A 65874-nucleotide genomic window follows, 5' to 3' on the forward strand; every position below is an offset into this window, starting at 1 on the left:
CCATCAGTCTTTCTAGCAACGAGGCAGCTAAGCTTTCAGTTGACTGTAGTCCATGTAGTAACAGACTCAGCATCACCTCAGCTTCCTCTATCATTTCCTGACCGTCCCCAATGGACCGCCATGAGTCTGGCAGGAATGTTCAAAGCTATGTATACACTCAGTAAAAGCTATGTGTGCTGTCTGTTTCTGGTCATTGCTACCTGCAGTGTGTTTACATGCACTTAGGTATCTAGATTATTATTGGTTTTTTTTGGCACTGATGTGTTTTCCTAGCCCTTACCATTGATGCAATGCAGTTTTAATCTCTTATAAACTCAGAAATCATAAAAATGGATATTCTGAAAACAAAAACTATGATGAATCAAATTAGATATAGACATTGTGAAAACAATTCAAAGTCTTATTCGACAAACTATATGAATTTGCAAAGTCACACATTGAAGCTCCTGATTAGTACAACTTCAGGATCTGTTGTTCAGAAGTTGATTTAGCTGCTTGACCTGTTGCATTAACGTTAATAAGAAATGTCTTGTGTTCAATTACGTTCTGTCAGCACTGTTAGTTCCAGGATATTCAAGATTCCAATGTTTTAGCTTCTCCTCTCAAACTAAACCCAGACAACAAACCGTAACATCATTATAGTGAACAAGTGATTGAACCCAGCTTCTAAATGAGCCACTGCTCTACTCTTTTTACATATAAGCTAAAGATCCATTCTAAGGATCCATGTGCAGTTGGTTATTAACGAATTGTGACCAAGATAATACACTACCTTGTAAAGTAGCAATACCATGAAACATTGTGCTCAAGTCAAAAACAGATAGTGCTAATTATTTTTTTTTCTTTTGCCTGTATTGACAGGACATGTCAGGGTAAACAGGAAAGGCGGTGAGAGAGAGGGGATGACATGCACCAAAGGGCCACAGGTTGAACTTGGCCACTGCAGCAAGGACTCAGCCACATGGGGCATCAGCTCTACCAGGTGAGCTACCAGGGCGCCCTGATAATTTTAAGGAGTGTAGAATAAACCACATTGGGTGTTTATTTTAAACTCAGACTTTCCTGTTTGCATTTTATCTTCCCACTGTAACAGTAGTGACATGGTACAAGAGGATTAAGAGAAACCTGATTAACACAGATAGAGTTTTGGTGGAGTAAACAGATTTCTTGGCCATACACTTAACAGGGTTTCCAAAAGGGTTTTTACAGTGTCCTTGACAAAGACACAGCATGGGGAAAATATTGCTGTGACGGCAGTGCAGAGGGATCAAAGGAAAGACCATTACTCATAGCTGTATGCTGAATAATTACAAAACTAAAACTGCAACCGAAATAAATAAGTCTAAATCAAACTTGTCATCATTATCTAATAAGCTAAAGTCCTTAAAATATTGGCTTTGTTTTAAAAGTATTGAGGAGGAATCTGATATCTGATCACTGACGGCATGTAAATGTGGGCTTAAAGGTAACAAAGTTATTGCATGTAAACTCCTCCTTTGTGTGTGTGTGTGTGTGTGTGTGTGTGTGTGTGTGTGTGTGTGTATCATGTAATCATAGTGCTGGTCAGCTTGAATGTAAAATGGGTAATAACTGAGCTCAACATTTTAAACCATTAAAAATTATCCTTGAACAAGGGGAGAGGGAGAAGTCTTTTTACAAAAAGGATGATTTCAGGAGTTTTGCAACAAGGAGAAAATGGGTTGTCTGTATAAAGGTGTATGACTACCTACCTGCCTATTACTCAGGAGGATGTCGGTATGAATATGCTTGTATGAAACAGGAGCTTGGGCTGAGTCTATACTCATGATTCGTTAACTTCACAGGTGCTCTCGGGGAATCCTGAGGCCACGCTCCCCCTGCCACCGCCCTGGGCAATTATGCTCTTTTGAAATGCAAATGGTCGCCATGTACATGTGTTAGTGTATGTGTGCGTGTGTGCATGTGTCGCTTTGCGGGCGGGTGGGTATACATGCAGGTTTGCGTGTGTCTCCACGCACGTCTCTGGGCGTGCGCGCGTGTCCCCGTAACTTATCTTAAAAGCACCTAAATCCACTGGCACCCCAGTGCAGCAGCAGTCAAATACAATAACATCTGAAAGCCCTGCTACCTTGTGCTCACTCGGTCCATAGAAGGGACCCTCCAAAACGCAGAGCCGACAAAGAACATACCTTCAATTAGCCAAACGATTAACATTTTAGAGGAAGTCTGTGTTTGGGTCCCTTGGGCTCCCCACACTCCCCACCAGTCTCCTTTTCATATTCAAATCCACGACATAAAAGTTAGCCATATCTAATCCTGAAAATGGGTCTTTTACTATTTTGTAAGGAGATAATGCCTGAAGTTTTTGCAGGCGGTATAATTGCCAGGTTATGGAAGAAGGTGTACCATTATGTTTAACAATCATCATGGGCCATAGGTGCTCCTATGAGTCAGAACAGACAAAGCTCTTAGAAGCAGCAAAAGCCGCATGATATTGTCTTTTCTAATTTAGTAGGCGATTAGTCAATCATACTAACCTACATTAATTTAAAGAAGCGCCTCTCTGGGGGTAGCCTCAACGCTTGAGTGCATTTGTGTTCATTATCATGTTGTGCTGTGCTTTGGTCTTCTCCATAAGAGACGCCACTATTGATTTGTTTCATTTTTCTGTCTGGCTGCTGTCACTTAACCATGGCATCTTGGCGCTGGGTAGGCAGGGGTTGCCCATCTGGCCGCCTCCATAACAGAGTGTGACAGGGTACAAAATGGTATTGTGTGGTAGCTGTAAACTTTGTGTGAACTTACACCACACACCCCTCTGCTGATAGGACAAGATGAAATTCTTCTCAGACACTTAACCCGGGGTCAGGTGAAGTGAATTCCTCCCAAATATGCCACTCACAGGATGCACAGAGGTGTCTGTGTAACCTTTTTTTGTGAATTTAGAATCAGCTTTTTCAGACTAAAAATTCATGGCAGTGTGCTGTCAATTCTTATTAATGCTAGACCTCACATTCAGTAAACTCAAATTCCAACTGCATTTGCATTCATCCTCTTGAAACTGTCTTAAATAACCTGGGACTAGTAAAGGGATTAAAGGTAAATCATCATTTATTAATATTTTTCATTGTACAATATGAAATACAAAAAGGAGATTAACTCAAAAAACAACTAATTCACACTGGTGAATTGAGACATTGAGTCAGTTGAAGGAAACACCCTCTGAAATGCTGAAATTATGTATTGATTTTCCTCCTGTCTTTCGCCCCGATGCCTCTGGGTAATTGCCTCTTTGCTGCTGCTACTACTGCTGAACTGAACCATCGGGGTGTCTCCGTGTCTCTGGCCTGTTATGTAGACTCTTACATCAGGAAGACAACATCACTGACTTCTGTTGCATCACGCGCCTCCGCCATCATTAGCTGGGACACTGCAGGGCCGTATCATACATTAATAAATCGTTACAGGTTTTATTGACCTAATTTTGTTAATATGTAAATGCATCAGTAAGGGACAGATTAAAGAGACACATTCACAGATAAATATTGTTCTGTAAATTGTTCATTAAAAGACAGAATTCTGCTGGGAGTTAATTTGGCCTCCTGAAATTGGGACATCCACTCGAACTGTATATAGGTCTGTGTCTGACAGTTCTGCTGCCTGCAAGGTCAGATACCCAATGAGAAAACAACAGCAGTGTGGACATTTCAATCCACTAGTCCACTAGTAAAAATTCACTGGGAGACCACCATGCTCCCAAACAGAGACATGATGTGGAAGTATCTTCATGCTCTGTCTTCTCATTTGCATTGCAGCGATACCAACGAGCTGTGCTACAAAATAATCGAAACTCGGGATCCACTTACCACACATTTAGCAAGCTCAGTGGTGAATGAAGTCCTTGAATCCTTAATATAAAAGTAAAACTGCCAATACCACACACATATAATTAAAAGTAATGTATTTAAATTCCAAATTCCTACTAAAAGTAAACGTATTATCAGCTAAATGCAAAAGTTAAAGTTGTAAAAACTGTTCTAAACTGAATCATATATTACTATATATGACATTAATAGATTGTTAATACTTATGCATCAATGTGTAAGCAGCATTTTACTGTTATGTATGTATGTTTAGTGCAGTGGCTCGTAACCTGGAGGTTCAGCCTCTTTAAAGCTTTTGTTGTTTTTTTTTTTCAATATGTTCATAGACTAGGGTGGCCTAAAGCCGGACAGTCCGGCTTTTAAATGTCCTGTTCGGCTGCAGGCGCAGCCTTAAGCCAGACACTCATTTGTCCTCCTTTTGAGAAAATAACAAAAAAGGTCTGCCTTTTGACACATTATCTTGTTTAATACTTATTGGCTAAAAATGTGTGTCAAAATAAGTAATTTAAATCTTCATTTTCGTGTCATCAACACATGGCTAACTTTAACATTCAAATGAGCCATGTGTTGATTCACCACACGATAACTGCAGTTGTTACCACCAGTCAATCAGGCTCTCAGCGACAGAGAACTAACGTGAGCTAACGTCGGTTGTTAGACTGAAATTCTGAAAATGCTCATATAGGCAAAGCCTATACATATGAAACAGAAGGTGCTGCATTTTTTTACCCTTTATCTATCCAGATAAAAACATCAAGAACAGTTTCTGTATGATGTTTATTAGACCTATGTTATCTGAATTGGAAGGGCACGTTGTCATGAGCTGTATCTTGTATATTTATTATTGCACCTTTATGTAATCTGGTGGAAAAACATTAAAATTTAAAACCGGATCATACCAAACAAATATCTGCTTGCGTGTCCCCATGTATGCAAAGTGTCCTCCTTTTTGATGTGAAGGAAATGGCCACCCTACCATAGACACAAGACATATGTTATATATTTTGTTGAGTTGTGTACTTACATTATCCCAAATGTTTCCAACAATGTTCAAACCTAGAGAAATCTGGGAGAAGAAAGTCGTTTTCTTCAGGTAATGGTGCGTCTCACCAGTTATCTGCCAGAAGCTTTCATAACTTATCCAGTTTTATGGTTGTTGTTAACTATCATATATTTTAACTAGATGAAGGATTTTAGTCATCAAACTCCTGGATCTTAAGTTGTCAGAGAAACACGCTGAGCTCGGCTAGCAGCCCTTCTTCTCTGACGGCCAAAAACAGTGTTGGAGAAACAGTGATCTTTAAGTTGAAACAGTTTTTACTGGTTTTAATCAGCTGGTTTGTTTGTATGGGTTCAGAGACCTCTGTGGATAAGTCAGCTCCTGGTGTAAACCTCCTGAATGATAAACACTGAATGAATCCGGAGAAGCTGACTGCAATGACGGCAATGGTGGTGAAGACAACAACTCCCATGATCCGACGCTACTTCACAACGTCATCATACTTGGTCTTTTGTGGTTTTGATGTGAGGGACCCACTAACGGCAGAAACTACAAAATTGTATGTTTAAAAATAGTTTAATAACGCTCTAGTACTACAAACAGTATTGCAAGATCCGATATTTTGGCGGACAACAAATGTAATACATTGTCAGTAAAGCTTAAACGTGGTTGTTTCAGGGTTTCAACAAACATGCCCAAAGGTGTGGAGGTGAAGCCTTATAATTGTGTCAAAGGCAAACTAACCCACTGCTCCTGGTTGACAGGTGTCAACTTTGGTGCCACAGAGGGCTTTAATGAGCAGGACCTTTTGGCAGAGAGATGACACGAATGGGTCACAAATACTTCTACGTTTGTGTGACAGATTCTGATGAGAGCTTTTGACAGCTGGAACATTATGTTTTGAACTTGGCAGAATAAATTATTATTTTCATACTGGAGGTCTCATCCCAGCGCTGAACTTTAATTCTGTCAGGATGCTTGACTGCCTTCTGAAAATGGAAGACAATGAACTCTCTGTATGAAATGTCTTTTTTAGGACAATGAGCCTTGTGGGCTTTAGAGAGAGATGAAGACAAACTGTTGATGACAGTCCCCAATTCCCAAGATCTAGAATAAATGTTTTCCTCTTTTTTTGGTCCAGAAAAGAACTCGATCCATCACGTTTTAGGAGCACTTTCACAAAAAGTGTGCTTTGTTTCCAGGTCTAGTTGTGGTTCATTTGGATGAAAGGCACCTAAATTAAGGGTTTTTTTGTTTTGTTTTTTTTAAAGGTTAAACTAATTTAAAGTGATTCTGCTGCCTTCATGACAGTTTTCTAAAGTGACACACGTCCTGGCAGAATCAGGAAGCATAGCAAACATCAGACACCAAAATGGGTAAAAATTGATTGAAATTCTTTTGATGTGGCATTGTCTCACTCACTTGAAAAATCGAATGAAGAAACAGCTGTGGTAAATTGCTCTCTGAATGTGGCTGCTGAAACCAATACTGTTTTCTTTGCTTTGCTAATTATTAATTACCCATCTCCATGCATATGTGTTTATTCCTAATTGTATTTGATGGATGAGTGGCAGCTTTGACACCTCATTAGACCAAATTAATTGAACGACACAATATTTATGTCTCGGCAATGACCAGTTATCCTACCATCTATCATTGAGATGATCTCACTGATTGAAAACCACTGGTCCGTGTAATCCTAATTATTTGGAATTAGAAAAGAATTTATAGCTTCTTGTGGCGTTTTTCTGTGATGACGGCAAATTGGAAACATTAAATGCATAACGAGGGAGAAAATGAGAGGAAGACACAATCATGGAATTAATGGGGGTGAATGTCGGAGAAGGGGGAAGGGCGCATAAAACAAACGAGGTGCATGCCTTATACAGAAGACCCACAGTTTTCACTGCACAGCACGGTCGTAGACACAGACTGTCATGTTTTCTCGAGATTCTGGCATAACATTTGTCTCTTTCTCATAATTCTGAAGGGGAATGCCCACAGGATGCCTATTTAGAAGAGGCCTTGCTTTTTTCACATTTAACTAAACCTGTATATTCTCCAACTCCCCACTCACTTCCAAACAGGCTTCTGCAGAACATCTCGATCCATATTCTTGTCTTTTATTAAAAAGTTGGCTGAGTACTCCAAAAAAACATTTCCACTGAACTTCATATAACCCTCCTCTAACTTCTGCAAAGCTTTGCCCCTCATGGGAGGAGCACAAACTAAAATCCAGCATTTGAGCTCACAGAGAAGCAACAAGGCCCAGAAGAGTGGAGCTTTTACTATCTTACAGTATAGGAAAGCCTCAAGGAACAGACTTCTTTCCCAGGTAGTGAGAACTTCCTCAAGCTTATTTTTCCAACTTTTCAAGTTTCTAACACCATTAGCTGGCTCCCATGTGGTCTTGAAAGCGGTAGCGCTGATTGAATTAAGCTGTTTCCTTCTTTGAGACATTTTGACAAGCTTTCTTATACAGAAGTCACTCACTGCCATAACTACACACACACACACACATATCCGAATATGCTCATACATCACTCGCGCGCACACACACACACACACACACACATACACACACACACACACACACACACACACACATTACTTGTATATGTATGCACATGCTCAGATGCACACATACAGTGCACATCAAGGCGTGCGCACATGTACAAATACAAACTGAATCTGACAAACTATCTATAGAAATCTGCTGACCAGAATCACTCAATGGGATATAGACCAAAGACATTCTTAGAAGCTGCTCTGTAATGCCATTTACACCATAGTATTTTAATCAATTTAACTGGCCTTTTTAGATATACTTGGCTCTTTCTAGTTTTAAAAATAGGACAAATGGTCTTTTGGAATCAACTGGGGAGAAGTTTAATCTCATTGAATGGAGCCAAAGCCAGACGTTTAGCTCCACAGTATAGAATACAAGATTATACCAGCCTGATATAGCCCTTCCACCACCCGTTTATTTTTATCCTCTATTAAGGCAGCGATATCCTTAAAGGCTGCCAAAATTATCCTGTAAAAATGCTGACTGGGAAATATGAAAGGTTCCAGGCGGTTCTAGTAAGCAATCTGCGCGCATGGTGGAGCAATGTGACTGCTGTGCTTGCTATACCAACAGGGGTGACCCCAGTTGGATGGAGAGGTGAGACTAAATGAAAGTCATCCCTGGATCTTAGAGGAGCCAAGTCTGGAATACCAAACCTCTCTTCAAAATGAGATTTACTGCCAACGGACGCCGCTTTACATAAATGTTTGTTTTTAGTATTGTATTCATCAGCAGTGTGTAAACAGGCTGCAACTCTTGCAGTTTAAAATCCACTGCACAGTTTTTTTTGTCCCCTCTCCCTCACTTTTCATATACGCTTGACGCTTTCTAGTTTGTGTTGTCAGTAGCTATTTAAATTATGCGCTGAAATAATTGGATGATTTCTCGGCAGCTAAAAGCACGCTCAAACAGTCAGCGGCGTATCCTGTGAAACAACAGTCGTCTTAAGTATTTTGACGATCCTTTCGTCCGTGGAGGTAAAAAAACAGCCTCTTTTATCGTGGGACCGGGACAAGCAAAGAGGATAATTTCCTTATCAAACACACTATAAGTCATTTGAAACAGAAAGTTTTGTACTAAGTTAAGCGTTCCTCAGAGTGAAGCTGGTAATTGAAGAGTTACTAGTGCCCTGTGGGTGTTCTGAGATGTTGAAGTCGGTATGAGCCCAACTGGCAGCTCCGTGACACGAATTCAACACATTCTGCTAGTTTGTCACAACTGTTGCCTGCACGTATAATGTACGTGTTGTTTTTGCAGACATTTCCACACTTTTAAACATGAAGCTAGTTGTTGGTTTTTCAATTTTCTGTTTCAAAAATGCTTTAATATTAAAAAAAATCTAAATATATTATTCTCTCAGATAATAAAATCTTATTATGTTTTGTTTAATCAGTCCGTTTGACCAGCAGAAGCTCATAGTAAAAGTGTAAAGTTACCCACTTCTCTTGGCGCTAGCTGTTTTATCTGCATGGTCTAAACGCAGCAGGCTTGCTACGTATGCATAAGCGTCATAAAGCTGTAAAAAGCTGACACCATGACGGCAGTTTTTGCCAGCTGCCTTATTGGAATGAACTTGAGAGGAATGTATTGATCCTGTTTCTGGATGGCAATGACACAACCTGGCTTCGCTTTAGAGGTGACTCCATCCAGACCCTCTTGTGTTATGCAGGTGATGTAGACGAGTCGCAGAGGATTCGACTGGTGTCAAGGAGCTATTTAAAATTAGAGCTTGGTGGCGCAATTGATTTTGTTTATATCTGATGTGATTAAACACAGTGGAGACCATTTGCTCTTGCTGGAATCACAATCATGGCTTAGATGCAATGCAGGTTAGAAAAATGTCCTCAAGATAATATATGCCATTTGGCGATTGCATTTAACCAAAGTGTCTTATCATGATTGAACACATTTTAATAATGAATGGTGCAGTGAGAACAACCGTGATAGTATTGGTTCCTCCATACATCATCAGTGCAAGCGGACAATAATTTAATAGCTTAAAAAAAATCTTAAAATGATGATAAAAGTAAAATTATATGTAATAAAAGTCTTTCATCTGACTCCTTACCTGATATAAGTATCAACTCCTCATCTTAATATAATTATAATACATGTACCCACAAACGCTTATAGTGCAAGTAGTGACATTAGATAAGTCAACATATTCTAATGTAAGAGCTGTAAAATAAGCAAATAAACATGATTTCACACAGCATTTTTGGACATATTCTGCCACTTATCAGTGAATCAAATCATACCACAACTATAATAAATAATTGTTTGTGAATTTCCTGCATGGATATTGCACACGATGAAGCAGCGCCACAGCAAAAATAGGTCTACTCGCAATGCTAGAGATCCCAGCATACATTTCTCCCCCTTCATTGTGTGAGTCCAGCTCTCTCAATCAAGATATCTGAGTCCTGCTACGAGTCCCTGATTAACACCGCTGCTCGTGTAGTTTTGTTTTAACTGTCCTCAGTTAAATGAGAAATTAAGAGGCAAGAGATAGAGGCTAATAGCATTTATTAACCCAGCGTGAACGGGCAGCGGGGCGGCCGTGGTCCTCCACCAGCCCTGTCTAGTCCTGGTGGCTCAGCCAGTGAGGCCCAGAGAGGGGAGTGGAACATAATAAAAACCAACAAATGCACCCAGCTGATTAATGCAGCCCTGTGGCTATAGTAATTATCCCTCTCCACACTCCTCCAGCAGACGAGCCAAACAAGTGTGTGGCAGCGACAGGGAAATGTGCAAATGATGGATCTGTGGGATTCAGGGTCTGTTTAGTGCTGCGTGTTAGTAGTTGGATGAAGACACATTCGTGATGATTTGGTTCACTCTGGAGGTGGAGCTGAAGCTTTTACACTTACATTTTAAAAGTATATAGTATTTTGGCCTGGTTTGCATTATCGCTGTACAATATTGGTGCTTTCATGGTGTGAATATGTTTTGTATCTTCAAATATGTATTTGATTTTATTTACGAATCAGCATCAAAGTTGAAGTGTGAACACATGTTTCCAGCGTCGTCCCAAAAGGCATACATAAAACATAAAACAAGCAGTAGAATCTTAAAACCAAAACATAAGTGCAAAGTTAACCAAAAACAGAGGTAGACCTAAACATATTAATAACTCAAGTAGAATTCAATTTATAATCTGTCACCTTGACCTCTAAAAGTCCCTCTTATTATTATCAGCTTTATATAAAACAGTTCTGTATTGCTATAGCTGTTTTATAATGTAATTACTTAACAAAAGTGCAGCACAGAAACATGTTTAGAATCTTCTTCTTTCTTTGATTTAATTTGATGGTGGATGGTTCAGTGTTTACACTCCCGTGGAGGTGGAGTTCTGCACCGCATGTTGCTCTACTTTCCTCAGTATGAATATATTGTTAGTGAAATAGTAGCTATTAACATGACTATCCTAAGCTAATGATAATATTTCTGTCATATAGCCTTCACAAGATAATAACATAAGATAAGCACAAATTCAAAGCTTTTTTTCTGATTTGAATGGAAACAGTTTGTTTAGTCATAATTTGCAACATTCTAATAAAAACTGAAACCTAAATCTATAACCAACTAATAATTTTAAGCAAAAACCATCACTGACTAAATATATTAAAGAAATAGTTTTTTGTTCATTTCTTCTGTCATATAGCTTACATATAGTATTAACTATCTGATAACTCACTAAAAATCAGTAATGTGATCAAAGCAGCGTAAGGTCATGTGATGAGCTCATTAAAACAGCTATTTGAGTGGAGTTGATGTAAAATATGAGTTAAATAAAACTTTACAGCCATCAGTTCCTTTGCAAAACATACAGCCCCATTAATAATTCACACTAGTAATTCATTCAGTTAATTGTATTGTATTACAGCTGCCACAATATCCGATTTTCACAACAGGATGTATGTGGCCAAAATAATTCACAATAATTTGGATATCTATAGAAATTTTCATCTTTAACTTTTATTGTGTGTTTTGTCTCTTTTGTCATATTAATTACACTGAAAACACGAATGGAGGAAGGTGGAAAGAGTCTGTAACCGTAACTGTGCAAAAGAGTAAAAAAAGAACAATTACACTGAGTGTGAACCAGAAAGCAAGAACTGAAAAAGAGTAAAAAAAGAACAATTACACTGAGTGTGAACCAGAAAGCAAGAACTGAAAGAAACAGAAATAATTTTCAGAGAGAATATTATCATAGGTGTATTTTTAATATCACTGTTATTGTCAATATCAAAATTTTGTGACGCTCCTATTTTGTACATTCTGAATTGTTTCTGCATCATTGTATTTAACAATCTGTTTTTTGTTGTCAAGAAGTTCACATGCAGCAGTTCCAGCCACAAAGTTAGGAAGGAGCTTCCTGCTGAGCCACCGGGCTGCACGTGGTACAGTGTGTTTGGAGAGGTCAGAAGGTTAGACATAAAAGACCAGTGTGCTCATGAATCAGGAATTTAATTACATACAGCCAGTGTGACAGGGAGATTGTGTCCCTCAACTCAACACAATATGTAATTACTATTTATTGACGGATAACGATTGGTTCTTTTTCACTTTTCAGAAACAAGCTGCTGCTTGCACAGACAGTTAAATCTCTGCGTTTCGGATCTGCTTTTAGACTTTTAGACACATTTCGGTCGATAACAATTCACATTTTATGTGCACACATTTTTCAGTTGTGCTTACTGTTTTAGCCTAAATTTCTCTCCAAAAATAAACCCAATTCCCTTTTCTATCCATCTGTTCTCTATTAAATTAAGACCATATTCCAGCATTCAGAGGCACAAGCGATGGGGAATACATCACTGAGAATGAAAAACAGCAAATGAGAGAAAAACTATTATGAAAACTTAAACTGCTGCCTCAAAATGCACAGAATTTAGATCCCAGACTCGCTGTGATCTACTTAAAGGGACACACTCTTGGTCGTAGAGCTGAACACTGTTTTGCTTAAATACAGACTTAATGATTGGATTACTGTTTCTTCGCTTGGCGATAGCGTGATCGTGGGATTACAGACTTGTGCGCTCAATAGATTTCCTGTCAGATGCTATGAAGCCAGGTGTCCCCTCACTGTGTAAGCTGGCTGGCTGAGAGGGAGGGAGGCAGATGAGCCTTGGACTTACAATATGGCCCACCACAGAAAAGTGGCAACACAGACACAAGAGTGGAACTGCAAAATAAAATTGAATTATTTAAAAATTTTAATAAATTAAAATAAAACAACCCTGATAGATGAGAATGTTAATTCTGATGATGTTTCTCCAGTTAAAATGGGTTTAATTAACCAAATTAGCAGCTTTACCTTCATAAAATGTCCTGTGGAGATTTTTTTTTACATGCATTCTCATACTTTGCATAACTTAATTCTTTAAAAACATCAAAGATAACGTTTCCACATTTATTTTTTATTGAATGAACTCCAGTATTCATCCCTAATGTGAAACCCTACATGTCATGTGAACATTAGTCTTTCCTCTTTTCTCTGTGCCTCATTAAAAACATAAACATATCTCCTCTATTGATTATGTCTGGATGTCTTAATCAGATCAGTGGGAATATCCTGGTTTTCCTCTGCAGGAAAGTACATTAAATGCCAAAATATTGATCAGAAATTTAATTGAGAATGCACAGCTCCTTTATTAGAGCAATCGCCCTTTGCTCCTGTGACTTTGATATGGACTGACATGAAAAGAAAACGTTCAAATTTATAATTCCTTTTTATTTAAAAAGTCTGTTGGGAACCAGAGTCTGTCCCGAGGCTTCTGGCGACACAGCAGCGCTGTGATCAATAAGAGCGTGTGATGGGTTTCGCATCGATCAGGAAAATGTGGGTTGATGAAGTGGGTTGGAGGGGGCGGTTGGGGGGGTGGGGGGGGGCTTTGGGTTTCCTCTGATGGCTGCCACATTACACAGACGTGGTAAAGATCCACTCAAACTTGTCTGTCGTCATCATCATTATTATCATTCCTGCCGAGGTCATTAACGCTCTCAGTTTCTTACATCCTGCCTCTTTCGGGATTGGCAGATCCCCTCTCTTCCCAGTGTGATTGGTGAAACGCTGTGGGAAGCAGCTGCCATTACTTAAGAGGAGGGCAGGCTGTGGAAAGCCAGGAGGAGAGGATAAAAGAGAAAAGGGAACAGTTTAGCTTAGTAAGCTGGCACTGAGCCTTTTAAAGCAACCATAAACAGACCTGTTTAAATCACCTTCAGTGAACTTGCTGCTACTTCTGTTGCTTGTCAATTACTACTGTTCACTTCAGTTTGCTTCCTGAGCTTGTAAACACCTGAGAAACTCCTCAGCCAGCCATCCATCCATCTGTCTATCTGTCTGTCTTTCTGGGGGGTCTGCCTGTGTTTTGCAGCGCTCCCTTGTGAATGACTGGACACAGACTGCTCGCCCATTAGCCCGTCCCATCTCAGTAATCTTTCATCCCCATTGGCTGCTCTCAGGACAGCCTTCCCGAAAGCGACCAATGGCAGCTGCTCCACACGCAGCAAACCACTCCCCCCTGCTCTTAAAGAGCCCCCATGTCTTCAATGGAGACTCAATCCCCTGACTGACTTACTCAGCCTGAGTGCGCTCTCACCACTGCTGCTCTCCATCCATCTGTCTCTAGCTTTTATTCTCTCTTTCTCAATCCGTCACTCCTCTGATCTTTATTCTTCCGCCTCTTCTCTTCACTTTCTTCCTGTTTCTTCTCTTCATCTCTACCTCAGGGTCTTCCTCCTCTCTCCTCTTTCTGTATCACATCCACTCTTCCTCTCTCCACACGCTCTCTTGAGCCTGAGTGTGCAGCACCTGTGCAGACTGGAGTTTGTCGGGGGCCGAGGCAGAAGGTTTTTTCAATTTTTTTTTGGTGTGTGTGTGTGTTGAACAGGGGAGGGAGGGGAGACAACACCCAGGAACACCTGACCAACATTTCATCAAGATATGTGGAGACTTAGGAACTGATCTCCTCGTCCTGCTTTTGCCCAGCTGTTTGTTTATCTGTTTTTTATTGCAACACCTGGAATGCTTAACGTGGACTGATGGATGTTTCCGAACTGTGCATCCCTGACCCTCTCTGCTACCACAACCAGTAGGTGCATCTTTTTCCACACCTTTTTCCCTTTCTTTGTTTATTTTTGTTCCTATTTGAGTGATATAATTAAATTTACTTCTTTGCCTCTAATTTTACCCCACAAAAATTGCAAAAATCAGTGTTTAAATCACATGTGAAAAAAAATATGACGCATGAAGTAAACTATTTAAAAAACCAGGGAGTTCCTCGCATTGTCTCAGCTCCACCTCCTCGTGTACGGGACAGCGGAGCTCAATATTGTCAGTGAGGCTGCAGTAGCAGAGCCCGCAGGGAGTCCAGGTCGGACGGTTGCCCTACAGCTGTCTAGCTCTGCATCAGGATCCAGGGTTTAACCTCAGCCACAGGGAAGAGCCGGAGGCAGATTAATGCGGACAATATCCAGACGAATATCCTCTGGCAGCAGCCAGTGTCCGGCGGTGTCCCAGGGAAAGAAAACTGTGACTATTCTGTCGCCCAGTCCGTGTGAGAGTGTGTGTTCTTGAGAGACAGATATATTTGAGGGGGGTGGATAACTGCCTGCCTGTGTTTGGTTCAAGCTTTGATCACTTTTATGTGGTTTGTGATTTTTATAAATTTAGATAAATCACCAGATCATCTCCACTGTGGTGATATGTTTACAGAAAATGCAGCTCATTCTATTTAAATAAGATTTCCCGCCTACATATGCATGTTGTCATTGTGCATTTAGTTTATAAGTGCGAGGATCACGTAGCCTGTTTTACAGTAATGAGAAGTCAAAGAAACTCAAATCTCAAATGAAGTACCAGTCATTCTTTACTACACTTCTTGCATGGAAAGATGCTGTTCTTTTGACCAAGTTTGACTGGACGGGGAGATCCTTTACTGGGATCCTCTTAATGTTAAGCTGTAGATAGGATTGGAAAGGTTTAACCTGCTTAGCACCATTTACAGGTCTGTGATTAGGAAGATTTCAAAGTCTAGAACACTCTCTACGAATTAAAAAGAAGAATCTTCTGTAATATTAAACAAGTGTAATCTGTTTTAGTACAGTCTATAACTGCCTATAACAACTCAGAGCTGCACTCCAGAAAGATTCAAGAGGAACAAACTGCTAAAAGTAAAATAAAATCAGTCTGTATTTGTTTAGGAAGAGAAAAGAAACAGTTTTTTGCATTCAGAAGTAGCTGCTTTTATTAGAAGGGATTAGTAACAATTATTTAAAAATAGCTGAAGATGTTATACACTTTGCATGTATCTCATGCTACATTTAAAAAGTACCGTTGGTCAATTTTTTAATTCATTTTAGATTTGTACTAGGATACAAAATTTAACCAAAATAATAAATAGACAACACTGACAATTCAAGTGGAATGTGCAGTACACATAATGTTATGGTGAATATACATTTAATTAAATACTACAATCTAATTAATCTCACTAATTGCTAAGTGACTCAATATAAATGGTTTCAGGAGTGTCATGTTTAACCACAAATGTTTAGAGAATTTGTCAGTTGTTTTGATATCTCACGGAAAGGTAAAAGATCTGGGTTTCATTTCTTTTTAAATTAACTATATGCGTTTCATGTATTGTCTCTTAAGGCTTTGACATTCAATATTGTAATTCATGTGCAGATTGCAGTGTTGCTGAAAAACCCACCACAACCCTCAGCTCTTCTTTTTCGCACGATCATCAGTTTCCACAATCTGTAAAACTGCATTTAGTACACATCCAGTAAATTAAAACTGTGGGTTAAAGTTATCATATTTTTTATTACATGTTAAAAAACATTTTAAGCTGAATTTAAATTATAAAAAAGACAAAGGCGACAGTACGATGCTATTAACCTACAGTGACCCTGAGCCAGCTTTTAGTGTGTACATTGTGTGTGTGTGTGTGTGTGTGTGTGTGTGTGTGTGTGTGTGTGTGTGTGTGTGTGTGTGTGCTGCTGTGTTTGTGGGATCATAGGTTTGTGTACATCTGTATACCCCGCATATTTGGACACACACAAAAATATGCACGTGTGTTTTGGCGAGTCAGTAGCTAGTTACATACGTGTGTGTACATTCACACACGTATATATGTGAATGTATTCATGCATACAGTTTAAATGTGTAAAGGTTTTTCTCACATTGCCTCCTCCGTTAACTACAGGACCACGGGGTCAGATTTGATAGGACGGCACTTTTTTATGACACATTGGCATCACCCAGAAACCCCACAAAGTCAAAAATTCAGCACTCAACATATTTATACTGGTTATAGTTGAGTTCTTCCTGGAATTAATGCTGCATTTCCTGAGGGAGTTCAACTTGCTATGTTGATTATACATTATTTAAGAAGTGCAAACCATGATAAATAAAACAGCGTGTCAACATTAGTGTAAACTATAGGAAACTTACACACTCTTTTTTCAGCAAAAGAGCATTGTGACAGAAGCTACAATGTGTAATATACAGTAAATTATGCAAAAAAAAGTGTCTCAACCTAAATATTAAAAGCATATTGTCATACAATTTATCTCCTGGAAGTAATTGTAGTTGCTCATGTACTAGCATACTGTAAATCTGTGGTTTTATAGTCACATAAAGCTGTGCTTACTTAGATTTGTCTTCAGGGAATACTATTAATAATCCCTTGAAGACTTTTGGCCTTACAACCAACCTATTGGCCCGAGGTGAAAGGTCCCACGACTGTGGTGTCCAACTCTCACGCTACATCTGTGCTGAAGAGGCAAATATATTATTCTACCAACAGTCTAATACTAGCTTATCAGGCATTTCTAGAAATAATAAATAAACGTATATGCACATATATAGATAGTTTGTCATTTTTTTACCATTATCAAGGACAACATTAAGTGACTCATAGTTCAGATGTTTAATGTTACAGTGTTTGTAATTCATAAAAAAATTGAAACATTTAATTGTACTATTATATGTATTAGACGTTTCAGTGTTCTGAATATACGATTTAATCTTTATAAATCACAGTTTGGTGTTTTTCTGAAGCAAATTTTAATTAAATTTGTCATGGTTTGTAACCTAACTCCAAATAACCTGCAGCTGAAAGTTTGAATTAAAGGACAAAAACTGGACCAGAGTCCATTAAACTTTCTCTACACTTTTTGTCATTTGACATCATTTGAAAAATGAGGGGAGAGAAAAGTTCCCTCTGCTAGCTGCTTATAAATTATTATTTAAAATGTGTTCATGGTGGACACTTCTTTTCTTAGACACAGTATATCATTTAATATCTTCATTAGTAAACTGACACATGATTTTCAAATTCTTTATTCAAGTAATTGTTGATTTTAAAAATGTTCAACCATATTATGTCTCTATGATTAGCCGTGGTTTCAGTATGATTAGACATGGCAGTTCTGACAACTGCATCATTTACACTTAAAGTTGCTGTTTATGTTCAGTTTATTCTAATACATCAGATCCATTTATCTCTTGTTCCACCTGCTGTTCATTGGTGCCCTTCATATAGGCAAACCAACATGAATGCATAAGCACAGGCGGTCAAATGTATGCACACACACAAACACACACACACACACACACACACACACACGTGCGCGCACATACGAACGAGACCAAAGAATCACACACTGACCTGAGGTCTAATTTTAGCGGTGCCATATCATGGAAACACCTGACTGTGTCTGTTAGGAGAAGCACATCCTCTTATTATGCGTTGCATCTGCATATATTACACTAGTGTCACAACCCGGCTCTTATGCACTCGGTCATATTCTGTTTATAATGCATCTGAGATCAGTCAGTGTCATTAATATCTAATATTTAAATAAATAGATAAAATCTCCATGGTCCAACCATTTGTCTTGCAAAAGTGTGACAACATAATTACACTTTTGAGTGTAGAAGAAAGAAATCTCTGATGTTTGATAAATGATAAATATTTTATTTTATTTTATTTTTTCTTGACAAATAAGTGTCTCATCAAACATCATATCAAGAGACAATATTTTAAAATATGCAGTCCGAAAAATAGAAGGAAGAAAGAAAGAAATGGCCTGATGGTGGTAATTTCAGAGTGCATTTGGAAACAGATTTATTAGATATTTGATATGTTACCAATAAATTTGGGTCTTATCGGTACTTATACGACTACTATACGTTCTTCAAAGGCATTTTTGCTTTTTGTCAGAAATAGTAAATTGTTTATGTTTTGGTAACTTCAGTGGTGAATGTGTTATTACTTGTGAAGGCCAGAGTGTTACAATCTGCTTAATCACTGGAGTGAGTGGACAAAGTTGGCTGCTTCCAGCACACCTTCCTGCACCGCGTGGAAACAGCTATCACTGCATTTTAAGAGTCACGGTTGTTTTTTTGTGCCAAAATGGATGAAAATGATTAAAACATCACTCCGGGGTGCGTTCTATCTCATCTTTTAAGTCTGATAGTTGGCTGATGGAACCAGTAAAATCGTCTGGGAAGCCAACCGAACTTACTAGTCCACTGACGGATGGAGGGAGCAGGTGGTGGGACAGGGCTCTGTTGTGTTCACATTATGGGGGGGAAAAATGCAGCTTCCATCCAACTTTTCTTTTACCACCAGCTTCGAGTTTTCATGGTGAAGGTCACGAAAATGACCACGGATTTAAAATAAAAAAATTCAAAACACTCCTGTATTTCCTCATGACGCTGTTTTCCAAGCGTTCAGACTGACGTGTTTATTAATGGCCATGGCTGCTGCATAAGAGGGTACAGCCCAGCTCTATGGTAGAGTGGTGCTGTGTGACGGCACGAGGAGAAATAACTTCATTACATGTCATGACCCCCTCTTGATATAGATATATCCTTTAGGCAGCCTGTCAAGGACTCTGAATTCATCAGGATGTAGATGGACGCTTTTTTTGCAGCCGCTATTCAATCAAAACATGAGTGTGGCTTTCACGTGTACAGGTTGAATGCAAGCAGCAGAGAGGACTTCTTAGAATGAGTTTGTTTTATTGATCAAATGAAATTAACACAGAGAGAGAGAGAGAGAGAGAGAGAGAGAGAGAGGAAAGAAAGAAAGAGAGCGAAGAAGCAGTGCATCTAATCATGGAGTGTGGGTCAGCCAGCATGTTTAATTTAATGGGCCTCATCGTAGCTTCACGAGGTCTCACATTGTGAACTTAATTCCTCTTCACCACGTTAATTTGCATTGTGTCAATTGACCGGAGCGCTTACTGTATCAGCTTGAGTCTCACTTGAAATTCAGCCCATGCCCTAATACCATTAGGCAAATGCAAAGTTGTGTCATTTACACATTTGGAGGGGGGAAAAAACGAAGAGAGAGAGAGAGAGAGAGGGAGAGAGAGAGAGAGAAAAGCCAATTTGCGCCGGACAAGACTCGCTTGTGATTATCAGTGGATGTTATTACTGTGGAGAAGCAGACGTTTGAAGGTTATGTTTCTGGGCAGTAATTGAAATGCAAAATAACATTAGGATCGATGGCCATCTCTGTTTATTTATGAAATCAATATCGTAACTGTCCCTCATGAGTCCCCCTCTGATTCCCAATGACGGCTTAAGTCTCTGCTCGTTTATTCTTTCTCCCCCATAACCTCCTTCTTCTGTCTCTTTTTAAAAGGCAGTTAGGGGTGTGTTTGACTTTGCAGGGAGAGCAATTTCCTGGAGGTGGTGGACGTGTATGTAGATGGGGGGTTGATACTCCAGGTAAGGAGACATCATCCATGTGGGAAATCTATGCAATCTCTCCTCGTGGCAGTGACATTGAAAAGGCCATATGCTGGAAGTTCTGTGTACAAGTGAGGGTGTGTGTGTGTGTGTGTGTGTGTGTGTGTGTGTGTGTGTGTGTTAGAGAGACAGAGAAGCAGAAACAACGTATATATATATATATAAATATATAAAAAAAAAAATATATATATATATATATAATGCCATGCAGTATAAACAGAGTACTAGAACTTACCAACTTTCTCAGAAGAGGTAACTTTAAAGTGAAGATTTTGTAAGAAAGTAAAAATGTCATTGTACAGCAGCTTTCAAAATTAAATTGACAAAGAGCGTGGACACAAATCTATGGTAAATATTATTATTTAGTCCTTGAGATTGCCTGGTCTTCTTCAGCTATGGAACTTGATCAGCTAGCTAGGTAGGTGAATGCTGCGTTCACTTACTTTCGCTGGAATAATTGCGTCGCAGAAAATTTCTTCGCAGTTAAAGTACAAAACACAAACTTCAGCTTTAACTCTATTAGAGATGAAACAATTTATCAATTAATCAATAGAGCAGTATTGGCAAAAAGATTGTTCCGGCACCTCAAATCTCCGCAAATTTGAATATTTGGTAGGTTTCTTATTCTTCTGTGATAGAGAATTGAATATATTTGCACTTTGGACTGTTGGTTTGGCAAAACAAGACATATGAAGATGGTCTCTGGGAACTTGTGATGTACGTTTTTCATGTTTAATCAAGACAGTAATTGGCAGATTTATCATTAATGAAAATAGTCTGCAGTTGCAGTCAGAGTCTTGAGAAGTCGAAGAATGTCGATTGGTTGAGTTAAACTATCCACAGTTAAGAGGCAAAGACAGCTAATGCATGTCAGTAAACATGTTAATATACATGTTAGCAGACCTTGGTGAATTTAAAGTTCAGAAATGTAGGAATTGATAGAAACTAGAATTTTATATGTAATATTTAAGTTTATGGCTGAGAGGCTGTAATTTAGGTGTGTTTGCACTTAAAAAAAGCTGTAAGCTTTGAGCAGACAGCCGGAGATGGATTGCAGATTTTAATAAACGTGTTTCTACTGTTAAATTTAGCAAATTATCTTAAAAATATATTTTGACGAATGTCTTTTCCTTTAAAAACCAACCACGTTATTCACAGCAGCGTATGAATCATGCATTTAAATTTCAGAGCGCACACGTTTTTTTGATGACCTTCATTTGTGCCAAACGCTATGTCACACGCATGTTGTTGTTACTACTTAACACTTGGGCGACACACGCTACCCCATTTTCCCGCTCGCATGACCATTCATTTCCCAGACACCTCGGCTGCGGACTAACAGTGTAATCTATGTGTCAGGCAGGAAGGGGCACTCAGTTTAAAGCTGATAGAGTTTGCCCCAAACAAGGACAGCCTATCATAGAAAGATTAATGAACTAATTTCATGCATGGCTCCTTGCCTCTGTCCTTCTGCGCTTCCATGTTCGACTGTGTGTTCAGCACCATGATTTACGCTGTGTTCCTTGCTACAAGCTTAACCCCAAGCTTAACAATAATATTTCCCCTCAGTGGGAAAATACATAGTAAAATATGGAGAACAGGATTTTTAACCCTTAACTCGACAAGCCTAGGATAGCATGAGGTCATTGTGGAGAACTGCTTTGAATATGCGTTTTTTCTTTTTTACTGCTGGTAAAAAATTTATTGTGCAGAATTTTGGAAGCTGGAAAACATATTTCATGGTTTAGGGAAGAGGTGGATGGATTCAGGATTTATGTAGGGAAGCAGGGGATCTGCAACACTGCCAGCATTAGGAGGCATGCCAAAATACACACACACATGCACACACAGACATTTGAGATTTTAAGCTGCTCTGGTGGGACATTTTCACACCCATCACACTTTGGCTCCAAAATAAAAATTTTGAAATAAAAAAAAAACATCAAATGGTCACTGATCTGAGCGTGCACAGCAGGCCAGGCAGCGTCTCAGTCATACTAAACATTACGAACAGTCATGTCTAGACGCTCTCTTTCTTTCAGTGTGGTGGACAGAGTGAAACCTGTGTGTCTGATGCTCCGAGTGTCCATTGTGGGACCGTCTGGGCCTGTAAGAACAGCAGAGCAGAGAAGGCAGGTGACCTTCACGTCTGTCTGATGAGTCTTGCTTGTCTGCTCGGTTTGTACCATTTTTCTGCGCGGCGGAGCAAACACTACCCCATTAGATATTAGGTGCAATGCGTTTGTGCGTGTTTTGAGTGTGTGTGTGTGTGTTGCCAAGGGAAGCGGGGCAGGTTGAGGAGAGTCAGGCTGCGCTTAGAAAACTCTATGTCTCTTTTATAATAAGAGGGGGAAACCAAATTATGAAACTATGAAGCTATTTCTGTCCGTGCGAATTGGTGGCTCGTGCCATTATTTCATTTCGACAGATTTGAAAGGACCCATTAGAAATTTCCATTAAACCTAACAAAAAACATCTCCCCAGCGTTACTGTGTGCTAAGTGTGGAATGAACTACTTTTTACATATGCCACAATGTACTATTCCATAGGGAATCCCCCTATCTGGCTGCGATGATGTATTAACTGTTACCACGCCGCTCTCTCCAATTCCCTCAGATGGGAGAAAATATACCTTCCAATTGACTGTAGGTGCATGCTGATTGCTAACAAGGTTTAACATGAGCCCTGTGAATCTTTTATAAACCGCAATAGCCTCAGAATGTAGACTAACATAATGTTGTATCGCTCCATCTCGCACTATGTTAACAGTCCTGACTGATTAAAAATGCATAAGGAATGTCTGGGACCCGTAAGAGGAGGGTTTATTTTTTCATGCCGCATCTGGAACAGGAAGGAAGCAGAGGATCAATAGATCTGATCTGGGCCCAGGGGTAGAGGCTATCTCCTCCTCCTCCCTCCACCCGCTACCCGTTAGCAGTTAAAAGGGAGGTTTCATGTTGTCAGGGGCCTGATGACTTCATGGCTTTATATAAACACTTATGCAAAGAGGCAGCAGAGGGAAAATACATTCCTAACCACAACACCAAATCTGAAAACAGGGGCAGCCCCTGGCAGCTAAAAAGGCGAGAACTTCAGAGGAATTTGGTCAGCATTAACTTCCTGTTATTTTCAGACATTCTTAACATGGCTTTCCACTGTTCTCACCCAATATTATAAGCATGTAGGGCTGAAGTTGTGTAAGATCAGCGCCGACTCTGACAGACAGAGCCAGCAGTTCTAACACAGACCCAGGCCTCATTTCATGCTTTGTGTGAGAGGATATTATTGAAACAACAGTGCAGCAACATGCAGACACTGTACCGCCCTGAAGAGAAATTATTGGCCAACAATAGTAGTAGTAATAGTAGCAGTAGTTATTATTTATTCTGTCACTAGTGCATACAAGTGCTCGACAAGCAAAGTACATAACTTCTTGCATAAAATCTTACATGGCAAATAAAGAACTTTGTATCCTCTTTAAGCTCTAGCAAATAAAATCTGCATTAAAAAAGTTTTCTTTCTAAAATAAAACACATGGAGCAGTGGAACATAGTCCTCCAGAAACCTTTTGTTTGTTTCACATATGATGGTTCTTGGCAAATAAAAGTCAAGTCAATTTCAGTCAAGTTAGTTTTATTTATCTTTTATTTAGCCCCAAAATCACAGATTTCAAGTGGCTGTATGATCTGTACATCATACCCTCGATCCTAGACCCCTCTATTTGGATAAGGGAAAAACTCTTAAATAGCCCTTTAAAAGAGAAAAAGGCAAGAACCTCAACAGCGGAAGGATCCCTCTTGAAGATATGAGATAAGATGTTTTAAGTAATTTTTCTCACAACTCAGCCTTTTCCTTACTTTTTCTAATGAAATTTGGGAATAGGGAACTTAATCCCAGGTCAGTGGCTCTTTCTCAACCTCTCCAACCTCTCACTGAAGTCCACCGTAACCCGGCACCGTCCTTTGGCAAACTAACCGGGACTATTGATTGGGTCATGTATTACCCATGATCCTCCATATGCTGAGTGTAACACCTCTCTCTCTGTCCATTAACAGCCTTCTGAAGTTTCATTCATTCATTTACTTTTGGCAGCCGACCAATTGTGGGCATTGTTTGCAAGATGTATGGGGCATCTGTTGACATGGTCGTTAGTTACCATTTTGCCTGAGAGAAATAAGCTACTGTAGTATATCACCTGGCATTCCAACACATAAATGGTTGTGTCTGTAACATAATCTATCAAACTCAGATGAAGCGGCACGCTCCATCACAGTTGATGAATCTCCCGCACAATGATCAGGCGATGATGGAAGAAAGCGACACTCAGTACATCTTGACAGACTTTTCAGTGGTGATAATTTCCTTCGTGCAGCCGTTTTTTGATGTGTTTACTTCCATGTAAGGTTCTTTGTGTCTCTAGAAAATCAGCGCTTATTTGTATGTGAGGTAAACAGGTTCCTTTTTAATATCACTGATTTTGTTTGTCCCTCCAGTTTGTTTTAATTTAATCGAAAGATTAAATGATCCACGATGAGTTGGAGTCCTTACAGAATTTAGAAGTTTTGTTTGATTACCAGGTTTTGTCACCATGTATCCCTTTTAAATCCTACAGCGGCTCTAGTTTGCACTAAATTTACTTTGAATTCATTTTCAAAACTGACAGCAGTTCTCACCCTTTGTGTGTTTATCCAGGTTGCTAACCAGAATGCCCTCTGAGGATCGACATTTATCCTCGAGCTGTGGTTCTTACGTCAAAACCGAGCCTTCCAGCCCTTCCTCCTCACTAGTAGACACCGGCAGCCACCACAGTCCCAGCGGCAACTCTGACGCCAGCGGCGGCTACATTAACGGCAGCAGCAGACACTCACACGCCTTGGACTCCCCGCCAATGTTCAACCCTGGCATGCTCGGAGGTGGCGCAGCCTGCCTACGCCGCTACGAGGACTGCTCCGGCGTTGTGGCGGACGACTCGCCAATCAAGTGCGAGTACATGCTTAATGCCATTCCCAAGAGGCTGTGCCTGGTGTGTGGCGACATTGCCTCAGGGTACCACTACGGGGTGGCCTCCTGTGAGGCCTGCAAAGCCTTTTTCAAAAGGACGATACAAGGTATTTTCCACTTCTTCTTACAACTTTTACTGGCTCACCTGAGCTGATCTTCAATGTCTGTACGTTCTCAGTTAAAACTGAGAATAATTATATTTTCTGTGATTTCCCAGGTGGTTGAATATTCTGCAAAGAGAGTGTTTAATACAAAAGTGCTATTTGTTCATGGTGATTCTAAATACTTTTTGTTAGCCTTACCATGCAGTTGTGATTGCCAGGAAAGCATATTGACCAGATGAGGAATCCATTGTCATGTGTTCCACGTGTTCCTCAGTGCTGGTATCCAACCCTCTGCTCTTATGGGACTAATACGAGGTAGTGATTACGAGAGTCTACAGCAGGCATTAGGCCCAGACTGTAAATCTGCTCTGGGTTGTGATTTTTTTTTGCGTTTGCATGTGAATCGTACGTCTGGCATGGACTCTGCCATGTGTGGGAGCTGATCCAGAATAATCACTTGGACAGAAATAATAAGCCGCAAACCGAGATGCAGAATTTTGAATTTTATCTGCAGGTTTTGTCGCTGTAGAGATGTAGTTAGACAGCAGGTTAGTGAGGCCTTGGCCACACCAAGGCATTTAAATTTGAAAACTTTTTTTGTCTGAAACTATCTGGAATCCCTTTTTAATTTTACTGAGAGTTGGTCACTTCATTTGGTCTTCAGGGTAAAGCTCTCTATGTAATCACTTTCGGTCTTAGACTGTAGCCCAACACACTTTACAGATGTTATATCTTCCTGTTTCTGCTGTTAGACACCACAAGTATACAACAGTGACTCAACTGACAGTTGAGTCACCATTTTTTGAAAAGGTTCAGTTGCAAAATAGATAAAAAAAAGATGCATTTTCAAACATATCCATATTAGTGTGGACATGGTTTAAGAGACAACAGCCTACCTGATTACTGGCTGAATTCAGTGTGTTGAAGGGATTCAGTCAACATATTGGATTATTAATTTACGAATTGTACAAAGTGAAAATGTACAAACCAGTAAGACTGTAAAAAACATTTTAGTGAGAAAGACTTAAAAGGACAAATGAAATACAAAGAATAGTTTCAACTTTGGCATTTCACCATCAATCATTTAATTATTGGTCATTTGAAGGTTGTGTCCAGCGATACAGTGAAAGACTGTAAATAGTGTTCATGTGTGACTTTGTGTCGTCTCACACAGATCCCCCCCCCTCTTTTTCTTCTTCCTCTCACTCTCCTTCGTGGAGGACAGGCCCATAATGAACCTAATCTGTCCGTCATTCGTCCTGAGCCGCGGGAGTTTCAGTCAATAACAATCAGTGTTGGGTGACTGTAATTAAGAACCAGGCATTTCATTGGGAGAAAGTCGAGAAAGGAGGGCGGGAGGTGTAGATCTGTTCTTTGCCCCCGGGCCCCTCCATCCCACACCCAAGGGGGAGGAGATGGGGGGGCCAATTAGAAGCTCAGGCACGTGGTATTGGGGGCAATAACAGAGGAAGGGGAGAGAGAGAGAGAGAGAGAGAGATGCCGAGGAGTCCTCCAAATAAAAGGCAGAGGGACAAGGGACAGGGGACGTGGTCATTCACTGAAAGGAGAAGCTGCTTTAATGGAATGGTAATCAGGAAGGGGGGTCCCGGCCTCGGTAAAGGAGGAGGACAAGGAGAGGTCCAGCTTGAGTGGAGATGAGCGCGTGGATAATAGCATGGCATAACAATATATCAAAATTTAGAGGGAAAATAAGAGAGGTTAAGGAAGGATATTAGAGTGGTTGAAATGTCCTTTGAGAAATAAAGGTGGACACAAGACCTGATTAACTAAGAGGGTATGCCGACAGTGAGCTTTTAGAGGTAGGCAATTTAAGACTATTGTGGACCCCTAATGCAACCCCCCCCCACCCCCCTACCCTTCACATACACACATAATCAGGAACACACAGGTTATTTTTGATCCATTCAGGTATAAAATGTTTCCTTTAATAATCGTAAAAATATTAAAGGAATATGACCTTTTCTGAACGGATGAAAATCCTCCGCTCTATCGTTCTTTGAATTATTTGCACAATTTACGTTTTAATGAATAAAAAATATGATGAAAAATATATGTATATATATATATTTATAATATGCCATGCATACTAAAAAACAATTCACTCAGACACTGAGTAGTTTACTATATAGTGAGCAGTAAATTGAGATTTCAGGTATTTTGCATCAGCACTGCACAACAGTAAATGCATAGAAAGAAACTAATGTACATCTCATGGACACTGTTTCTGTTCTGTAGTGGAAAATTTTGGACACTAACAAGGTGGATGTTATAGATAAAGTGCACTTTTTGGTAAATCTGGAGTGGTTTAGGACACAGCCTTAATGTTGATGTACATTACTTCCCCACAGTGTGCTCACAGCTGCAAATTGCAAACAGCAGATGTTGATGAGACAGCTCGAGGAAGTTAATAAAAACCAGAAAATGAAGCAAGAAAAACGTCTTTGTGAAGTTAATTGGCTTTTGGTATTGCAAAGGTAGAGAGTGATTGATGTCCGTCAGAACGTATACTGCTAATTCCACTCTACTTAGTAACTGCATAATGTATCTACAATATTCATATTCATAGGTATGTTTTCATTAGTGTATAATCACCTGAACATAAGAATCGTAATGTTTTTGTTACCTTAGAATAAGACATTTTTTATCTACAGACACCGCAGTTTGCCTTCCATGGAGTCCGCCATGTTTATCCACCATGTTTCTACAGTGCCCTAGAAGGGACAAAACAAACACTGGGTGTAGAGTTCACGTTTTTCGAGCGTTTCATGGCCACAGTAGTGTCTCCTTCGCTCTTGGAAGGGGAGGGTGAAGCTACGGAGCTGCGATCTCCTACTAGATGCCATTAAATCCTACATACTGGACCTTTAATATGCATACTTTTTATGTGTACGGCATTTACATTTGGTGACTTTTTCATAAAATACATATTTAAAACCTGTTTAGAATCAGTATGTAGTATATATGTAAATTAAAAAATTGGGAACCAAGTCATTGAATTGTTGTATTTTAATTGCACAAACCATATAATATGACAATTAGTATAAAGTACATGTTGTATTCAATTAGTTGTAAGATAGAATCGGTACACAGTGTGTGCCTCTGCACACAAGCCCTGCACTGTACTGTATTTCCCTCTCCTAACGCCTCAGTTAAAGACTTTACCCACCCTGAAACCAGCTGCAGCCTCTGCCAACATCCTGGCATGGTGCCCTGGGCCCCTCACTGTGCATGTGACCCTGCTGGCACCATCGATGCCAGGGATCCTGACAAATGTTGGCACCTTCTCCTTGACCAACAGGGGATTGTATGTGTGTGTTGGGGGTGGGGGGCAGCTCTGGCAGATCTGCAACAGACAACACCTGGTTTGCTGTTTTTAGGTACCATTAATACATCTCTGGACTTACGGGACATTGTTTAAACATTCAATCAAGGGATTCGGATACTTGGGAAAGAGGATTTGTCATTGGATTCTTGGGGTCACATCAACTTTTGAAGTGACCGCTTAATGATTCTGAAAAACCCTGTTCTCACTGAAACCTGGTGAGAAAAACAGGCAGCAGTTTCATGGCAGCAGATTCAATATGTCTGCGTTTCTGGCTTTTTTTGGATCCGAGTGATTAAATTGCATAGGAAATATTTCCATAGTGAGCCAACAACCGTAGACACGGACTTGAATAATACATCGAGCTTTGTTACATGATAAGGGCGCCTTAGATTGGCGAGTCTAACTGTAGCTCTTGGTCTTTACTGGAGGAACATTATGCAGAGCGCTCGTCTGTGCGTCCATCTCTCAGCCCTTGTGTTGTTGAGGGAGGGCAGCTTTCCCATCATCCTTTAGGTGAAGAAGGATGGGCTGGATGGGGTCGTGGTGAGCGTTGCAGAGAGGACGCTCTGCATTAATGAAGCTAATTTATCTGTGAATCAGAATGGGGGTGGGACTTCGGGGGCGGGGAGGTGCTTTTTACATGTCCCATCAAAATGCCACTAAACCCTCCTCTCCTTCAGGAGTGTCACACGGGGTCACCTTGGGACAGGTGTGTATGTCTGCGTGTGTGGGTGTCTTTTACTGTCTTTCTGTGCCTGTTGTTTACCATTTATCATCTAGTCTCCTTTCCCACGCAATAATTCTAAAACTAACTCCTCCTAATTGCCGATATGCAGCTTTTGTGCTCACAGAATTAATGACAACATGTTTTTTTTTAATCTTCTTCAGGGAATATTGAGTACAGCTGTCCGGCCACCAATGAATGTGAGATCACCAAAAGGAGACGCAAGTCGTGTCAGGCCTGCCGCTTCATGAAATGTCTTAAAGTTGGCATGTTGAAAGAAGGTGAGTACTGGTTTTTATCATTTTGCTTATGTTTCTTTTTTTGTTACTTATTTCATCTTCAGATATCATTTAAGAGATTTATTGGTGGAACAGTCAGTCTGCAACTACTTTGACAACCATTTAGATCAAATTTTGAACAATAATAAATACATGAATCGATAATTGAAATAATTGTTAGCGGCAGCCCTGGTGAGGTTTTAAAAAGGCCTTATTGGTCTCAACAATTCAAGAAATAATGCTAAAAGTATAAAAAAAAAACTCCACAAATCTTACTTTCATTATTCTGGTTTCTGTGTTATAATTTAAAGAATTAAACTGTCCTATACGGTAACAAAAAGTCTTATGCTCAGCCAAAATATGAAACTTTTAAAAAAACATTAAGATGCTGTGTAGGTTCTAACCTTAAAGCTAACAAATAAACGTGTAATATTTTGGGTCCTCTATCTTGATCTTAGGAGAAAATATTAAAATTTTGAACATAGACGTCAAACAGTCTTACTGGGAGTAAGACTGGTCAGTGATCAGATATTAAAGCTGGCTATGGCCTCTGGGAGACACCATGACATCACCCACAAGCCTTACTTACCTCTCCACACACTGAGCCGCTCAGCGTTTAACTCAGATGGGTAGGAAAAGCTGCTGAGTTGGATGTTCCTACCAAGACTGACTGAGAAGTGTAACAGTACTCTTGAAAAGCACAGGCTGTTCCCCTAAGACTTCCCTCTCCCCTGGGCTCTGGGTGTCTCTCTCCGTTACCCTCTCTCTCTCTCTCCCTCTCTGTCTGTCTGTCTCCCTTCCCCTCCCTTTGCCTGGCATATTGATCCACTAAATGCTTTCCGAACATCCCACCTCACTTCCTGCATGTGTTGTTTCTCCTCCACTGAGAGACCTTTGGGAGTACAGAGGGAAAATCTAGCCGATAGATTTTTCTTTTTCTTTTTTTCTTTCCAGGGAAAGAGGGTTTTTTTTGGGGGTTTGTTATTTTGCATTTGTGTGTTTAGCTAGAGGAACTATTGCACACTGATGCATAGAGTCCAGCTCTAAGTTATGCTTTTGTAGAGAGTATTATAATACCTACTGCTGAATTGGGACTTCACTGCACATTAGGCAATTTCTCTCTGACACCAAATATATCAAATGTGTTCCAGAGCGTATTTTCAATGTTTTCTTTGTAACACCACAGACAGAATTGCACTGATGTGTGGTGTATGCAAAGATAAAAAAAACTTTGATTGAAACAGTCGGTGAAATTAATTATATTAAAATCAAAGATGGCAGTAAGTAGCACATTGCATACCTTTCCATTCACAGTGTTGGACTGGTGCATTGTAACATTACTATTACAAGACAACATTAATATTTAGACAAGTAGTTTTTTTTCATAAATTATTATTAAACACCGGTGGTGAGTGCAAGGAAGCAGAGTATTATGTGTCACTTATTTATTGAATTCCATGTAATGTATTTCCCTGGCGCAGAGGGGTTTTCAAACAGTGAGGCACGAAGGGAGATACAGTATGTGAGGCAAAGATAGTGCATGAGGTGAAAGGGACAGGCGAATGCAGGCGTTCTGAAAACAACAAGAAATTAGTTATTATAGTTTGGATGTTTATTCGGCCCTCTTGTCAGCAGTTGGCGGTGCGGCAGTGGCTGTGTCACACATGGAGGCAGTTAAGGTGCAACCCTCACTCACTCAAATTTGAACACGCAGACATGATGAACACATTTTTAGATTTAGTGTCACTTAAACTTTCCGAGGATATCAACATCTCAGATGAACATACACAAATCAACTTAGAAATCATAGAAAAAAAGCTTCCTATAACTCCAGACCTTGCTTGAGAATCGTAAAATTTCTATGTTTTCTTCAGTGTCAAAGTAATGTAGTGGTAGTTGTCTGCAAATCTATGGGTACATTGCAGACGTAAGCTGCTAATTGCTAATTCGGCATACTTAAATGTTGCCAAAATTAGCAAATATAGGCAACAAATCAGAGGTTCAAAGTCTGTGCTTTAGTTCCACAATACCACACTTAGTTTAGAGTTTTGTTGACAGTAGTGTCTGTGTGTTAATAATACTATTTGAGCTCCGGTGGCATTAATAAAATTAGGACCAGCATAAGACTCCACAAGTATAACATTGTATCTCACTTTGGAGACAAATTACAGCAGGTTAAGATCTGGAGTTCAGCCCACTGCCATCCATACTGATTGTATGATATATATCTTAACATAAAAAGGAGCATTTAAAGAATTTGTTTACAGCCTCTACTTAGAGACACAACAGTCATAAATTTCCTAAAATAAAACCATGGTCATACAGTTTTGTTGTGTTCTGCCAGCACCAAACACATCTCATAATAGAAGCCAGCAGCAGTTAACTGCAATCTGTGCTGGTAACACAAGATTGTATGTCAGGCTCTTGGTTCACTTCCACTAATACAGCTTCACTATGTACTGATGTAGCTGTGTTTGTTCATCTCAGACTCAAGGGTCACCCATTGTATTGCCATTACAACACTATTTATACATGCGCCCACTCTTGATGTCTTCATCCCGGCCCAAATATCTCACACCGAGGCTTTGACTCTCAGCCAGAAAAAACAACGTTGCTTCAGAAATAAAGCTGAAACTATTAGCGCATGCTTAGAGGAAAAACGGCGGGGTATTGTCTGCGGCAGGCCGAGCTAAGCCGTTGATGTGGACAGTCGTTGTGTGTGTGTGAGTGAGAGAGGGGGAATTTGACGGCGTAGCCTCCACCGCCTGCCACTCATGAGACGCAGCATCACAGCCACCGCGACATGTGGCACAGTAGGTGATTCTCTGAAAGTAATGGCATTCAATTAAAAGGAAAAAGGACATTTAATCGTGGCATAGTGCCGTGGCCTCTTACAGACTTGGGGGGGCTTTGATCATGGAATCAGTGGGGGGACAGTGGCTTGCCCTACTTCATGTAATGAGATCACCAATAACACATGGCCAAGGGCTGGTCATGGAAAAGGAATAATCACATACGAATGCAGGTGTCATTTCTTCTATTCTACAGCTATTGGCGTACAAATATTAACATTTTATAGTTATTTCCTCATGAATTCTTTTTATCATTGCTCACATTACAAACAACACCCCAAAGTTACAGTGCGGTAGTATCATAAGAAATGCCTTGCACTGCAGAAGATGTTGAGAGAACTTATGTGATTAGTTGTTCTAAAAGTGTCTTAATATTTCCACCAGGACCCTCTAAGCTCCGCTCTAAGCATGCCATCCTGAATTATAAAGTGCCAGCTGCTACAGTTATAGCACCATTGGTGGGCAGGGGAAACCCCTCCTCCCTGTAACACCTGCCGCTAATCAGCTGACTTCAGCTCTAACGCCCGGTTTGGTGGCTTCAGGTGTGTTTGGATTCCAGCGTGGGTCCAAATAACTCAACTGTTCCGAAGAAGCAGCTCAGTACAGCAAAAACATTATGGAATTTATGAGCGTAAATTCCATCCCTCCTATTCCTAACAGCATACAGTTTTTGTGACAAGAGATTCATTTTATATCTTGTATATGAGAGGAAAATCAAAGAGACTCATTGTAGATGACAGGCTTCTTTCCAGATCCGGCTTTACTGCTGTGCCACAGCAGAGCGCCTGGATGAGCTGCGTGGAAGGTAGCGGGGGCAGGCGTCTGTTTGAGGAAACCAGCCCCGCTCGCTCAGTGACCCCTTAAATGTCCAGCTGAGGCTGATAAAAGGTCACAGGTCCAATGGAAAAACTCTCACGTAATTACAACTCGCGGAAGGTATGGTGTCAGTCCCTTCTGCCAGGAGTCAGTGCCCGCAGCTAATAGCAGTGCTAATATCCCCATAGCATTACCGTATGGTGTTAAATGATGCAAGAATTTTCTGGACTGAATGGGCATTTTTTGACTTTGTTATTTGAGTCACTCTTGTTATTTTCTGCTCAACATGGATCACATTTATTCTGAGCTTTTTATAGTTTTATTGCTGCAAGAATATCTGCGTAGGTCTTTAAACACGTAATCACATCCTCATGTTAGCAAATTAGCATGTTTAAAAAATATGGCCTGTTGAAACCGAGGCGTACAACCTCTGTTGGCCTACTGAATTTCTGTCATTTTTAACAATTTCAATAAAAAATACAGAAGCCTTTTTTTCAGCCTCTTCTGAAGCCAGTGCTCGCTGGCTTTAGTGTTAGCTCAGTGTTTCTGTGGTGTATTCTTTGCTTGTGGGGATTTTCTAACACGGCTGTAATGTGGTGGATGAATACAAGCTGCCAGACTATTTTGGCAACCTACACCGCTGTCTCGCCCTCGCCTGACCACAGATAGGGATCAGCAGTCTTTCCTGAGCGAACGTGGCTACCGGGGTAACGTTACAGCCTTATTTTCCTCCAGCCACATACACAAAAGATTAGTAAAGCCATATCCAATATCACAGACTGTCAGGTCCCTTTCCAATCAATAAGCTTAGATCAGAAACCAATCTATACGCTAAGATTACATCATCAAAATAAAGATATTGCAAAAGTCTATACTGTATGGGTGCCTTTAAAGTCTTAGCCGATACATTTGAACAGCGAATGTCTACAAAGCCAGATTCAGTTTTTCCCGTATTGCTGTACATGTGTGCGTTCAAGGGAGTTAAACTGTAAAGACAGTCTGCCCTCTGACCCCTTGCCTCTTGATTTTTACTTGTAGCGCAAACTTGTCTATCTAACGGCACATGTATGGGGCCTTGTTTGCTTTTTATGGTGTCAGATATATCTGGCAGACTGCAGCTGAGAGTCAGTGCCCACCCAGAGGCTCTGCACTGGCCTGTCCTCACTGTCTGGCAGGTGATAGATCAGACACGGAGGCTAACACGTGTTCCTCTGAAGAAGGGGATTTAGCGAAGTGCTGACCTCTTTACAACCCTCTGATACACACACTCGACTCACAACACACACATTCATGTACACACATGCCAAATGTATATCACCCCTGGCAAGTGACATGGAATCGGACCTTGAGGTACATCCTTGCTGTCACCCTTCGGCCTCTGTCTTTGTCTCTTTCGCCCACTTTCAACACACAACCGTGTGAACACTACAAAACCGAACGCCTGCTGCGCCAATACACTGGGGATCCTGAATCGACCCGGGCGTCTCCAGCCGTGCAGATGTTTTCGATTACAGGCGCATTTGTGGTCAGTGTGGCTCAGTAATTCACAGTAATACCCCTTGTGGACACGCCGGCTCAGATTTATGAAAAGTGTAAAACATGATAAAGAGAGCAATGCCATTGTGTGTGGTTATGGGAGAACAACTCCAGTTTTGTCTTGTCAGCCCATCAGAGGTCAGAGCAGGTGGGACACCATCCTGATACACCCTGCCCCCCTCTTCCCCATGTCCTGTACCAATTTTCCTCTACTCTCCCTCTCTCTCTGCAGCCTACCCAGACTCTGTGCAATCAAACAAAAGCTGTCCAGTGCCTTTAGCTCTGTGCAGGCTTGTAGATTCGGCCCTTAGAAGCAGCTCTGGAAGGGCAAGGTCCCTGTGTCTTGTAAAGGGTGAGCGACTGTGTAGGAGGGGGCGCACACTGCATCCCTCTGATTTTTCCCAGCTAAAATAGGGAGCTCCTAATCTCCCTTTGGCAGCGTTAGCCAGCCAGCCAATTCTGACACATTCTCTAGAAAGAAGCGCCTCTGACAGGTGAGGGGACGAAAATAGTTCTGTGAGACACACACACACACACACGCACATGTTCATATAGTGACACACATGCTTGATACACTGTAGGGGCCAGATGCACATTTGTTTGATGAAATCTGTTCTCGATAGAGCTTCTTCTGTGTCTCACACAAATTGAGTGATTCTATTTGTTTGGGATTTTTCAAAAATATTTTTTATTCTTTATTTTATTCTGGGAGGATTTTTTATTGCTTATTTCTATTGTTCATGTTTGATTTGTTCTGCTGTGTAATTTATACAATGTTTAGGCATGTAGCCATTAAGGATACTGAACTCGTGTTGTCCGTAGTTTGTCTGTGAATTTGAGGGTTTTAACAGCAGTGGGGTGTTATATGGTATAATTTAAACCACACATGGTGGGTATTTTATTAGGTATTTCTAGTATCTTGAGATTCAATATTTGTAATTTGTTACTCCTTCTAGGCCAAATAAAAGATAAATAAAATATTAATTATTTCCCCACCAGATTTTGTTCTTGGCAGCACAGAAAAGGCATATTTAGACCATGATGGTCTAAATCCAAGTAATCCACGTAATTACAACATTGGTGTCATATTCCCATGAACTATATGAATTTTAAATTGTTGTTGTTGTTTTTTTTATGTGGACATATCCAAATAAAGAAAGAAATAATAAACACAAAAAAAATAAATCCACATGGCATACACACAGCTCCCACCACATAAAGGAAACCAAAGCTGCTTCAATCAGGAATGTGCTTTAAGGTTGCACAAGTCAATAAAGATATTGAATGTGAAAGGGAAGCTGGGGTCAGGTGGCCATAAAGATTGCTCCTATGCAAACATGCCTCATCGTCTTTCCACACACATGTACACACACACACACACACACACACACACACACACACACACACACATAGTAAGGATGGACTGCCAGCCAGTATCTTTGTGTCTCAGGCCGCCTCTCTCACAGTCTGCACTAAGTTATGAGCGTACTGTACTGTACTGTATGATCTTACCGAGCTCATAACATTCAGCACACGCATTTCTACCACCTCCCATTCCCCCACGCTCTCTTACCCCATAACCTCACCCCCTGCATCCATATTTTGGCTGCCACACTTTATGAAGGGCCAGCAACAGTAAAAGAAAAAAATGGATCTGGATGCTGTGCACCCGCATCTCTGTCACCGGGTCTCTCACTACCAAGGCACAAGCTGAACCCGATTGTCTTGTAGCATGGAGGCTGCAGTGGTTTTGGGCCTGAGGTGTGGAATGTGGTGCTGACAATGACACAACCCCCCACCCCCCCCACCCTACCGCCCTCCCTCCACAGCCCTCTACAAGGGGCCTCATCCAGCTGTCTTGTTGTGGTCAGATTCTCAGTACTGTGCCGTATCACATGGGGAGGAGATAATCCCGCACTGGTCGGATCAGGCGCTGGCTGGGACAGGCAGGGCTGTCAGGAAGGTTGATGTACACCCGATGCTGAAAGGGAGAGAAAAAGAGACAGACAGAAGGAAAAGTGAGAGAAAGGAAAACAGAGACCTTGCAGAAAACTGATACATTCAGCCAAGAAACAGCAGCTCGTTGTCTCTTATTCCCCAACCGTCCCGTTCTTTATCAAACCCTTTTCTTTCCCTTTCTGTCATTCTCTCTGCCCTCCTGCTTTGGGTCTCTGCCGTTTGCTGCGCCGCTAAGCTGTAAACTGAAACTGGTTAGCACTGAGCTCTTAATTCTTGTCAGCATCTATTAATTATGGGCCAGTTGGATGTTCCAGTTCAAACAGCCCCCGCAGATCTTGGAATTCTAACTCCGGCTGTTTGGTCACTTGTCGCTTGTTGCAGCCACATGACCCTGCAGCCCGCAGCAGGGAAAACTCTGTGTGTGTGTGTGTGTGTGTGTGTGTGTGTGTGTGTGTGTGTGTGTGGATGGTGGTACATGTCAGGGACAAAACCAGCAACAATTTGCTGTCACTTAAGTCTACAGTAGAGTGAATTTAGGGAATACACCCACTTAATATGTTTTTGCATTACATACGCTAACTGCATATCCCTTTATTAGGCCTATGTGTGTCATTAGATAGAGAGAAGCTATTGAATTGATTTAATATCTAGAGTACATGGACACAGTTTCCTGAAGCACTATTTATAATTTTAAATTTACCTTAACCAAGAGTAATGGTATGAACAACAACTAAAGCTCCATCTATCGCAAACCCAGTTCCTAGCTGCCTAACTGACTAATTAAAACCGCATCCACATGTGTTCAAAGAACAAGAAGTCTATTTGCAAGCCTTATTGATTACTTTAAGGCGTACAAATGGAAAGCTGTGTTAGGAGAGGGGCTCTCGATTTAGCTTCAATCTGCCAGGCATAAAATGATCTCACTGTGTTTGCTGGGAAGAATGAGCTCCCTCTGGGCACGGTGGGTAATTAGGTTAGTGGATAGTCGGTGTCAGGAAATTGAAAGACCATCCTAATCGGATTCTTTTGTTTCCAGGGGAATCAAAGGAATTTATATGAGTCACTGGGAAATCTCACACGACTCAATTCCACTTGACCATGTAAAATCTGTTTGCTCTCCCTCAATGCTCAAACAACTTTTAATACAAGAGTGTAAATCCAGCACATAAGGTGCGTCAGATGTGTCCTCTGAGATGGCTTTCAAGATAATCCCAGATATGTCCGTTTGTATACTAACTAGATACTTACACTCTTCCATCTGTAACAAGCAGGTATTGAACTGTCCCTCTTCCAGTTAAAAGGTCAAAAAGAAAGGAAAGAAACTCAGCAGTCTCAATTATCATCTCATTTGCATGCACTATTACAAATACAGGAATAAATTACTACATTATTTGAAAGTCTTCTTCGATGTGCTTGGTATATTAGTTAGGAATATACTATGACACGAAAAAACATGTTTGTGCAAAGCTATATATGACACTGAAGAAATAGTCCTCCGTTTTGGCGGTATAAGATATGTTATAATGAATTTTAAATGAATATAAACATTGGAATGCTTGAGAGAGATCTATGACTCAGCATAATATATGATAAGAGGACATTATTATTAGAAGTAGTTGTAGCTATAATAGTGGATTTAACGGCATAAAACTGGCCCTGTGGCATTTTAACTAAATCTAAATATGTCAGATTCAGATGATAAAGGTAAAAATGAACCTGCAGTTTTAGGGTAGCTCTTTGCTCAGATTAGTATCCTGCTAAATAACCTTCAAAGGACCTTTGGATGTGCTGCCATTTATACCTGTTTGATATTTTTTTGCAGGTGTGCGTCTGGACCGGGTGAGAGGGGGAAGACAGAAGTATAAACGGAGGTTGGATGCAGAGAACAGCGCCTACCTCGGTCTCACCATCCCCCCTCCAGCCAAAAAGCCATGTGAGTCACACAGTTTGGTTACTCTCGTGTGGTTCCCTTAGTTGTTTGATGTCAGCGCAGCAATATCGCAACTTGGGGCAATTATAGAAATCTTGGGATTTGGAATACTGCCCCTAGAAACGTATTAATTTTTAAAATATGACATTGAGGAATTTGTGCACAGCGGCATCTTGATAATGCGTAGATGGATTTTCATTGGCGTTAGAGAAAAAATCTACGAATTTTATCTGCCTCTTATTGACTTATCCCTGATATTCTTACCCTAACCATTCTCAGTCCTAACGCCTAAACCAACCCAACCAACAAAGGCAACTAGTACTAGCCAATCAGGGTTAGTTATGCTATAGCCAGATTAATCTCAAGGCTAACCTGCCACCTTTTCAGATTTTGCACCATATAATTTGACATTATAGAAAAAAACACTTTTCAAATGTGTAATTATTCATTTATTTGTTTTAATTGTTGTGTCAAGGTTTTAAATCTGTATATACTGATTGTCTCACACATTTCTCTCTCCATCTCTCCTCTCTCTCTCTCTCTCTCTCTCTCTCTCTCTCTCTCTCTCTCTCTCTCTCTCTGCACCCGTCCTTCCCTCCTTCCAGTGACAAAGATCGTTTCCCATCTGTTGGTGGTGGAGCCAGAGAAGATCTATGCCATGCCTGACCCCACCATGCCCGACGGAGACATCAAGGCCCTGACCACGCTGTGCGACTTGGCCGACCGCGAACTGGTGGTCATCATCGGCTGGGCAAAACATATCCCAGGTAGAGAGATGTGACTGCTAATGAGTGACTGTGCTGTCTGGGATACGGGTTTCTGAACATATTCATTTCTTAATTTGACATTGCAACTATTTCAAGCACTTAATAAATCTGTAAAGCCAAATGTTCCAAACCAATAGATAAAAACAAAATACAAAAATGATAAAATAGCTAACAAATAACTGTATGAAATGAGACATTTATCTCAGGATTATCTCACCAGTTGTTTTGGTTCATAAAATAAAAAAACCCCACTGTTTTATTGTAGTAATTTGTGAGTTTTAATAACTGGATTCATGAAAGATAAAGAAATTCATAGGTCTTGTGCGGTTGGTAAAGCAGATAAGTAATGCCACATTTGTACTTTAATTTGCTGAACCAAATACAGTATGCGATTACTGAAGTAGTTCACCGATTGTTGCATACATATAATCACCATACACACACACACGCAGTTACACACATGCATGCACACACACAGGATAATTAACATCTGCTACTCATCTGCACCTAAGGGAGAAGCCAGTCCCATATTCTAAAATCTAATCAATAAAGAGCAGCTGAAACCTTTGATTTGACTGGGTAGGGTGGGAGAGTCTGGGGGAGGGAGCTGGGATCCGCCCCTATGTCAATGTATTCCATTTCAATCCCAGACTTAAAGAAAGCAATCCTCTTACTTACTTAAGGGGACTACACAGAGCCTATTGTAAAATTGATTTATTTAGGGAAATACTGATGGATTTCCCCGGCCCTTGTTGACGAATTCTTAAATAAGACTTGTTATGCAAATGTTCAAAGATCTTTTCTTTTCGTCTCTATCAGTTGAAACAGACATTTTGGACCCTGGTACGTTTTTAAAGGGAGCGTCAACATCTCATTGATCCAATCAAGTATTATAATATAATAATGTAGAACTGCAACAAACAATTTTCATTCCCAATTAACTGCCAATTATTTTCTAAATCAATCAATTAAAGGCACATCACAACTTCTCAGAGCACGATCAAACAGCTTTACAATGCCTTGTTTTATCTCACCAACAGTGCAAACCCCAAAGCTATTTAAGTTACAGTGATGTAAAACTAAGAGAAAGTAAATCCTTACATCTGGAACCAAACAGTGTTTCATGTTTTTGCTTGAAAAACAGACACAATTAATCAATTATAAAAACAATATAATCAACTATCATACAGTAAATTAATTTCTCCTTTACAACTAGACAACTAAACAGATCAACTGGATGCACATCACTAACCAGCTGCTTAGCTCTCCGCTCTGTCCAGGGTTCGCCCTAATCACTGATTCGTCATCAGAGTTACATTTGACACCTTAATTAATGCACTTTGGGGGTGGTTGAAGGTGTGCTGATCCCAAACCTGCCCCGGGATCCACAGGAGAGCTGTGTGGTCTGATTAGGAGATTTTAGCTTTTGAGGGACACTGGGTACGAGGCAAAGGCTGCTGCAGTGGGAAGATGCTTCAAGAGGGACAAAAGGAAAATCACTGACCTGATGTTTTTCTGACAGTAAAAACAAAGGGTCTTTTACAAAAATTCTTCAATTGAGTCAAAGCTGCAGGGGTGCAGAAAGAAGGTTTACATACTGTCATATCTTTGGACCTCAATCTCTGTTACATTTTCTATGTATAACTATTGATCTTGTACGCTACGAAGATCTAAATCCAGACCTGACAGAGTTATTAAAGGGGCATGTGACACTCTGGGGACATTTTATCCGGGGCCACCAGGTCAGGGTGTCACCAAGTAACGATTAAGACAAAAGGGGTCCCTACAGTTTAACAGTCCACTCCCACCATTACACTCATAGCCCACTGAGCAAATGGCCTTAACGATGAGGTAATAAGAGTCATTACTGCAGATCGCTCCATTAATGTAAAAGTCCTTCAACATCCAGATGTGGAGAGCTGGAAAGAAACATGCAACGTTGAATAGGTTTTCTGTTAGATGTTAGTGGTTATAGTAGAGCTGCTTATAATCATACTTGCTATGTACTGTAATGTGCACAAGTTTAGTTTTTTAAATATGAAAGAAAATATTTGCACCGAATATAAATTAGAAGCTTTGATAAAAAGAAAACAAAACTGTTTGGAGATGTGTTTTTCCTAGTTAAATATGTTGGAGAGAATGGCTGTGACTCATCACTAGGCAGGCATTGATTGGATGTTACACACACTGTCGTGAAAAGTAGAAACAGAATCGTAGCCCTGTTGTGGGGGGGGGGTCAAGTGTGGCCACTAATTTGTGCAGCTGTTAACACACACACACCATCTCAGACATGTAAGTGCACATGTGTAGATTTATATGCACGGCAACATCGCGAGGCATTCAGCACCTTCTGGTATTTAATGTTCACTCAGTTCTGCGCTTTCTTTCTCTTTCCTCTCTTTTTCTCTGACACACACACACACACTTTCTACCATCATATCTTTCACACACACTCTCTGACTTCCTTGTTCTCTTGCTCCCCTGGCTCTACCCCCCTCCTGCTCCTCCTGCTCATATAGGGCCCTCTAGTCTCATTATTACCTCTGTCTTTTTATTAGGCCCATTAGGGCTCTTAGGAGGCCTGTAATGATACTAAATGAATAGAGAGTGAACTGCTGTCTGTTTTAGACCTAGCTCTCAATGACAGCTTCAAGCTTCACTGCCAACCACTCAGTCTCTTCATTGTACTGAATAGGGATTCAATTACTTATCTGATCTGTACCTGTACTGTACTGTTGCATAGCTAGAGCACTCTCCTTTTCTGCAAACAATCACTAACATCCCACGGTATGTTGAGGATTATCTTATAGAAATAGACACGTGGTGTAATGTAGTTCAGTATGGCCTGTAACATCAAGGGATGTAGATTTACAACTTTCACATTCACCGTCCCTTAATCCTGTGTTACAAAGACATAATGGACACTAGGTTTGTCCATGTGGTTTGGTTTCAGCAGCAAAAACCCTTAATGTTAATGTAGGAAATATGTATTATATATATTATTTACATTTATTTTATAAAGATAACCTATATGAACTGTAGCTATAACTATGTAAAATATATTTTTTGTAACACAAACTAGTTCAAAATGACAAATTTAGAAAGAAAGAAACCTGTCCCTGGCTTTGCTGAAGATTGATTGAATGGCAGAGTGCTTTATCTGCATTTTTAAGGTATCCTGTAGAGTCTATGACAGTGATTTCTTTATAATCAGTATAACAGTATAAATTAAGGCATTACAACCTTTCTGTCTCTTACACAGTTTGCCTGCCAGCCTATAAACTCAATATCCTTAATTTCTTCTTTACTGCTCTCTGCCTTTGCAGGGCGGAAGAGTAGATAATAATTTATCATAGGTTTCTCATAGTGCAGTGGAAAACCTGTGTTAACACTTGTCTCTGCTCGTGCTTCTCGTCATCACAAGGGGAGAAAACTGCAGAGACGGAGACACAGGCATTCCCCAGTTTGCTCAATATTGTGTCATGTTTGGTCAAACGGCAGTAAATCAGTAGGGTGAAATATTGATATTTCATCAGGGCCAATCACCCTCCACAGTGACACTTAACTCAGCCACCTCCGGGCGACGCACCTGAAGCTCGGAGGCGACCCCCGGGGAGCGAGGAAGTCACTCCATCGCTTCAGTAAATTGAGTGGAAAGAAGAAAAAAAGGCTGCGGGAAAAGAAAAGAATGATGAAGGGGAAGAAAAATAGAGGTTCTTTTACACAGTTGGTAAAGAAAGGGAGTATGGCAGAAAAAAAAACATGAATAAGAAAATAAATAGTGCTCCTGAGAGGTTTGATCGTAATAAATAAGCATTACTTTTTGTCTTAATCTTTTTTTTTCTAACTCACGTTGTTAGTTAAGTATAGCCATTGAACCTCCCTCGCAAAAGTGTCCTTTTGAGATAGAGAGAGTTCCTAATGCAGCCTACAGTATCTACGTGATCCCGTAGTCCCTCCATCCCCCCACTAAACGTGTACCGGATGTCCTCCATCAGCTGTCTGTTTGTCAGATCTGAGGCTTGGATCGATCCCCCTTTCGCATTTGGTGGACTGATTACAATCTACTAATCAATGACACCCCCAGCACTCTTTTCTCTCTCCCTCATTCTCTCTCTCCTCGTCGTTTCTCTATTTGCTTGATAAGAACCATCGGGAGGACCTCTTTTAAGTCAACCTGCCCCATTCCCCCATCCATACAACCTCAGATTTAAGTAAGCAGAGTGGTGGGTTCAAGGCCCTGGTCAATACCCCCCATCACCTTCCTATTCACTATAGAGTGGTGAAAGGTATTGTGGCGGCTGAGGTCCTTTCAGATGTCTGTCTGTTTGATGTGGTGTGTGTGAATGTTAGAGAAGAACGTTGATGGGTCGACCTCCAGATCTTGGATGAATTGTTAACCCGAGCTCAGAAGGTTGAACACGAGAGACAAAGGAGACCAAGAAGGAGTTTATCAGGTGGAATATATTTTTGCTGTTTTTTAATTGTATGCCATTCATTTAGAGAGAATCCCAGTAATTGTGTTTATGACACAGTCGTAACTTCATGTGATAACCAGCTCTAATTTTAAGACACTATAATACTCTTACTTAAAAACAACTCTTCTTCAGTATACTTTGCTTTATTTCCCAAACGTTTCATCAGGGTGGAATCTGAGGTTGTTTTTAGTTTCATTTGTATATAGTTCATCAGGTACTCATGTTTGACTTTACAAAAGAAACATAAATGACTACAAACAGAAGATATACGTAACATACGTACAAACTAATAAATTACTCTAGGCTGAACTCCTCCATAGATGCAGGCCGTGTGATGCTGTGAAAAGCTTAGGAAAAAAGCTACAACGATACTTTTTTTTTTTACTTTTCCACAAAATGCAGTATTTTACTCCACAATTGATAAAAAAAAACATTGCATCTTAATTTTAAGTACAAAATCTGGCTGAATCTATACTATTTCAACATCTTTAAAAACACAGTATACTCAAATCTCTTCCATCGCTCAGCAGTTATGGATGGCTCTCAATCATTTCTCAATAAACCTAATGTTGACCTCAACATGCTGTATCTTCCCTTTAACTGAAATTAATTTTCTTAAAAAGTCATATTTTTTAAGACCAAATGTAATCCAGTAAACTCTAAATGGCTTCAAAGGATACAGTACGTTCACACTGCAGGCACCAGTGGCCCACTTTGGATTGTTTTGCTCATATGTGACTCTGTTATGTGATATGATGTGACTATATGTGAATCTTTTCAGTACTGGGCCCAGTGTGGTCCACATATGATTTTTTGCATTGTGTAAACATTGCCAAATATATAACTCCTTAGTTAACCTTTTCAGGGTTAAAGTACCTATTTATAAATCCAAAATGCCTCTTGAAAATTCACATGACTAATTGCTTAACTTCATATAAAGAAACTACTCTAATGAAGGCATGATAGCCCAAAAAATGAAACTGTTTTACGACTCATATAAGTTTGATGAATAACTTTGTATTGTGACAGATTGTGACACAAACAGACATAGCAGAGAATTTTAAAATCCAGAATTAATTTGTTATAAAGAAGAATTCATTTTGTATACTTTCGTCCTCGCCATGACAAGAACAAGAGATGGTTGGGTTTACGAGTGGATTTGTCCCCACTAAGCGGTGTCTCATGTACTTATGTAGTGGGCTGCAGAAGGACCGACTGTTGACGGTTGACGGTTGACGGTTGAAGCAGCCTCGGCTCACGTTTCAAAGGCCTCTACTCTTGACTGATTTATATTCTTCCCTTAAGCCACCACATACACTCATCGGCCTCTGTTTCATGTTGGACTTCTCCGGGGATTATGCAGCATTATATACAGTACATAGCCCATAAAACATATGAAGGGCTTGAGACGGCCAATTACAGTGCAGTGACTCATGATTTGTCATGTGGTTGTAAAGTGTGAGTGCTCAGCAATACCTGGAAAGAAAATCTCAAAAACCAACACATTTTTTCTTTAATCCTGCAGGTTTTTCCACCCTCTCACTGGCAGACCAGATGAGTCTTCTGCAGAGTGCCTGGATGGAGATCCTGGTGCTGAGCATCGTGTTTCGCTCTCTGCCCTGCGAGGACGAGATTGTGTACGCAGAGGACTACGTGATAGACGAGGAGCAGGCGAGGATCTCAGGCCTGTTGGACCTGCACGTTGCCATCCTGCCGCTGGTGCGACGTTACAAGAAGCTGCGCATGGAGAAGGAAGAGTTTGTCACGCTCAAAGCCATCGCCCTCGCCAACTCAGGTACGGATAACCTCACTCCCACTGCAGTGCAGTTGTTCATACACACAGAACTTTTTTGATAGATATTATATATATTAAATTCTAGTTGATATAACAATTTATTTTTTTTGGAGCAAATGTGGGAAGATATCAAGAATACTTCCATTTGAATGAGTCTTGGTTTATTCACTCTGTGTAAACATTATATAGCATCAATATATGAGCTTCTTTTGGTGGAAATTAAAAGAAACATACTTGAAAATATGCCAGAACGTTAACTATAAAACAAAGAGTGTGTGCTTTAGATAACTTCTGGTTAAAGCACTTGACATAACAGAAATTATATATTTAAAGGTAGCATCAAGATCATTTAAATTGCAGTAATTTGGCCAAATATCAAAAAATCTTTTATTTTGCTCTACAAACCCGAAGGTGCCATGAGCTCGGTAGGAAGGTACATCTCTATGTTAAATCCTAAATAAATCTAGATAGTTGGCATTTAATTAAAGCAAACAAAGAAATAAACCAAAAAAAAATGTCAAGTGGTTGTCTGTATCTGGTGAGCCGATCACTTCCACAATGAAGGATACCTGATAACAGGGGACAAAAAGGTCAGAGGCACGGTTGTTTAATTTAACACTCTCACAATGTGTGTGTGCGTGTGAGTATCTATATTTTAATTTGTGTGCACATACGTGTGTGCGTGTGTGTGTGTGTGTGTGTGTGAGACTGTCACATTGCGCTCTCATTCTCTCCATCTCCATAACAGTAGCTGCCAGCGTGCCACAGCCGAGGGAGATATATTTAGCATTTCATTAGGAAAACAGGGGCTGTCAATAAAATGTGTTAAGTGGAGTGGAATGAGCGTTGGGGAGCGACGGGCCTCGTTTGTTCCAATGTGAAGATGCTGCGCCCGTATCGACAGTTTGCTTTTCATGAGGCCGGGCCTGTCCCCCACTAATCAATGCCTGTTAGGAGTCTTTTCTCCTGCCTGACTGAAAAATGAAAAATGCTGAGCCCAGAGCTTTAGTCTTCTGATGACAAACTCTCCATGGGAGAGTGGAGAGAGGGGAGGATAAATGGGAGAGGAGGGCTGGAGGGGAGGAGTGGGTGATGGAAAGACAGGGGATGTATAAAGGTAAGGGAGAAGTGTGAGAGAGGATGGCAGGGGTTGAGAGGGGGGCTCAGGGAGGGCGAGAGGGCAGCCTCGGCTCGTTTGAACACAGTCTCAGAGAGCTTCGGCTCCAGGGGTCCTGTGGGTGTGACAGCTGTGGAAATTCATGGCCATTGATTTTGTAATTAGCGGAGTATCGACGGGATTGACGCCAGGCTGCTGACGGATTACATGGAAATTGTTTCTTCAAAGTTAGTTTTGCATTCCGCCCATAACCTCCTTCAACACACACACACACACACACACAGACACTCACATGAAAACGCTCCCTTTGCGTTTCCACACACTGACACACATTTGAAAACATATTCTTTCTTTCCCTCTCCCCTCCTCTCTCCGCTTCACACACACACATGCTCACACAGCCAAACGAGGATCAGATCAGCATTAACATGAAGGTTTCAAATGAAGAGTGCTGGAACACATGTGCGGTCCACATAGCCTAGTTAATTTCCCAAGATAGAAACGCAATTTACACAGAAGGCGACTGGTAAAGGAGACTTAATCAGTCAGTTAGGAACATAATTAGCCTTGTACTTTCCTTTTTTCTGCCTCATTTACATGTTTGTACACGGTCTTACTTCACTCCACAACTTTCATGACACATAGCAGAGCTGATCTAATTCACTCACTTCAATCAGCAACCACGTTTGGTTTAGCTTTAGTAATACAGTGTGTTTTAGGATGAGACGAGTCCATCTTATTCCGTTAGATATACCAAGATGAATGGTTTCGATTCAATTATGATACTGAATTGAATTCACATTTTGTTGTGTACAATTTTATCTATCGGTTAATGAATTGTGGATATGATACATCCACAGATGAGACCTGACACTGCGAGTCTGTGCAGAGAAATTGGCTGAAAGCAAACCGCTGCTTGTCCATTAAAACACTCTGTCAGCTCGTTCTTTGGAGGACAAGCCTGTTTTGTTTTTTTCCCCGACTTGTAGACTTACACATAGAGAGCAGTTTTTAATAAGTCTCAACTGGTTTTATTTTAGTGCCTATACATAAGGGGGCCAACTGCTCTTTCTTATGGAAATGAAGGCCATCTGCCGCCATCATTCAGCTGAACGATATCCTAGTAATGCAGCCATCTGAATTCATTAGCAGGGGGGATGTATGTGGTCGCATGATACCAAAGAAATGAATCTTTTTCCTGTCCCACCATATATTTATACAGACCTACAGTTCCTCTCCCTCTCTCTCCCTAGAGTCCTGGCCATGCATAGGCATTTATTTAAGGAGCGTCATTAACCACTAACAAGAGAAACCCTCTCTCCAAAATGCATGTTTGCAAAGACAGGCTGCGGAATTTAAAGCCGCAAAACACCAAGTTCTTGTCGCAGCTGTATATCTTTTGTCATCCTGCAGATTAATAGAAAATGTTTGCTTTTCATTTTAATGCAAATATAAATGATCTTTTCTTTTGTCCCTCCATCCTTCCCCACCACCCTTCTCGCTCCAGACTCCATGCACATAGAGAATATTGAGGCCGTCCAAAGGCTCCAGGATTCCCTCCACGAGGCTCTGCAGGACTTTGAGGGCTCCCAGCATCCAGAGGACCCTCGGCGAGCAGGCAAGCTGCTAATGACCCTGCCTCTGCTCCGTCAGACCGCCACCAAAGCTGTTCAGCACTTCTACAGCATCAAAATGCAGGGCAAAGTCCCCATGCACAAACTATTCCTCGAGATGTTGGAGGCCAAGGCTTGACACCCGGGCCAGATGTTTGACAGACAGCTGCATCACCCAATGGGAGGCGAGGGACAGCCCATAAAAAATGAAGGCGGCGTGCCAATTGAAAGGAAGAAGCTTGGACTACTGAGTCATTTTAACACTTTTAAATGGTAATTAATGTAAAAGAGAAAGGGACTTGAGATGGTTTTAAATAGGGTGAATATCAACCTGATTGACATGGGATCATGATGATGTATATAAAGATGTTGTGTACAGAAATCAGGCAACTGAGGTCTTGTTATAACCAGAGACCCATTGCTCTATATCACCTGAAGCTTCTGTGAATTTCTTTCTTATCTTATTTTCATCTCAAAATGGAAGTGTGTCAATATAAATGTCCTAAAGAACTGTACGGCTACGTAGCCACATTATGTGTTTTTGTTTCTTTTCTTTAATATTTTCTAATCTGAGTTGTTAAAGCAATAGTCTCTAACTGGTCTACATATAATATGTGTACTGTATATTGTGTGAAATTGCACTGGGCGGGGGCGGGGGGGGAGAATTGTTAGACATATTCTTATATTCGTCATCAAAGAAAGCGATACCCTTCATGGGTATGTAAGATTCTCAATTTCCTCGTAATATATTTACCTCGTAGTAGCTTCATCGACTCAGCGGTTTTAGTCAACATGGTGCTTACAGAAGGACAATGGTTGGCCAGTGATCAAGTTCACAAAGAGTTTGCACTAAGCATCTATGAAAAACGCGGCAATAATGGGTATTGTGCTAGCGAGCTCTGTCTGGTAGCATCTCAGTCAGTGGTTTTTTGCTTATAGTTACTAAATCCCCTCCTCACTTCTCTCTGTGTTCAGTGTCATACACAAATTTTGGCAACTAAGCATACTGTGAAAAATACACATGATAAGCTATATTCTGTGCTGAGAATTTTTATCGTAAACTGTACGGCTTGTTTAAAAAAAGGTTTATTCTATTTAAATCTAGGTAAAGGACACAATAACAGCAGGATCTATACAGTTTAATGCAATCTAATCTGCTCTTTAATGCAACCTGATAGCCCTGCAATAAATACTACCTAATGTTCAGTTTGTTTCAGATTTGTGCTGATTCAACTCTCTGGTCATTTTTGAGTCTATAGTTTGTGATGGTGCTGTATTAGATTGCATTATGTTGTATAGGTTTTGCTTTTTTCTTGTGTTTAGGTTGTATTCTCAAACAACAAGTGTCACTATATTTATAGCATTAGTCCCACAGTTAATCCTTCGTTTTTTGGTCATATGTGATACCAAAGTCTGCATGCTAGTCTCACACATTTAAACACAGGTTAAATATTGAGGCTCTGAGAGAGGAATCTCTGATATGTTTACTCTGCTGTCCCTGATCCCTGAGGGACAGCAGATCATCAAGGGACATCAAGATAAACATAGAAAGAAAAATACATTCTGATTTCCTCTTTCAAAAGTGAGACAATAAAAGCCTCATGTCTTCATGTGTGGCTGTGGCAATATTGGGCATCATTTCACTCCTTTTAGTACAATTGCCACATTTGAAACAACTTTTCCAAACTATGTCAGCAAGGCCAAACCTCATCTGTACCTAATAAGGTGACCACTGATAGTACATTAACAGCCAATAGAGATGTTTTTACATCTAAGTACATAAAACTGCCACAGCTGAAACTTGATCCTTTGTGATGTGAGTTAAAAATAATAGTTGTGTTTTTTTAACTGAAGGTTTTAAGCCCCCTCTTGGCAGCATTTTAAAACAGTTTGGATGTAACACTATCACAGATTACTAGAAGTTTAAATATTTATGTGCAAAAATATAATGACACTTGTGTTTCTGAGGATAATTTGAATTACCCTCTGAATTGAAACTTAACAATAATAACAGATGTCTCACTGATGTTCTGTTTTTTAGACAAAGGTTTTTGCTTGTCTTTAATGAAGGTGCTAACCATTCATACTGGCACTGTATGTACATTTCTACAAACTCACTGAGGTGCACAAACTTAAGTTAATAAATCTGTATATTCCAGAAATGATAGCAGACTTTTATAGCGTATTATCTATCAATTGTAAACCAGTTGCCAAATTATTCAAAGAAAGCAATCAGAATAATGTGATACAGTTATCAACATGTTATAATAAGATCAAAATAATACAATAATAGATTAATCAGCTGCTCTTAGGGCTTTAGTGAGACAGATATTGTCCCTTATGAACACTTTAAAGCAGCATTGTCTTTAAAGTGTTAAGTGCCATTAGCTTCTGCCCAAACAAGAAGAAAACATAAAGCCAAGTGACCAGTAACTACAGACATAGGCCAGTTTCATTCACCCCACAGGAACAGACGCTATGGATTCACTGCAATGTAATGCATAGATAATTATAACCCAATACAGTAGAGAATACAACTCCCATGATGCAATTCCCTAAATGTGTTATGTGTAACCAGCTAAGTTGAAGTGAGGGATGTATTGCCTCTGTACAGTAGTAAACCAAAGCGTAGAGTCTTCAAATACTTTAAAGTGAAACACTGATAAAATTGCATTTTGAGCCAGCCAGTGACGTTTTTTCCAGTATATTATTAATGCTAGTTCAGCCATTCGTTTTTGAGCATCCTCTTTACGATGGTGGTGATAACAGGATGCAAACCTTTTTATCTTTTTTGTTCAGTCAATACATGCATTGATTAAACATCAGTCTCTTTGTCGATATGTGAAGTCTCACTCTGTAGCCTAACTAAGAGATGGAACTACCATAAAAAAAGTGATGTCTTTCATATTTTGATGGTTAAAGGAGAGCGTTTCACTTGACCAAACAAGCTGACCCCCTCTCCTCTGACCAGAGTTCCCTCACATACCTCCTCTGTCCACTTTGAAGACTGAGCGATAGCAGATAATTGTTTCCTAACTTTCCCTTCTTCTCAAATTAATATAAGAAAATAAAAGAAAAATGCTTAATTTATTTTCAGAGTTCTAAAATGGTTCTACTGCATCCAATTAATTCTAATTGTCTCCTAAGCTGAAATTCTCAATAGAAATGGAGCAATTAAATTTCTGCTTTGGCTCTACCTTGGGGACGAGAGACATTTTATTTCGGTTGACAGTGGGGAGGGTTTGTCTAAACCTTTACAAAGGCGATTTCATGGGTGTCTGTAATAGTTTCATAACAGAGCGATCACTGGGCTATGCAAGGCAAATATGGCCACCTATGTTCCTTGTTTTGTGGAGCATCAGACTGACATTTAGTTGTGCTTTGTTTACAATGTGGACAAACTGTACAGTGCTGTACACTGCAAATGTATTGTGCATATTTCACCGTACTATACTGTAGCTGCTGTGCATTGATATAACTATGATCATTTGTTTAATTTCTCATGATGTATTAGCAACCCACCCGAATAGCTGTATAATATAAATCACTGTATTGAGTCAAGTGAGAATATGTCCTTATATTTGGTCCAAGGTGGGATATTCTCTTATTTTCTTTTCTGTGTCTTTGTGTCTCTCAATGTTCATCGATTTTGGTTATCAGCACAGCAGGACGTATAGCGAGTGAAGTAGTCTAGACCCTATACCTCAATTCCATATTTTGAAAATTACACTGGGTTTGGAAACGGGCCATGGCTTCCTCCTGGGAATCAGTGGCACAGAAATAAAGTGACATCACTGACTGGGTATTAAAAAAAATGTAGATGAACCTACTGCAATTGGGGAGCACATTCCTCGGAGGAGAAAGCTGCTTATTCGCTGTTCCATTTGCGGACTTATCTTATCTCCGTGCACTCTGAGATGACAAGATTTACATAAAACATGGAGGAACCTCCCTGGCCGTTCTAGTCCGCGGTGTATAAAGGACCCTGCTAGGTGTATGTACCGTAGACATGTGATTACCCAAGAGGTTTACTCCCCTCAAAAGCAATATGTTAGCAATTGTGATATATGAATCAAGTTAAAAGGGAGCTTTGGTTCGTTTTAATTATAAACTTACCCTATGCTCGGAAAAAGGAGAGGGTGACTATGCACACACACGTTCACAGTCCTGGTGAGGCAAAGGGAAAAAATGTGAAAATGTTTGAACTGAGAAGCGAAAAAGCCAACCACAGCTGACTTTCACTGGACTGTTATTGTGTGGCATTTTCTTGTGTTTTGTTTGTTGTGTTCATGCCTAATGTACCCATCTGTAAATATATGCTTTTTTTTGGAGTGAGTCAGATCTAACAGTGCACTGAATGTACAGTGACAATAAAATCACATGGTTTATGTAATCACTGCAAATGATTTCTTTAAATATCTTCAAGTCAATGAACCCGGGGAGACTACGAAAACAGTTTGCACCATATCTACTGACAAGGTTAACTTAGTGTATCACCATTTTTTGCCCAGGATTTATGGATACCAAAAAGTACCAACACACTGTTGTCATGAAAGTAACAATGTGTCGACCACAGTGGTCTTCGTCAGAGCCTAACCCCCCCCCCCCACCCACCCCAGGCCTGAGGAAGACCATTTGTGATCATGTCACTGCAGAATAAAGAAAGAAAGCAGTTTTTGTGCAGATTGTCAGATTGCCTCTTGACGGTTGTTGCTCTACTGATACCTTCATTAATACTGCATCTTTGGGTTTATTTTGAGCACTAGCTTGATAAACTCTTAAATATGTTACAGAATAAGACTGCTGGTTTTATCTTTTAACAAGTTGATAAAAATTGCAAGGTACAGTCGCACTACAATGATGATACTGAAACTATACAGTTCCGTGTAGGTTCAATCAATATATATTTTATTTGCATGTTCCCCTAACATATTTAAAATATGCACAATATGCCATACATCAACAACTATATGTTACAGTGAACAATCAAAATTAGTTTTCCAGTAGATAATAATATAAAATAATATAATAATAATAGTAAAAATAATAATAATAGTAATTTCATTACAGGCATCTATATCCAGTGTTACAGCACAGCCTGATCTCAGGATAAGAGACGTACAGTCACACAGCGCCTAGCATGACCAGTCATGTATGTGTGTGTGTGTGTGTCTATGTGTGCACTTGTGTACATGTAGCAAGACGGTGCCTTGGGGGTGTAACGGCATCCTCCTGCCCTGACTGTCAGTTGGTTAGCTGTCTACACAATGTCCCGTTTGACCTTGTGTTGGCTACAACACTGGCTGAATGCACATCTGACACACTCTCTTCCTTTGTGGTGCAATCCTGTGGAAGTCATTTCATTTACTGGGCTTTCAACTTCAGCCAATATGGGGGCTGGGGGAGTAAGTCTGTGTTTAATCAGCCTGCCACAAACCATTCCCCTAAACAAAATCAACTATGATGTCCAGCGAAAAGATCTCTCAACAGAAGATTGAATTAAACATATAAATGGGCTTGTCACTTTTTCATTTTTTATTTATTCGCTTGGCACGGCTACGCCCGCCACTCCGTATTATTGCTGGAAATAACAGTATTAACTTGTGGATTGTTGTGCACAGTATATCAGCATTACCAGTATGTTAATATAGTGACTGTTGAGGTGTTATCCATTTACACTTACAGGATAACTGACACATTAAGAAAAAACCTGTAAGGAAAGTAAAAGAAGCTCAAAAACAGAAGAAAACACATAATCACCTGTCTCTTAAACTTCCTATCACTGCAGCTCTTCTCTCGTAGGATAGTAGCCTTTTTCTCTGTTGTCAGTCTTGTAGGAGAGAATTAGGGCATGGCCCACTGTCCTCAGAGTGACTTTCCATCGTGTAGACCATGTTTTATTCTCCTTAAATCGCCACCAGTCGTCCAGCTTGTCTGTGCTTAAGAAGGGGCATTGACACTGTCACACTGCGGCCTGTTAATCAGGCAACCTTGTTGCCTACCTCTTTGAGAAAATCTATGATCACACTGTTAGTGCAACCTTGTACTGTCACCACCGGCTTTAGCTCCACTACGGTACGCTCACACTCCTTCCTTTGACTCATGTGAGGATTATTCAGCGGCTGAGGTGAGAGTCCACTGAGAATAGGCTGTAAAGTGTCAGTCATGGTTACCCAGAGTGGTGTTGTCTTAGACAATGTAACTAGGTGAAAGTGAGTGAAGGAGATAGGAAACCATCAATATGCTCCCTGTGTAAATTGAAGAAGGTCATGATTTATGGCTCCCGGCTACAGCATACATACATGCTGAATCTACTCTTTTTTTTCCCTCTGTCGCCTGGCTCAAGGACAGGTAAGGGTGCCTTTCTCCTCAGCTCATCCCCACCACCATGCAGTCTGTGGCACTTTGTGATGGACAGCCCTTAGAAAGGCCGGTGCTTTTTCAAAATGAATTGAGCGCCATCTATAGGTAGCCACAGTGAGTGAGTGGCGGAGCCTCTGGTGTACAGAGTGCAGGGAGGAAACAAACCATCAGATATGCATTAAAATGGTGCACTCTACTACCTGTGATACTCCTCATCCACCTGCCTCTTTACATGTTTCATCACCTCATCAGTCACGTCCGTCTTTCAGTCTCCTTTTACTTGGGGACTCAGACAGAGAGGGGGCAGCTGTGGGTTTTCTAAGGCCTCGCAACAGCTGCAAACCCCGCATGGCATTGCATCTGTTCAAGTCTTGCAGCATTATGGCCTGTATTTCAACTAAAGCAAGTTACATTACAGTTCATAGTGGGGTTCTCTCTGGTCTTACCCTATTAACCAGTGAGCAGATGGAAATTATATGGGAGGTTGTTAGGCCTGAAAATGGACTTGCAAGCATCTTGCTGTCTCAAGTATGCTGTTTAAAATGGGACAATTCAAATAAGGCCACATGAGAGAAATCAGGACTGGTCTGTAAATTCATTTGAAGTGGCACATTGAATACCATGAAGTCTTCTCTGAATCTTAAAGTTTATTATTTTGGATATATTTGGATGATTTATTATGTCTGGGTGCCTCTGACGTTGTTACTTTGCCTTTGGAGGGAGCCAGACGTAACAAATGGAGCACTCATTAGCATTTGACCTCCACATTATGCTTTGTTTACCTGCCTCTCCTCACCTCTATATCTCCTCAGACAAAATCAGGGCTTGCACAGAAGGCTCCGACTGTGACACAGTTTTGTTACTGGGCGGTAAAGGTAAGTATCACATTTGCATTGCAAGATTTCTCAAACAACTTGAGCGTGCAGAAACGGAGAAAAAGGAGGGGGAAAAAAGATGCTCTGCTCCTCGGGGACATAGCCACTCCCAGACGCTGTCGTCTAGGCTCTGGAGTCCTGACAGCTGCTTAAATCCCCAGAGATGATAGAAAGAAGTATGAACAAAAGTTACAGTAAAGAGTCACAGGCTGTTGTGTGAAGGGAGGAGACTATTGTGTTTGGATTGGGAGTTCACCACTAACTGCTTATGGCCAGAAATGAATGCCTGATACAACATGGAGGTGTGTGAATGAACAGTTTAGTCTTGTTTTTCTTCATCTATGACAGTGATCACTCAGTTGCAAAGCCATTAAAAAGCACATGGTTCAGAAATATAGTTTTTAACTGCATTTTAGTGTAAATATTCTGGTTCAACTTGTCATGTTCATTCATACAGTGCAGCTACACCAGAAAATGGTATATATGACACAAGTATTATCAAATCAAATGAATTTGAAAAATGAATTAAATGTAGCTGAAAAACTTAACTGAACTAAAACAGAAAAAAATAAATTAATAATAATAATAAAATAATTCCAATTGCAATTATATGCTCTGTGCAATATGCAATATTAACATTTCCACGTTTCATGGGCAAGCAGGTCATGCACACAGTGTGTGTAAAGAGAATCATGAGCAACAAGTAATGGCAAACTGGCAAACATCCACAACCCCCCCGCACCCACCCACACACACACACACACACACACACACACACACACACACACACACACACACGCATTATATTACCAGACCGCGGGGTGTGGCAGGTAGCTGTGTGTGCTGTAGTTAATTGCGCAACGAGAAACTGTTCTCTAATTTATTTCTTGCCTGTCCATACAAGAGTGATCATGAAACCCCATTCATTTCACAGAACACAATTTTCATATTTAATGAGCATGACTCCAATACAATTACAGTAATTAGTCAAATCTCACTCACGGCCAATGGAGCTCGCCACCATTATTAGTGGATCTTATTAATGATGTTGCACATGTGGTGCTCATAGGGTAATTGAGGGCATGTGTGGGTATGGGAACAGGGGTACTGGGGATTGGAAAGCAGTGGTGGTGTCAGTCTGTTTTCTGTCTCTACTGGGCCGTATGTTAAATGGAGGTCTGCTTGATATTAACTCTGAGATGTTTAAACACGGTGGCAGGCACTGCTATTGATTTGACGACATGGCTGACCGTAGTTGGAATTGCCTTCATATAGGATAACTTGAATAACAACATATCTACATAAATTCCATTCAATCACTGACTTTGGAAAGTCACATGTGTTTGTTGTTCCATCAGCTGACCTAAAAGTTTGTATTTTACAAGCTGCTTTAAATAATTGCATATCGGTTCACAGCATCACCGTGCTGTGCCCCGGACCCAGGAGGATCACAACAAAAAAGACAAAGAGAAAAAAAGAAGCCCATTTACTGTGAGTGATGATACCGCAGTGTCTGACATTTTGGAGGTTTGTAGAGCTTCTCTTTCCAGACTGATCCTTATTAAAACTATACAGCTGTGTTGTATCTGCAACAAGAGCATGCAGCAGCTAGTGACACACCTCCCCACAATATGGAGGACATAATTGTTGCAGATTCTTCTTTGTGTTAGTATGTGTAGCTGTGATGAGAAGATTTTCTAATGTGGACTTAAATCTGGGATATTACATTCAGAATTTGATACATGTAAAACTTTTACATTTTGCTAATGTGTTTTAAGAAGATAAAACCAGCACCAGATCAACACACAGTCCTTTTTATACACACAGTGGTGAAACCTCTGTCTTATGTAGCTTCATGTGCTTTGAACCAGTTAGTGTCAGGGTTGATGTTTATAAAGAAGCAATAATTTTAATCAAAGAAAAAGTGACTTAATGGCCTCTTATCCAATTAAGGGCAGTGTCACCGCTATGTTAATGAGTGTGACGCCGCAACAGAAAAACCTCTATTAACACAACATAATTAGCGGAACATTGTGGAATTAGACAGCAGCAATGACAGTGCTTTGGTGTTTTTATAATTAAACACGGGGAAAAGACAACAATTAAGCCAGATCTTAAAACCCCAGTCTCATTCAAGCCAGAGAGGACATGTATTGTTTTTGGGAAAGCTCTCGAGACAGGGCTTCTGTTGTGTGAAGTTTGAATTACAGTTCAAAGACAAGAGCTGAAAGTGAGGGAGGTCACAACGACAATGTGGGGGGATTCAGGGAGGCTGGAAGACTCACAGACGGCACATAGTAGGTGCCAGGACTGAATGACATCTCTTGTATATTTCACAACAGTATTTCTGTCTTTGGTGCTCAAAAAGAAAACAATAGGATCATATTACTTTACTTGGAACATATTTTCAGCACAGATCAGCATTCCATATGGTGGCGTATTGCTGCCACCATGGCAAAATACAAACACAAAATCTTCATTTTGTCTTGTTTAACACTAAAGAATTGCTTCTAAGAAGTTGGTATGTTGTTGTTGAGGAGAATAATATCTTGTTATAACAACAAATGTTTTATTTCTTATTTTTTCAGAATGTGCTGCTGTTATTCCATATTACATTGCGTCCTATAATCAGTGTTTGGTTTGTACCTTCTGAATAGGCTACTGTAGAAACATGACGGTTCAACATGGCGGACTCCATTGAAGGCTCATTCTAAGGTAATAAAAACACAATATTCTTATTTCAGGTGATTATACACTAATAAAAACATAATTATGCATATTATATGATTTCTGCTTCCTTAATGTTAGGTCAAAATATTTATGTTTCCAATACTTTCTGAGCAAATACCTTCAACACTAATGACATGCTCTTCAACCCTCACTTGTACTTTGTGTTTAGTGCTAACTGGCAAATGCTCGCATGCTATCACCAAGCAGCAACCTCAGAGGCTGGCAAATGAAACCAACACAGAAGTAACAAAAACTGCAGTTCCTTCAACGGCCACTTGAGGCTGGCTACAGAAGTGAGTCAATCTCCATAAGGCCCCATATTAAAATGCCCCAAATTAAAGCAGGAATAAACATGTTTACAGCCTTTACAGAAAATGTTTTTGGTCTCTATAGCTAAATTCCCTTTCAAGACAAATGTATCTACCGTATTCAACCGTTCAAATTATTTTAAGTCTTAAAGTTATGCTCAGCTCCATATTTGATAATCCAAAAACTTTTGGATTACTCAGGACTGCCAAGATGGCAACGGCCAGAGCCAACGCACTTCAAGCTTCATAATGGCTGTTCAGAGACCTATGGGTGACGTTGCAGAGACAATGTTCATTTTAAATTTTCCATTTTCTATCACGCTAAACAGCTGTTCAGAGTGATAAACACGGTAAACCCACTGCACTGTACCTGCCCAGCAACAGACAGACAATGTTAGCAACCAGCTAATGAACATTAGCAGATCTTTTTTTTTCAGGAGTTGGTGAAAAAACTAAAAGAATAGTAACTATTGGACTTTGCCAAGTGGTCAGACAGATGACTGCAAATATCAACTAAATTTATTTTATTTATTTTTCAGTATTTCTACACTGCCCCCAATAGGCCAGAAATGTTAATTATTGAAGGTTTAAATAATGTTGTAAAAAGAAGTTGACATTGACATTACATTTAACGTGAATGACCGGCTGACCTCAAAGTGTTTCATTTGTTTGTGGAAATTAATTGTCTTAACACAGCCTTGTTCAGGACTGAGTATCAACGCTAACAGTGAGAGGGGTTGTTGGGATGCATCTCAGTCTGAACCAACCGATTATTCTCGCTGTAGCATACTGGAGGGCTGGCCTTATTAGTGATGTGCTAATGTGACATTAATTGCTTTTACTTTTTCACTCCATTAAGAGGCTGCTATCTGTTTCAGGAGCCTGGCCAGATGGTTTATCGGCTGTGCTCTGGCAGCGGTGTTGCTAATGGACTGAAGCACGGAGCTGTAAAATAACGACAGCAACAGGCGACCACGAGAAATTCCCATAATTGAACGGCGAGTGTGGAGGTACAGAGCACCTGTCACATTGTGAAAAGGTGGACGGCTGATTCAAAAACTGTGCCTCTCACTCCAATATTGACTTGACAAAAGAATTCGGAGGTATAGGATGGCCGACAAAAAATGAAACCTTTGACCTCAAATAGATCAAGTGTGTTTGTTTAGAGTATCTTTAAGCTTTTCTTGAAGAGCAGTGTCAAGTCATCATTCAAAATATTGGCAGTCATTGACTATATGCTGAAAATAAGGCAGCCGCATTGACCAGTAAAGCCAAGACCAGGGTCAAATGCTAAATAAGAAGAAACTGGCACTAGAGACACCCTGGGGAAACCTCTTCCTCTGTGTCCTTATTCTCTTCCTCCTCTGTCCTCACTCTCCCACCCACCATCCCTCCACCTCTCCCCTACCTTCATGCCAAACCTCCATGACCTAGGCCAAGATCAATAGCACAGTTTAAAGAGGATGGACTGTGTAAATAGAGACGATAGATCCTGCCGATGAGGATGCCTTGACCACTGATGGCCTCTGACTGATGCGGTAGCATTTGATCAAGTCTAACATTGATGGCTGTCAATACATCTGGCACAGAGAGGTTTGGACCCTGTCAGTGGGACATCAGGATCGTGAAATGTATAGTGTTGGGTCCACAGATGAGTAGTCAATTTTCAATTTCTTAGAGAATTTTCTGTTTGAGTGTTACAATCGAGGATGAACTGGGGCCATTAGGGATCTGAGTTGCAGGCAGGTATTGGCAAATAGGCATCCAATAACAGCGTCTCGTGGGTGTCCGGTGTGCACATTCACCTTGTTCACTTCAGAGTGGCTGAAGCACAAATTCATCCTGTTAATATGCATGGTAATATTACAAAAAGCTAACATTAATCACAAGTAGAGCTGCAGCAATTTAGTTGAATAATTGATTGACAGAAAATTATTAGACAACTATTTTGAAAATCAATTAGTCATTTTAAATCATTTATCAAGCAAAAAAAGCTAAATATTCCTCAGTTCCAGCTTCTCAATTGTGAGGATTTGCCTCTTATCTCTGTTTTATATCATTTTAAATGTAATATCCTTGGGTTTTGGACTGTTGGTCAGACAAAACAAGACATTTGAAGACGTCATCTTGAGCTTTTAGGAAACTGTGATGGGTATTTTTGACTATTTTGATGTTTGACTTTATAAAAAAAAACAACAAAGGATTAATAGAATTTCACTTCTAGGAATATTTACTGGTATAAAAGTATTGTGTCTTTAAGGAATCGAGGAATAATTGCCAGATTAATTGATAATGAAAATAATTGTTAGTTGCAACCCTAATTACACCACTCAAAATCCCAGTAATTTGCAGAAAATGGAAAAAATTAATGTTGGTCTTTAATTTCAAACTAAGTCCAATGTGGCAGCATGCTGTAACCTCTGGTTTTACACATGGAATAGCAAATTGTCCATTCCAGTTAAGATTATGAGCTTTAATGGGTTTATAAATCAGTATCTTGTTATTGCTGAGGACTTCCCCTCCATCACGTTTTGATTACAAATGTTTTTTCATGTATGAGCATGATAAGCAATCAGTCTATAATGTGTGCACACAGTTCTTCATGGAGACTAAATTAGCTGTTTCTGATTTCCACAATAATAGTATGCATCAAGTTGGAATTCCCCAAATAAAACCCGGATGGCATGCATTTTCAAAAGTGATTTATTATAAATAAAACATTTTTCTGCATCTTTGAATACTTGCATTACCATATCTCAGGCATCAGCTTTTTTTGTGCAATATTCGTCTTTGCAGCAGTTTTAATGGACCGTGTGTATGATTATTTATATAGTTTACAGCTTCACAGTTAGATGTCATTACATTTGCTGGGCCCATCCTTTGGCAAACAGTCTATAACCTCCAGGTGCATAAAACTGGCACTCGCAGGTTCAAAACTGGACTTTCAAATGGGAACATTTAAAAGGTTCACAACAGGCTTTTTGGTTAAGAACTGTCACCCTGTCTGACTACAAAATGACAGAAATTCATCAGACTCATATTAAAAAATAAGATCAAATGATATATAGTTTTACAGGACATTACTCCTGTAATGTAAACATAATCCTAAATCCTTCAGTATTTTTAAAGATTCCAATAAGCCCCAATTAGATTAACTTTAAAAGTACTCCAATCTTCCTTGTCAAAACTTGACACCTACATTGCCCACAATGCAACACAACTTCACAAAATTCAGTCAAATATCCAGGTGTGTTGTGTTAGTTGCAGAGATTAGGAGCGGGCTACAGAGTAATCCCTCTTCTTTCTTACCTCACACCCCAAAATGTTTTCATATTCAAACTTGTAGTCTTCAGCCACAACTGACACTGACTGAAGTGAGACAATTTCACATAGCTCCAACTAGAACTTTTTTCACATATGCAGTAGTAGCCTACTCCCCCAACATCAAACAGTAAAATCAGTGGACTTCCCCTTTTGTCTTAATACGATATGAGCTATATAAATGTGTAAGAAAATGCTGAGCCAATACATTGATTGAGTGTAGTCATGGTGTAATACATTCCTGCAGCATATATGAGCAAGATTTATATGTTTTTGAATGTGGAAAACAACCTATTTTACACTTTAATATGGACAACATGAGCAGATCATCTCGCCATCTGAGTTAATATTTCTTCAGTGAAAACAGAAACATTACTCACCTACATTTACACAGCATGCATATCCAACATTAGACTTTGTGAATGCAGAATGTGTTACAGTCATTATTCTGCTTATCTCACATGCGTGACAGCTCACATTTTAGTATATAAACCAGCCCATTACCGCCTGTGTAAGTTATATGCAACAACACAATCTGTTGAACCTGTAGCCAGCCAGCTGCTCATATTAATCAAACAGCCCACTTCCCTTTATGACACAAAGCAAATAGTCATAAATGCTCTTATCAGCCTTTCTAATAGTGTGGACGTTACAATCAGATTCATGGTGGCATAAACTATTACATTTCATCTTTATCATATTGAACAATCACTTCTTTTTCATGAGGATCGTTTATAACCGCCGGACAGCTTGTTGCGTAATGAAATTCAAAGCAGTCTATCTGCTCGAGGGATCTCACACTCTGTTTACTTATATTTACATATATTTATGTGGATTTTGTTTCTCCACAACAGGCAAACAGGCATGATGAATGTATGGCTGTGGTCCCACAGGGACATGTGGCTCCCTGCAGAACTGATCTGTGGTCAGGCAACTTCCAGCTTTACTGTAAAGTGTGGAGAGCCTCAGTCTGTGCAACGTTTTATTACAGTGGAGCCTCTTCATCATCTCGGCATGTTGTACTGACAAATAAAGACTTTTTCTTTCTTTTTCTTCGGAGTAATGCAAGGATGACTGTCTTTGCAAAATATAGTCATATATACATACATACATACATAAATAACCATTGTCAAGCCATGCAGATGCTTTGGTCACAGTATACTGAAAATAAAATATATGCAAATTCTCTTTTATTTCCATATTCACAGCCCAAACGTCCAAAGTCTGACAAATGTTTCAGTCAAAAAGGAAATTTAAACAACAGCTGTATGGTCAGATGTCAGTAAACAGTTAATTGTTTAGGTGAAAGGCACTGCAGCATTCTTCACAATCAAATGTGAGGGAAATGTTCAGACCTCTGCTTTGTATACTCCCCCTTTAATTTGGAACACTTTGATTAATCAATTAATATTCCTTTCTCAAGGTCTTTTTATAAACCTCATCATTAATAAAAGCAGACATTCAATTAGCAGCCAAATCTTGATTGCCAATTTTGTCATAACAGTCTCCCTTTCTATGCTTTTCTTTTTCTTTTTCTTTTTTTTTTTTTGGTTCGTTATAGTTGGGAGTATGGTGTGGGTTGGAAGAATTAACTAATTTCATTAATCTAATTGTCATCGCTTTCAACCATCCCACTAATAAGTACAAATTAATATGATTAATCAATTTGACGACATAAACTCATTCAATTACAGTTTTTCAAAGGCAAGTGGGTGTGTTGGGGTGATAGGGAGGTGCGGCGAGTGAAGGGAGGTGGGCGGCCGAGCAGCTTGCTCTGTGAGGAACCCAGCCCACAAAATTGAAGTCAAGTCAGGCAATTAGTCATTGTGAATGATAAATAAATGGTGATGAATTGTGGAGGGCAGATACCCCACTAACTACAGTTTTATTTGATTCAGTGAAATCAGGTCCCTTTTTATATAGAAACTTACCGGAACACCATAGACTATTGGCTGTATTTTACAACACTGACTGTGTCCATATTATTTTACTCCAAATTTGCATTTAGTATCAGGACAAACAAACTTTCTTTTTAGATATAATTTAACGCAGAACTGTCACAGATAACAACTGAGACACCTTTTCTAGATTATGTTCTTTCTTCCCTTGTTTTCTGAGCCACCATTGGAGTTAGACATGAACTTCTCACTAAGAGCTATAATAAACTGTAAATTACGTTTAAACAGTGTTGCTATGCTGTATTTGCAGATATGTATTTCAAATGTTCTTTCCTCTTTAATATGGAGATCACTGCTATAAATGTATTATGTGTATATTGTTGTTGTAGAAAGGTTGTTGCCAATGTACTCCAAAAAGAAAATGTGATGTGCATAAAACACAACATTTATTACTTTGAGTGGGCGCTATGACTAATAATTTCTATCACAGTATATGCAATTGAATTTGTGATATAGATATTTTTATAATGTAATTTTGTTTGGAAAATCTATTTATAAACAGTAAAATAATAATAGATTATCAACTATATAATCCATTTAATTCATCTGATTGATGCACAAATCTATTATTTTTTTATTTTTTTTTGCAAATTAGCCCTTATCCCCAGCATATGGAAAAATATATTTTTTATTTTTTTTCTGTTATTTTGTCCCACACTAAACATTAAATCATACAATATGTTGCCATATAGCTCCCTAATTTGATGAGCCTTTTTCATAACATTAACTATGACTCTTCTATTCGAGGGTCCCAGTACATCGTGACAGTGGGACAGTGAGCCAACATGCACAATACCAGGACCCTGAAACTGAAGCAGCTAAATGGAATTCAGCCATCATTAATTTTATTCTTTACAACTACTGAAAGATGTCATGATGTGAAAAGAGCTTTTTATAAAGAGGACTGAGGATTATATCATAACAAACACTTTTGACCACATAACCAGTGTTTACAAGGTCACTGATTTAGGTGATTTTCTCTTTGTGTTCCTCATTGTCCAAATTCAAATTAGGCTCCTAACTAGGATTCAGATAGTTTGAACCGCTGTAGATTAAGGAGTCTGGAGCATATTTACTTGGAGCAGCTGCTGGGATTTTATTTGTATATTTCAGATCTAGTATGCTGAGGGGAAGATGTGCTGGCGCAGCACTTTGGGTGATGCCCTTTAATGCGCTCTATCTTATCAGCCCAGCATCACTCCTATTCAAACCAGTGTCTGATTGAGCAGTGTGATGTTGTTTGGGTCTTACATTGGGAATAGTTTATAGAAGCACCGTCTCTAATTTGTGAAGTGAGGTATTATAGAGGAGACAATTAGACCAAGGTTCGATTGGCGTATAGAGGCTTGGATGCTGACAGTCAAGAGAAGGCTTTCAAATGTCATACCAATTAATCTATCCAGCCATCAAACAATATTCTGGAAACAAAGTCAGGGGGGGCGATCAATCCGCATCACTTTTCTCCTCACCGGGTTATGGGAAAATTGATTTGTCAAACAAAGCATTTTGGAAGCAGTGCATGGACTTGTTCGGGATCCATTAGCCTCCATTGAGCATTTTGTTTAACATAGGATTTTCATCACAGAGAAAATGCAGTGTCCTCAATACTGTGAGCTACAACTTTACGATTTCTGATTTCTTTGTTCTTGCTTAGAAAGCTTTAGAAAGTGCTGATGGCGATTGAAAAGGGCTGACTTCTAATGCATTTGAAAATATTAGGCTGTTGTTTTCCCTCATATATTCATCAAAACGGTCAAGAAACGCTTTTGAATGGTATTAATACGCTACACAAAAGA

The 65874-nt window shown here is 40.0% G+C and overlaps 1 protein-coding gene across 1 annotated transcript; it reads left to right on the top strand.

Annotated features, from left to right (window-relative positions):
• The first annotated feature begins 14016 nt into the window (after window positions 1-14016).
• Window positions 14017-52916, top strand: LOC127368625 (steroid hormone receptor ERR2-like). The gene is made up of 7 exons (XM_051409617.1): window positions 14017-14529; window positions 24900-25315; window positions 29547-29663; window positions 38646-38756; window positions 39359-39520; window positions 45524-45793; window positions 48418-52916. The coding sequence occupies exons 1-7, from the start codon at window positions 14480-14482 to the stop codon at window positions 48660-48662; spliced, it is 1371 nt and encodes a 456-aa protein (XP_051265577.1). The 5' UTR covers window positions 14017-14479; the 3' UTR covers window positions 48663-52916.
• The last annotated feature ends 12958 nt before the right edge of the window (window positions 52917-65874 follow it).

The sequence above is a fragment of the Dicentrarchus labrax genome, unplaced genomic scaffold (genome assembly GCF_905237075.1).
Source record: "Dicentrarchus labrax unplaced genomic scaffold, dlabrax2021, whole genome shotgun sequence".
In the NCBI taxonomy this organism is placed as follows: domain Eukaryota; kingdom Metazoa; phylum Chordata; class Actinopteri; family Moronidae; genus Dicentrarchus; species Dicentrarchus labrax.

Bases quoted from the DNA above. Each gene is read 5' to 3' on its own strand.
- LOC127368625 (XM_051409617.1), top strand. From the start codon at position 14,480: ATGGATGTTTCCGAACTGTGCATCCCTGACCCTCTCTGCTACCACAAC. The intron at 29,664-38,645 runs GTGAGTACTGGT...ATTTTTTTGCAG, and splicing joins AGTTGGCATGTTGAAAGAAG to GTGTGCGTCTGGACCGGGTG. The intron at 39,521-45,523 runs GTAGAGAGATGT...TTAATCCTGCAG, and splicing joins CTGGGCAAAACATATCCCAG to GTTTTTCCACCCTCTCACTG.